Source organism: Carassius auratus, chromosome 28 (assembly GCF_003368295.1).
Source record: "Carassius auratus strain Wakin chromosome 28, ASM336829v1, whole genome shotgun sequence".
Taxonomy (NCBI): Eukaryota; Metazoa; Chordata; class Actinopteri; order Cypriniformes; family Cyprinidae; genus Carassius; species Carassius auratus.
Window position 1 is genome coordinate 13643495 of NC_039270.1, and position 64773 is coordinate 13708267.

General features: G+C 37.5%; 5 protein-coding genes across 7 annotated transcripts in view; all 5 read right to left on the bottom strand.

The window, feature by feature from the left end:
- mrc2 (mannose receptor, C-type 2) overlaps positions 1 to 8967 on the bottom strand; it is a 33822-nt gene extending 24855 nt beyond the window's left edge. For 2 of the 3 annotated variants that reach the window (XM_026207929.1, XM_026207930.1), the window contains exons 1-2: positions 8652 to 8966; positions 1420 to 1854 (exon numbers count right to left, since the gene is read on the bottom strand). In XM_026207929.1, coding sequence (XP_026063714.1) covers positions 1420 to 1854; positions 8652 to 8772 — 556 coding nt within the window. In that variant the 5' untranslated portion in view covers positions 8773 to 8966. Of the gene's footprint in view, positions 1 to 1419; positions 1855 to 8651 lie in introns of all 3 variants that reach the window. The other variant, XM_026207931.1, reaches the window with a different exon arrangement.
- A 3614-nt stretch (positions 8968 to 12581) lies between these two features.
- On the bottom strand, positions 12582 to 33492 carry tlk2 (tousled-like kinase 2). Its single transcript, XM_026207932.1, has 21 exons — positions 32848 to 33492; positions 31865 to 31947; positions 25753 to 25824; positions 23934 to 24000; positions 23753 to 23796; positions 23533 to 23631; positions 21802 to 21909; positions 21614 to 21706; positions 21072 to 21182; positions 20765 to 20901; positions 18729 to 18881; positions 18576 to 18642; positions 18396 to 18493; positions 18207 to 18288; positions 17896 to 17987; positions 17299 to 17388; positions 16962 to 17131; positions 16726 to 16861; positions 16468 to 16579; positions 15895 to 16002; positions 12582 to 14055 (listed from the first exon to the last, which is right to left on the bottom strand). Exons 2-21 carry the CDS (start codon positions 31943 to 31945, stop codon positions 13882 to 13884), a joined length of 2094 nt encoding a protein of 697 aa, XP_026063717.1. The 5' UTR covers positions 31946 to 31947; positions 32848 to 33492; the 3' UTR covers positions 12582 to 13881.
- A 594-nt stretch (positions 33493 to 34086) lies between these two features.
- mettl2a (methyltransferase 2A, methylcytidine) lies at positions 34087 to 39441 on the bottom strand. The gene is made up of 9 exons (XM_026207933.1): positions 39248 to 39441; positions 38718 to 38806; positions 38191 to 38417; positions 37811 to 37860; positions 37664 to 37724; positions 37423 to 37562; positions 35469 to 35575; positions 34714 to 34779; positions 34087 to 34550 (listed from the first exon to the last, which is right to left on the bottom strand). Exons 1-9 carry the CDS (start codon positions 39403 to 39405, stop codon positions 34402 to 34404), a joined length of 1047 nt encoding a protein of 348 aa, XP_026063718.1. The 5' UTR covers positions 39406 to 39441; the 3' UTR covers positions 34087 to 34401.
- A 5640-nt stretch (positions 39442 to 45081) lies between these two features.
- Positions 45082 to 57215, bottom strand: itgb3a (integrin beta 3a). Its single transcript, XM_026207934.1, has 15 exons — positions 56938 to 57215; positions 55361 to 55446; positions 55045 to 55246; positions 54638 to 54890; positions 54382 to 54544; positions 54003 to 54164; positions 53666 to 53761; positions 53481 to 53570; positions 53264 to 53398; positions 52370 to 52799; positions 50152 to 50374; positions 49817 to 49914; positions 49016 to 49135; positions 48623 to 48789; positions 45082 to 46039 (listed from the first exon to the last, which is right to left on the bottom strand). The coding sequence occupies exons 1-15, from the start codon at positions 56996 to 56998 to the stop codon at positions 45974 to 45976; spliced, it is 2352 nt and encodes a 783-aa protein (XP_026063719.1). The 5' UTR covers positions 56999 to 57215; the 3' UTR covers positions 45082 to 45973.
- A 1770-nt stretch (positions 57216 to 58985) lies between these two features.
- Positions 58986 to 60674, bottom strand: rprml (reprimo-like). Its single transcript, XM_026207935.1, has one exon. It carries the CDS (start codon positions 60360 to 60362, stop codon positions 60018 to 60020), a length of 345 nt encoding a protein of 114 aa, XP_026063720.1. The 5' UTR covers positions 60363 to 60674; the 3' UTR covers positions 58986 to 60017.
- Positions 60675 to 64773: the final 4099 nt, after the last annotated feature.

The following is a 64773-nucleotide window of genomic DNA, read 5'->3' on the forward strand; positions in this document are numbered from 1 at the left end:
TAAAAACAACTTCCATGCTACTTTTCAGGGCCTCGAAAGTGTCAGGTGCTGTCTATGGAGGGTCAGAAAGCTCTCAGATTTCATCAATAATATCTAACTTTGTGATCTGAAGATGAATGAAGGTCTTACAGGTTTAGAACGACATGAGGGCGAGTAATTAATTACAGAATTTTTATTTTTCAATGAACTAACCCTTTAAGTACACATAAACCGATACCTCATGAGGTGGAGAAGGATTCATTCAAAAGAATTGGCTCATACTGTAAGAGTAATTTGTTTATGAATTGAACTATATTGGTCTTGCTGTATGCTTGTTTTTGCGTGCAAGCAGTGAAGACAATGCTATAGAAAGATGTCGTCGAATTATTGTCTTAGTTTTATTGTCTTTTTGTATTATTTTGTGGTATCCAGTATCCCATCACATGTGATGCATTCTCACCACCGAGCCTAAACCTTAACCAGCATCTAGCATCAAAGCACCCACTAAATAACAGTGAAGGAAACACCCTCAAGAGTATTTTTGTACATTGCTCCATCAACACTGGCAGATAAATGCAAAAATTCAAGAAACCTTAACATAACCAAAAATGTAATGGATCTTAGCCTACTATAAAACCACAATGTCCGTCAGTAATGTTAAATATATGAAACCTAGTCCTTCTGAAAGAACTTCCGGAGCATTACATAAACTCCTCAGTCATTGTGAACTAGCTAAACCACAGATTAACTACGTTGGAGCAATGAATGGCTGTGATTTCAGAACTAAATGAGTCACTATGAGACAGATTGTCTGATGGGACTCAGACTGAGAGTCGACTGGGCCTCAGCACTGTACACAAACACTGGCCAGACTTTTTAATTGGCTTCTTTTTTGGTGAGTAGCCAATCAGGACAAATTTAGAGTTGCCCTTGGCCAAAAACATCCACACGCAGAAAACCCTAGCCTAGTCTAAATATCACTGAGGTCCAAAAGACATGTGGCCTAGTTTAAACATCCTTTACTCTGTCCGGACTAAGTTCCTTGCCCTTTCTTTCTTTCTTTTTTTAAATCAATCTTTTCTTGATCCTTTTCTCATTTCTTCTTTCCTCAATCATTAATTTCTCTATGTTCAATGACACTGCATCAATGAGTAAATGAATAAATAAATATGTGCGGCAGCAAGAAAAACATAAACAAATGGCAGGACATTTTGTTGATTGCTTGGTTTCTTATTGGATCTCATTGGTCCACATAGCTGTATAAAATAATGCAGCTTTGGTGAGCATACAAGACTTCCTTTTCAAAAACATTAAAAAAATCTTACCAACGGCAAACTTTTGAAAGGTAATGTATTTTAAACATCAAGTAAATGCTGACTGGCTGCAATTCCCTTTAGGCAGATTACTGATATTGTGTAACTGTGATGTAAATGTGCTGACCTCGGTATGACTTGGCGCAAAGGTCTTGATTGTCATAGACTCGCCACAGAGGCTTTTGGGAGGGGGATCTTGCAGGAGGGGAGCCGGCGGCCGAGACATTGCCGGTGTTGGGAAGTAATTTAGGGGAGGGCAAGTAATTTTCAAGTATCTCCAAGAACTTGCTGCAGCTCCAGGTCCAGCGCACTCGCGGAGGCTCGTAGTCACAGCGAAACACGCCCAGGGGTGACTTGTCTCCAGATGTGCTCACGTTGCCCGTGGTGATGCCCAGGCAGAGGGAGGAGCCAATGTTGAAGAGCCGCCCCCTGGTCACCCATTTCCACAGCTGGGTGTCACCCTTGCAGGAAGAAGTGAGGTACAGCATGTGATCTCGTACCCCCAGGCAGCCCTGCGCTCCCTCGTGGAAAAACGCAAAAGTGTCCGATCCATCCGTATGTGCTGTTGCAGAGAGAGAGAGAGAGAGAGAGAGAGAGAGAGAGAGAGAGAGAGAGAGAGACAGATGTTAGGCTATTTGTTTGAAACTGAAATACTGTACATTGTACAAGAGAAATCTGATAATCGTAAATATGGAAAGATCATTCATGTTTGATTCCAGCCTAGGCATTTACAAAAGTTTGTAATGATTTTACACACCATTAAACCAAATGACTGATCCTACAGAGAGAATTATCATGTGACCAAAACTGTTGACTGTTTTGACACAGTTATTTTCACAGTATATTATTACTGCAGTAGAATAAGCAAACCCCTTTTGATTCTCTTTCAGCCACTCATATGTTCAACAAAAACAAGTAGTTCTTATCCAACACAAGCAAAGCACAAGTCCTCTTCAAACAATCCCACAAAACGCTTGCATGTGCTTTAACTTGCCTCGGTTGTAAAACAGTGATTTAATTACAGGTAAAACAATAATAATATATATAAAAAAAAGTTATTGTTTTGAGGGGAAATCTGCAGTTTAATGTTCTCATATTCTGTATGTGTGGCTTTCATAATGGCTGTTCTCTGTGGTATAATACAGTATAGCCTGCAATTGGAACTTTTCATCTATTTTTTTTTCTCTCTATCTCTCGCATGCTTTGGTTTTGGAACACATCATATGTCTGTCTGCAAATAGACAGTAATTTACAAAAACAAAACAGAAAAGCCCAACAGAAACTGCCCTGAGAGAATGCAGACATTGGCAATATTCCTCTTTTGTGTTTTGAGCACACACATTTATCCTGGGCTCTTCATAACTGCGTCCATCAGTGGCTTGTGGTCTTCTATATATACAAACATACACATTATTAATTCATTTATTTGAAGAATTCTCTTACGGTCATCAAGGCTGCATTTTATTATCAAAATGCAGTAAAACAGTAATATTGTGAATCACTGATACAATTTTAAAAGAACTATTTTCTATTTTAAAATGTAATTTATTCCTGTTATGGCAAAACTGAATCTGCTTTATAAATCACTCCAGTCTTCAGTGGCACATCAGAAACTTCAGAAATCATTAGGATATGATGATTTGCTGCTCTTTTCATTATCAGTGTTGAAAACATGTGCTCCTTAATATTTTAGTGGAAACAGTACTCCTTAATATTTTCTCATGATTCACTGATGAAGTTCAAAAGAACGGCTGTTCCTCTGTAAGATTATAAATGTCTCCAGTTGCACTTCTCATCAATTTAATGCATCCTTGCTGAATAAATATATTAAAGCAATGTTGCATCAAAATCGTTTTTTTTTATTACTATAAGATATAGCAATGAATAACTACTCAAGAATATTTAGTCCATTTAAAATAGTAAATTAGGTAGTAAATTTATAGTACATTTGATTATAGGATGACTGGAAGTGATGAAATCTGAATGGATGAGTTATCTATGTTGTAAATATTTCATTCATTTTTATTGGTTTAATCTGTTCAGATGATTTGTAGGCGATTTGCAAACATAATAGGCTGCATTAACATATTTTCAAGTTAATTACTGGTGTCAAACTTTATTTCCTAGTGTCACTGAGTTTAATTTCATATTTCGCAATATTTGTTGTTTTGTTTTTGCTCTGTGGATTATTTTCTTATCCTACATTTTTGAGAGGCAGTTCATTTCCTTCTTAGAAAAAAAACACTATAAAGCTTCTACCAGATACTGACAGTTACACTAAGAATAGATACATATATTGGTATTTGACTAGGTACGGTATATGTTGTTTATTGAGAGAAGGACAGGGGACAGAGATAGCTAGGAGGAGAGTCAAGCAGAAGGCAGAAGAGCCAAACCCAGCAGCGCTCCCAAACACCAGTCTGGTTTCTTTTTATACTTCCATTCTGCTTTTCTCTCTCTTTATCTGTCTCTCTCATGCACCCTCTCATTCCTGCAGGGGGAATGCAAGGTTACAACCACAACGTCAGAGAGAAAGAAAATCAGAGCAAAAGAAAGAGCCTGAAGAAAGACTCGAGAGAAACACAGCTGTGTTTCCAAACAGAGTACTTCTAAAGCAGGGAAATGGGAAATGGGATCAATCCAAAAACAAACAGGACCTTCCTTACTTTGAAAACAAAACAGAGACAGAAAGTTGACTGAGACCCTGGGAGACTTTCTGAACATCAATGCTCAAACATATATTTCCATAAGCAAGCACGCTGTCAAAAATGTGAACAACTTCTGTAACGATGTAAAATAAATTAAAAGGTAAATATGCAGTGGCTCCGAAAAGCATTTAAACAGTTTTTACCAGGATATGGCAACAGAACATGGAAAATCCCAGATCAAGTTTTTAACTAGTGAGATGTAAAATAACAAGAGTTGAAACTGTGAACAAATGTAACTAGGACAATTCTTTCCATGAGGTCCTGATTCCACTTATTAATGACGCGCAATCCTTGACAGACCGGGATTAAAACAGGTCTTTCCATCTTCCAGCAGAACAGCAGAAGAATTTGAGGGCATCATGTGATCTGAGTGAGTCATATAATTGGTGGAGGGAAGACCCTGGGGAGACATATTTCAGGAGGAAGGATGGTACAGACGTGCGTCTTCACACAAACATCAAAGAGTTTCTCTCTACTTCTGACAGATAAAGGGCAAAGCAGGCTCAGGCATTTCATGAGCATAATACCTTCATACCTTATACTAATACTAACACCTTATACCAACACCCTACTAATACTAATGCCTTAATACCTTCATTAGAAATCAAGGCTTTACTTAAATGACTAATTGTGGGCATTTCAATAAACACACAAAAAGAGTTTCAGTCTTATAATATATGATCCACCTTCTGATGATGAGAGCAGTTTTAATTTGATCAGGTCAGGAAGTCATTTTCAGATTTTTTTCACATATATATCATAGGTAAAAATTGATAGCCTGAATGCACTGTAAGTCAATTTGGATAAAAGTGTCTGCTAAATTAAATTAAATTAAATTAAATTAAATTAAAATATTTAATTTAATAATATATATATATATATATATATATATATATATATATATATATATATACACACACACAAGCATGTTCAAATAAGTATAGGCCAAATGAATTAACTGAAAAAATATTAATATTATTACTTTTGTGTAATAATAATAATAATATTGACACTTACAATTACGTATTCATAAAAGAAGAACTATCATTATCATTGTGCCTGTGAGCAAAGTAAGTTACTTAAAACAAGGCTGCTGCAAGTGAATCCTTGCTTTGATTAAAAGCATCTGCTTAATGACGACTACTGCATAACATAAAACAGACACAAATCCCATGACAACTGCCATAGGATGTGCGTAAATAATGCAGAGTATGGTGTTATAAATAAAAACAATATACAGATTGTAATGTAAAGTGTCTGCAGATCCGCAGTGGCTGTGTGCTTAAAGAGAAATGAATGGCTATGGGTGATTTGTCTGAATGGCACTGAGAGAATGAATGCCATCCATTAGAAGCTTGCCGGACAGTTATTGAGTAGGCCGACAGCTTACAGGAAGGAACCTTTTTCAGCCTGTGGTTTTGGCACGAATGCTCCTGAACCACCTTCTTCCAGATGGTAGAGATGAGAACATGGCACGGATGAGACCGCGCAGCTAAACGAATTGTTTTTGCGATCACTGATTATATAATGCGGATGATGTCATTGATATGACTAGTGTGGGCAAATTTGTCTCTGCTTCGGAGACTCTGCACTGCATCGTGGAAGATCTCCGATTTATTGTTTTCTTAAGGTTTCAAGTGGGTCTTGGCACTGTTAAAACAGGCCTGATTCAATACTTGTCATCTGAAACAGTTACCACACAAACGCCAACTCTAGGCTAACACACAGGAGAAATTGCTGCGGTAATGGTATTCCACCCCAGGCAATAATCAATTGTTGTTATCAATTAGCAATGACCTGATTAGTGCTGTTTGACTAATATTGGTTTTCTAACAGTCTATGGTCAGAGTGGCTGATTTAATGCTAATATATGAACTTATACAATACAATGCACTGATGCCAAATAAGATGTAGCAGGGGACATTTATTTTAGGTACTAAAATGAACAACTGGTTTAGCAAGGCCTAGGTGAATTATCAGTCAGTTTGTCTATTTTACAGAAAAGTTATTCTGATAAAACAGCAATAACTTTTAAAAACTAAGGTTTCTTTATTTGACACATGGTTCCATGAAGAACCTACATCATACACAGAACCTTTCCAAAGCACAAAAGCTTATTTATGGTGTAAAAAAAAGTTCTTTAAATTCTTCAAAGGTTCTTCCAAGAGCTGTTCACTGAAAGGCTTTTAAAAGAACCAACATTGTTCTTCACTCCAAAAACCTCCTTTTAGAACTTTAATTTTTGGGAGTGCACTTCTGTACGTTTTTCAAATCTACTATCGCCAACATTTTAGAAACTGGTCGATGGCTTTGGAATTTGGAGTGTAAATCCCCATGAAAAATACAAAGGATACTAGAAAATGGAAGAGGCAGAAGAAACAGGCGCTCGGTGGGGGGGACTCCACTTCATGAAAGGGTGTGTGAGCTTAGTCAATGTGGTGGTATGTGGTTTTCTTGAACCATGATTCTAAGATACCAAAGCTAAACATTTATTATTATGACAGATGTATTTTTGTTTCTTACTTCCCCTTTTTGGAGGAGGGTAATGAGTAAGGGATATGAGAGAGAGAGATGGAGTTAGAGGCAGGAAGGTAACAAGCCAGCTGAGAGACGGAGGGGAAAAAAAAGAGAAGTGAGGGAGCAAAAGGAAGGGTGCAAAGGGAGGTCAGGGTTTTGTGTAGATGATCCTTTTATTCTGTAAACACAGAGACTGACCAACACACAGGAAATTCCGGCCGGTATTTGTTTCTCGGCTCCCGTTACTGAGCCCTAAACCTAACCAGAGCTGTGACCTGAGAACCAACCCCAACCAAGACTGAAACAGATACAATATAAGGGTCTGCTCCCAGTTTTTACTGTACTGGCATGTTTGTGACTCACAAAATTGAAAAAAGCATTATCAATATAAAAAAAAAGCAAGAGCTAGAGAAAAAGCTAAAAAGATACAATAATAAAGATACTACAACAATAGTACATTTCAAAAATAAAAACATTTACGTAATTTTTTGCTTTTATTTAAAAGTGTCAATGGGCCAAAAAGCACTTATATTAAATATATAATTAAAGTTTTGAATAATCAGTAGAAATGTGCTTAATTCTATTTTATTTTATTTTTTACAATACGTGCATGCAGATTAAAATATAAAAACGGCAACATTTAAAAAAGAAATAATGACATACTGGCTAACCAGATACTAAATTGAGCATTACATTTTAAATATTATGCCTAGGCTATATAAAAACAACATTTAGGTGATGAAAATAGCCTATCAAATGTTTTGTCATTTAAATGATTTAATAAGCAGACTAGGTTGTTGTGATTAAACAGGTCCGCTCCTGAGGTGACACTGCCAACAGTACTTTGTGTTAGGTCTTTGGTGACGTATTTTTAGCTTGTTCAACAACACTGCTCTGTTCTTCTAAACTTTTTTCTTTTTTCATTTTTAATAAGGTTGTGACAGTCCCTGACACAGAGGTGCAAAAACCTATCCGGTCTCTGCTGGACTGTGAAGTTGAGAGAAGCACTAAAAACTATACAAGACCACCGAGACGTAGACAGCCCTCAGCTGCGGCTCGTTATTGTGTAACCGGATATATTTAGGGCACATCTGCTTACGGGGTGAGAGTCAAATGCTTGAGAACATGTTAACAGAGCAGTGAGAAATCTAGAACAAGCTTCTGCGAAAAACCATAAAGATCGTCTCTTTATAACGAAAAATGTCCCTTCGACCACTAAAGTTGTGCTATAATACTTAAAAGCTGTGCTGATGATGCAGCACCCGTGAGCGAGTTTCCTGAACGAATCTTTTAGTCCAAGTGAACGAATCAGTCTCCTTACCTTCATTCAAGGACTAGTTCACAAACTCTCCCTTTTAAAGCAAGAACTTCTTATCTGTTCTGAATACATAGCCTACAAAATGACGAAATACCATTAGAGTGCGAACTATAAATAAGCATAATTTGTTGAACTAACTGAACTTGTTGAACTAAACTGAGCATTTAGGCTAAATACACTTGGTTGTTAAGAAAATGAACCAAGAAATGAACAAGTGTCTTATTTCTATAGTTTGTTGAAAGAAAGTATGTAGCTGACACAGCTGGCAAAATTATGGAAATTTTTCATATGGCTTTGCTTTGTTGCTCTTTTGTTTCTTTTACCAGAGTTTCATTTTTTATAGTTTATCCAGGTAAGTTACCAAAGCTTTCAGTCATTAAAAACATCACGTCTATGAAGAAATAATTCAAGTAAACGATTCAGTGACTCAAAAATACCACGTAAAAGGTCGCCACCTATTGGCGTAATCTATAGAAAGCATCCACAAAGTGAGTTCTCTGAGTGAATCGATTCAAATGATCCGAATCACTGGAACGAATCAATAGCCCCAGCACCAGCGCTCGCACTCCCCTCCCCCGGTCTCTCTTTCTCTTCTCACATCTGGTTCCACTCAGAATTTGGACTTTCGTGGCATTCCTTCACATAAGTGCAGCCAGGGCCAACATAACACAACAGCACCCCAAATAAAACCAAGCCTCACATTATTAGTATTACTTTTAAATCACATAACACGTCAATAATCATGACAACAAAGCATTCAAAAAAAGGCATAGCGAGAAAAAAAAAAAGTGATAATGAAGCGTAAATGTTTCCTACCTGAGTGCACGGTGCTCCGCTCCAGACTTAATAGCAGAAATAAATATAAAGTGCATCTGCAAACATTTATCCACGCGCGACTCCAGCAGCCCTCCCGGTGCCCGCCACCGCGCTGATGCATGCCCGCGGAAAGGTGAAACGGAGAGAAAAACGGATGATCGCTGAAAGAGAAGCAGGAACGGTGACGAACAGACAGGCTTTGAGAGTGTCAGTGTCGCTGTGTGCGTGGACTGTGATGAGTTCAGAGTGAATGAGAGGGGCAGACCGCTCACTTTCACTGCACACGTCCCAGGAAAGAGAAGCAGAAGAAGGCGGAGAAATAAGTTTGAATGACTACCCGACACCCGGGAGAAGCGTCCAGGAGTCAGGACTGAGAATTTACCAGAAGTTCGCAACTCTCTGCTCTGAGGGAAGAGAAGCACCACATTGTTCATTGTTTGTGTAACCTATATTTCAGCACTAGTACGCTATACTGGGGAAAGAAACAAGTAGCCTAAATATTCTACCCTGCCTGGTTTCTGAAGTTGGCGCATGAAGTTAGACTGATAACACAACGTTTTAAAGACCAATAGTTTTCATACACATTCAGAAAAAATGCATACAAACATATGACTGTCCACAAAAACCTACAATCTATGTTAGGGCATGAAAGCCAAATGGTGAACAAATGGATAGTGGAAGGAAGTGCTTAACCTCAGGAGGTCAAACCAATGATTTATTTATTAAAATGTTTTCAATTTATTTGGCCCTAAATATTTAAGCATTATTATTATTATTATTATTATTAATTATGAATGTTTTTAAATTTATGAAATAATTTATATATATATATATATATATATATACAGACACACAGTTAGGTCCATATATATTTGGACACAATGTCTTTTTCCAACACATTTTTGTAACATGTTCCTTGCTGGTGGGATGATCTTCTCGACCCCATCCAGAATACTGAATCTCTGACAACATTATAAAGAGACAGCGGAAAACTTATCTTGTTTGAGAGCCATTAACTGCATCCTACTGGGAAAAACATAAAAAAACACTTCTCGATGGTTTCACTTTTCCTGTTGTAACTTGTACTAAAACTTTGTATTACAAGCACTTCTTTCTATTTGCGTCTCTATGATGAATCACTTTTTGTGTTCCTTTTTTTTAAGTCACTTTGGATAAAACAGCAGAATTAATAAATGTAATTGACACACAAAAAAAGAAAAACATGTTACTTTTCATGGAAGATGTATGTTATTGTTATATAAAAGTTTATCAAAGATGTCATACCATCAATATATATACTTTTTGTGACCACATTCATTCAGTAATTTTTCTTTGCTCCATGTTCTCACAGTACTCTCTCAAAAAATACTAATATTTACACTTTAGGTACTAATATGTGCCATATATGACAGCTTTACTTACAGCCAGTAGAAACACAATTATGTTGGACAAACTTTGTGAGACAGCCTGAGATATGACAGGAGAACACTTGAATTCAAGCTGTGGATGTTTTTAACAGTCCTTGCACAGCTGGGCGATCCAGGACAGGTTCTGTAAAGTGATCAGGCATGAGATCACTAGGCCAGAGTAAATAAGAGGGTGGAGTGGAGTGGTTGGGTTGGAATAGTTAGACAGGCCTGGTTTGGTAAAACAATTATCCACAGGTTCTAGCTGCTACATGTTTGTCCAAAACAATCTCCAAATGGTGAGTCAGAGTCTGGAAGTCTGCTTAAGATGTAAATGAGATTTCTTCTTTGCAACACAGTTAAAAATTACAATAGATAAAATAATAAAGTGGTAATTACATATACTGTATAATGCATATTATTAGGGTCTGTGCAGATTGTGGGTGACTATTCAGTAATAGATTTTGACCATGAAGTCGAACAGCTGTTGAACATTTTTTAAACGCTCCAAACTCATTTGGCTCTGCTTCTGACTGAATAGGTCAATGATTCATCCAGCATCCATCCAAGCTATCCGTTTCTGATTGAATAGAAAATTATAGGGTTTCGGAGATTTCACAACCCATTCCCAAGCACTGCATACTAACAAATCCACACTTTCTCAGACATCGAAATCCTCAGACAGTAAGTCCAATGCCTTTCCAACATTACTCCAGCAGCTTTCACATTGAATTTGACTTCAGCAGTCATTCTGCAAAGGTCGTGCAGTGGGCACAGTTGCACATCTTGGCATACAACTGATAAATACTGCAAATGTTGCTTTGCCGAGAGGAGCTGGAAGGAAAACACAGACACGGATACCCTGTGAGATGCAACCTGGATAAGTCTTGTATACGAGTACATCCCACCCACTGAAGATTCAAATGTGTTACAAACATCAGAAATACCCCCCTCCCCTGCTCTACCCACATTTGAGAGCATTTCAATTTATCAATAAGTCTTTTGTGAATTTATCAGGAGGAAAAACTATTTTGTTCACATGCAAGTATGTGACATGAAAACACTGCAGTTTTGCATCGTTTCTTTGATGCAGACCAGATGCAAGTAAACAAAGCCCAAAATGCTTTATAATGGACATCTAAATTGGGACACTGATTTACTAAATGTACTAAAAAATACAACCATAATGCCTTATTTTGATATTACCATCCAAAATCAAAAAACAAAAAATACCAATGGCAATATATATTTATATTAGGGCTGTCAAATGATTAAAATTTTTAATGAAATTAATCAGAATTTTCAGTGGATTAATCATGATTAATCACTATTTGCAATTACACCTGAATCCTAACCATTTTTTTTTTCTGAAATGCATACCAAAAGATAAATAACAGGACACATATACATAATTTTCATGTATTGATTCATCAATATGTGGTTCTTTTTTTCTGAATTTCAAAAGTTTAACATTTACTTAGATCAAATTTACCTGAGCATTATATCAAACCATGCCATTTAACTACAGATAGTGTAAGAGTTTTAGGTGAACCAGTGGTTAAATATAGCCACATATCTATGAAATTATGCATAGACAAACTCGAAAGCATGAACTCAGAAACACAAACATGCGCTCTGGGCACTCATGTTTTTGGGAGGTGTTCATTTGCTCTGCCACAATACTTTAGGATCGATATTTTCACGTTCTGAAGGCTTCAAGTGCCAGTAAAACCAAGTAAAAATGCATAGCCTATGCTTTTCCAAACAGCTGTAATTTTCGCTGCATTGCATGTAGGCGTTCTGCGCATGCGCAGTGTGAAACACAGAACGCTATAACAGGAAGAAGAAGCTCCAGCGTATCCACTACCAAAGTCGTCTCTGTTTATCGAGCTTGGCATGAATGTATTTGAGAGTAATTGGGGTAAAACCTTAAGCTTCTTCTGTGTTTTCGTCGCGGTGCTCGCCGCTGTTTTTTACTATCTTGAGAATTCAGAGATCGACGAGACTTTCCGGACCTGAATAATTTGTCACACTGCGCATGCGTGAAATGCGTTAAAAAAACTGACGTAATTAACGACAAACAACTAATTAACGTCGTTAACGCGCTATTTTTGACAGCCCTAATTTATATAGATCTATTTTGCCTTGATCTTTTTAATATTGATTCTATTTAACAATAATTTAATCTAATAATTCTAGTACTTCAGTTTACTTATATTCAACATTTCTAAATGTTAGGTTTCTCAGCTGTATTTTATTTTAAAATATTATAATATACTAGTATTTATTCATATAAATTTGAATTAGCTTTTCATATTTTCATTACAAAATTGTAACATTATGTCCATTTTTTTAGTTATTGATAAACGTTTATATTTCACTTTATTTTTATAATTCAGTAAAAATGGCCAATTCAAACCTTTTTAAACCGTTATCTGTTAACATCAAGCCATATATATATATATATATATATATATATATATATATATATATATATATGAGACAAATAAAGCAGACAACACCATGTATTAATAACCAATAGTATTTAATGATCGCTCCAAGTTCTGCCCTGTACCCCTGAAATAGCTCTGTCCCCTCGAGAGATTTCTTTCCCACAAACAGTAAAACAGGATCAGGCGATCAGTCGTATCACCAGACCCAAACATACATGACTGGGTGTAGTTTTTCAACGCATTGGTGTCTGTGTGTTTCTATGGGAGGCACAAGACTTTGAATTAATCAATGAAAAATAAAATCTAACTTCATCTCATTTTTCAACATTATATTCTGTCCAAAGACATGATGAGAAACAAGAACATATTTGGGGGACGGGTGGGGGGGGCTCAGTTAGTGTCGCTAAATCTAAAAGAATATGCTTCCTAAAAATGCATTTTCGTAACAGCATAAAGCAAAAAGAACAAAAACAGAAAGAAAGAAAATCAAATAAAAACACTCAAGTCAAACAGCACCACCTACTGGTAGAGCTCAGCTTTGGTCATAGAATAGGGGTGAAAGTGAACAGGACATCACAGACAGACGTCTGGGCTAGACCGGTCCCTTCCATCTCTCACACAGTACAAACATCTGATTCCCAGGATAGAAGATCAGCTAACCTAGAGGTCCTGATGCGGATTTGGCCTCAGCAATTATTGTGTGATCTGACAGCAGTTCAAAAAGGAGTTTAAACTAGGGTTAACTATTGTTGAAATGAACCCACTGACAGTATTGCTTCCAAAAGTTCAAAGATGTGTTCCAGGGGCAAAAAACGATAGGAGAGAGAGAGAGAGAAGATGGGGAGGATGGGTTCGTTGTGTCAGCAGGGAGTGTCTCCAGATCTTTAGGAACATTGTACACTTGAATGCACATTAGTATGAGTGGGCTTGTCCCATCAATGGTGTTGCCATATAAGAAAAGTCAAGATGACCTCGTTATAAATGTGTGACTATATAAATGTGTGTGTGTGTGTGTGCGGATGTGTTTGTGTGTTGTGGGGTGCAGGGCATATACCAGTCTCTTCCACCAGTCTGAGCAGTTCGGTCCTTCTCACAGCTCTGGCTCGCTCGTGGGGTGCTTTTTTAGTCCCCTCCCATTCAAAAAATACAATAAAACGAAACAAATCAAGCCTCCAGATGCCTGGGAGTGGAAGGAGGGTGCAGGGGGATGGGTTTTGTCTCCATCCCTCTCTTACCCTTTCTTCCTGCCCCCTTGCTCGACAGGTAAAGGGTCTGAGACCCCTTCCAGTGCACTGCAGAGAGGGGCGGGGCAAAATGAGAATGCCCCGCACCCCCTGCTCCGGTCCAAACTCGCGAGGATGTGCTGGGCTCTCAGTTGGAGGCGCTGCTGTTGGAGGAGCTGGAGGTGGAGGCGACGGCCGTGCTGGAGTTACCGGTGGCAGCCACTGACTTGCGTATGTGCGGGAGGAGGTAGGGATCACTGGCCAGCTGGTGAACATCGATGCGATCCTCTTTACGGTACACCAAACATCTGCGAATGAAGGCCTGCGGAGGACAACAAACTCATTAGAAAGCGGTCCGTTTATGTTCCAGTAGCAGTTTAGGTGAAGGCAGGTTTGTGCGATTACTTTAAAAATCATACAGAACCTAGGTTTTATATTAAAGGAGGCAGACAATAAACATTATTGTTCCATGAGCAAATATTAGCCAATCTGACTCACGAAACGAATAGTCATTATTATGACAAGTCTCCTAGCAACACAAATCCACATTAATGACAGAATCTCACAAGCTTTCCTGTGCCACTAACGTGAGCACAGCAGGGTTGAGCAAGATGCTTGCTAAAAGGTTAACATGGGACAAACAGAGCAACAGAACACAGGAAAACACGGAGTTAGTTTTTACAAATAGCAGAAATAAAATTTGATATAATAGTTGAAATAATTGACCGATTATTATTATTATTTTATTATTAAAATCAGCTGCAGCAATGGTTTAAAAGTCAAAGCAAGCAGAGTTTATGACTACCTTATAATAAAACAATAATAACAATTTAATTAAACATGAGACCACATAGTGCTGGGAGTTTTTTATTTATTAAACTATCCATGCAGAGATGCCCACTATCGTTCAAATGGTTGTGGCAAGCAAGGTTTTTTTTTTTTATTATTATTATTTTTTTTTTTAAGAAGTCTCTTATGCAAGACTACATTAATACACAAAAATACAATAAAAACACTAGGCAAATACTGTGAAATAAGATTATAAAATTTCAATCAATGATTATAATTTTATAAAAATATAATTTATTCCTGTGAGGGCAAAGCTGATTTTTTTCAGCATCCATCTCTCCAGTCTTCAGTGTCACATGATCCTTCAGAAACCTTTCCAACAAGCTGATCTGGCGCTCAAAGAACATTTCTTATCATCAACGATAAAAACAGCTGTGCGGTTTAACATTTTTGTGGAAACAGTGATACATATTTTTTTCTGAATTCTTTGCTGAAAAATAGAAGAGCATTTATCTGAAATACAATTTTTGTAACAAATGTCACATCTTTTGATCAATTTAGTACATCCTCCAAGACTAAAAATATTAAATAATACAATAAAACACACATATACATAATATATTACACACACACAAATTTTTTACTAACCCCAAACATCTGCCTGGTAGTGTAATCAAAATGTTACCATTACAATTAATAAATTTAATAAAAAGTCGAATAAAAAACTGGGGAGGATTTACAAATTACACCGTAAAAAGTGATTGTGATTATTACAGTAAGTTAAAGTAGGTTTCCATACTAAATACTGCGAATAACCGTAATTGCATTTAATGTAATTTTACATTAAAATACTGTTAAAATTACACTTTTTGGAAGTGAACAAGAATAATTTAAAGTGAAAAAAAAAAACGTAAGCAGATACTCCCAGAATTCCCTGCATGTCACTTCATATTTTATGTTTTTCATTGAAATAACTTTTTTTTTTCATCATTTGTACTGTACATTAGGGATTTATCTTACATCTAATGGTAAATGAATGTTTATTGTGTTATTTTAGTGGCTTGCATGCTACGATGATGGTGTTTAGTGTTTGTGTGAATGACACTGTGCACCTTCTATCTTTAAAGTATGTTGCTACGGTGAGGTTGTGGCAACCACAGCTGCTGGTATTTTACTATCGATGTCAGATTATTTTACTATAGATGTCAGATTTTTTTTTATATAGTGTACAGTCAAATGTGGAAGAGAGGGAAAAAAATTATGAACCCAAAATGTTTAAAAGAGATTTACTCATGGGGCAATGTAAAAAAGAGTGATGGGCGCCCTGGGATCTGACCATGAAAGAAAAACAGTGAACTGTCTGAAGAAGTACCTTGGCCTCAGGTGAGACTCCTGGTTTGGGAGGAAACTGCACCTCTGTGGCTTTGAGAATAGTGTTCTCCTGGAGGATGTCCTGCTGGGATTGATTATGACCGAACGGCTGTGTGGTGAAGAAAGAATAAAAAGGTGAGAAAAGAAAGAAACTAATATCTCAGCAGACAGTAGCTGGGTTTCCATCACCCTGCTTTTATGCACATTTTGAAGTATCGCATAAGAATCGAGTGATGGAAACTCTGAATTTCAAATTAAAATGCCTTAATTCGCAAAAAAGTTTTGACTTGTGCGAAAAAGAGTTTTTGTGAATAATGGGAGATAGAAATACATGTTGCGTATAAATTTCTCCAAGCACCTCAAAATAAGTCATGTGACTTTGTAAATCTTGACTAAACAGCGGACCGGTCTTGTTCCACAGCACCTGAAGTGTTGTTATATGGTCCATTGGAAATGTTTTTTGTGCGATATTCCAATCTTGCGCACAAGTTAAATGCACAGCTTTGGACGGAAACCCAGCTAGTGACAACACAGCCAGTGTTAGAAAATGTACACGTGTATGTGTGTCTTTTACCTTCTTCCCATAGAGGCACTGGTAAAAGATGACCCCAACGGACCAAACGTCCACTTTGTTGGAGATCTTAGGTGGCTCTTTTCCAACCACAAAGCATTCTGGGGGAAGATACCTGGAGAACAACAAGGCAGACTTTCAGACCATAAACTACACAACACTTTCGTGAAACAAGAGTCAGTTTTGTGTCGAGGGAGATAACAGTTCATTTGATCAAATTCAAGAGATGTACAAATCCTGTAACAGTAGCAGACCCCTCACCAGTACGTCCCCGCCCCCTGTGATGTCAGCTCCATGCCGTCCACCCCGTAGTTGTCGTCGTCCATGATCTTGGACAGCCCAAAGTCTGTGATTTTTATTTCTCCACATGCTGTGCCATTCACCAGCAGGATGTTGCCTAGACAAACACAAGAATCAGTGTTCAGTGGTCCCGTCTTGCACCCAATTCTCATGCTTGGCCCGGTACAGAAGAGTTGAGAGCTCTGTGCATGTCCCACCTGGTTTGAGGTCGTAATGGATGATTGGCGGCCGGATCTCATTCAAGTACTTGAGGGCATTGACGACCTGCATTATGATCGACCGAGCCTCTTTCTCGGACATCAGCTTGTGCTGCTTCAGATAGAAATCCAGATCGTTCCCCTCACAGTACTCCAGAACAGTGCAGAATCTAGAAACAATCCCACAGAAAACACGCCCTCTTTCGTCATGGAAAACAAAACTTTATCAAACAATGATGTTGATTGCAAAACTTTCCAATTAAAAAGACTAAAGGCTTGAAATAGACTTCAAAATCAGAATCAGAGACTGTCATTTGTAAAGAGCAAGTTTACTCACGAGTCGGTGTCCAGGGAGAAGTAGTCGTACAGTTTGACTATTCTAGGATGGTCCAGCTCTTTATGGATCCTATATTCTCGACAGGCATGCCTAGAAAACATTTCATGAACAACGATCTTCAATCGACAAACAGTCCAATAAATAGCATAGAAGAAGCTTTGCATTGACAATCATTTCTAGTTACTTTCATCTATAGTCGATGCCAAAAATCAGAGGCCTCGTGTATAAAAGATCTGGGTTTATAACAGCAAAAACCGAAGGCATACACCAACCGAAAAGCATGCTTACAAACCTTTTGCATGCATATATATACCAGAAATTAATTGAAAAAACACTGTTTATTGAAATTTAAATGTGCAAATAAGCAAGTGCTCCATTACAAATAAATAATTTAGACATTTTATAAACCGTTCATAGGAATATTTTGAAAACTGATGTACGTTTACTATAAATCTGATTCTAAGCTCATCTTTATTGATGAAGGCCGGTTCAGGCTGGTTCAGGAAGAATAATGCATTTTGGTTAAACAAGCACACTTGGCACCTAATGTTGAATTGAACTTTAAGAAACAAGGCTGGAAAAGGTATTTGTGCTCACTTGTGATAGTTCTCCTTCTTCTCATCTCTCCAGCTCTTATTAAGCTGGTGAATCTTCACAGCCACGTACCTCTGCTCCGTCAAATCAAAGGCCTGGAGAACCAGAAGAGATCAGATTTAAACTAACCATATGCCAGAATGGTTGACTAGTCGAACAGTGAAGAGGACTTTTTTATTTTCATTTATTTCACTCCCGCCAGCTGTTTTTTACAGTTCTTCCAGTCCACCCACAGGCTACTTGATTATGAAAATATGTAGATTTGTACTTCCCAAAATGAAAACATACAGTCTTCCCAGTCACAGATCTGTTACCTTGTAGACCTCGCTGAAGCCTCCTCTGCCCAGCAGATGCAAGAGCAGGTAGCGGTCATTTAGCGTGGGATGATCTTTAAACCTGACAGTTGGAGAGACATTCGCACAACAATTTAAAACTCTAAAAATAAACTCTGTACTGAAACCCAAAATGGCACAAGTGTGGAAATTAACGTTGAAAGTGCATACTGGGAGTTATCTTCATTGTGGATTCTTTTGAGCTCTCGGATGTGAAGATTACGCACACGCTCCAACCGTTCCAGCTCCACTTGAATCTCTGCTTCCTCCTGCCACACAGAACACCAAAATATTAAGAGCCGTTTCCATAAAAACACACATTTAACCCCACGAATGTGACGATATGAATACCTTCTTCAGGTGTCCGAGTCTCAGTTTGAAGATTTCTTCTTGCTCATGGTATTCTGCTAAAGATAACCTGTGTGGACGCAAACAAATTAGGACAAAATCTAATAAAGTTGAATTCCTAAACTACTCAAAGCCTGTTCTGACAGAAGAACTTACATCTCGTTCTCGGAGCCGTTGCTCTTGCTCTTGCGTTTGTTGGGTTCTAGGTTGGGAGGAGGAGTCTGACTGGCGTTGGGCGGTTTCTTCTTCAGCAGCAGTTTCCTCTGTCTTTCTATCTCCTCTCTCTGCCCATTGACTCGCTCTTGTTGTCTGTACAAAGATAAAGTCATTTTTATTATAGAGCACGTTTCCTAATTTTATTTTCGTATTGTTTCAAAGTACTGTCATTCAAAAAGTTCTACACATTCTCTGTGTTTATGAAATACTTCAGAATATTTTCACATACCAATAAAGGCCCATTCACACAAAGTCAAATGCCTGGTAAATTGAACATTTCAATTGGAATGAATGGCTGTTAATGTGTCAGTGCAGACAGACACAAACATCTGCATGTTCTAAATGCCACAGATTTTTTTTTTATTTTTTAAATGGAGAGTTGTTCCAATCTCTTTTACATCGCACTGGCCAACTAATAAAATTCATGCTTTTGTTCATGCCCAGAGCTGCCACTGCTGTTACATAAAACTATGAGTTGGTGCTCCTACTAAACAGAGTATTTTTTAAAGTGAAAATATATAGCAGAGGAAGAAGCCGGAACAAACTAGCTTGTCTTTGTACTGCTGTTGGTGTTTTTTTGATCAACACCACAGACAGAATACAAAAATCTGAAAGACTGACTGAAAACATGTAGCGGTGCAACAAAATACAATAAAACCTCTCATAATCAGTGATGTTGTAGTGTCTACACTGGACACAACAAATCCCAGACAGCAAACTGATGCCTCTGTCCATTTATGACATACTGACAAAAAGTTCAATAGAAAATACAGTAGGTGTATTTAGCAGGAGCATTAAAGAAACTGAATGAACACATATAAAAATAAAACACTATATAGATTGATTCCTAAAGCAACTGTATTACATTTCGTTAAGAGCAGTGAGTGATTTTTTAGTTTTTGTTTTGTTGTTTTATTAACGTTAATGGAATAGTTCACCCAAAAATAAAAATTCTGTCAGCTGTCTGTCAATTCTGTCATAGTGTTTTATTTATTATTTATACCATCATTTACTCACTCAAATTTTGTTTTAAACCTGAATGAGATTCTTTCTTCTTCTGAACATAAATGTTATTTTGAGGAATGTGGAAAACCAAACAGTCCACAGTGACATACATAGTATTTTTTGCCACTATCAAATTCAATGTGGACCAGCAACTGTTTGGTTACCCACATACTTCAAAAGATCTTCGTTTGTGTTCAGCACATGAAAGAAACTTATACAGGTTTGGGCCAACGTGACAGTGAGTAAATAATGACAAAAATGAATTTTTAGGGTGGTCTATCCCTTTAATGACAGTGGGCTGCATGTTAAATAGGCCTACTGACTCTTTAAGACCTGCACGCATCTAATATACAGGCACATACACATTTTTCTCTCAACTGTTTAACTTCATTTTAGACATAAACAACGGAGTCTACATGTAAACCTTGTGTGTTTGGACTGTATTAGCGCAAACAATGATCATGCGCTGTTTAGGTAGTCTATAGTTTGCCTCAAGTGTGGTTTTTTGGTTTAAGTGGAGTGCTTTCATCTTCCTCTGTACGAAAACACCACTTGACCTGGTTTTAAAAGAACAGTGTTTACCAAGTAGTTTGTTAGCACTTTATCGCCATGTCAGCTTCCACTGCTACTGTAAGTCCAAATACAACAAAAAGCTACCTAGGTAAGACCAATAAAAACCATAAAAACTATAAAAGTGACAGAATAAATCTTGTGTATACCAAGTTTCCGTTAGAAGGATCTGAAGGTCTGAGCACATGTGTGCACCCAGCAAGATCCTGAAAGCAGCACATTCATTCATCATCAGACCTGAACACAGTCTTGAATGAGTCTTTTATGGCTAGCTCTCCACAAGCACATGTGTGGAGTGAAACTGACCATATTCTGTCAGCGTGGGTTAAGTGTGTGTGTGTGTGTGCGACATCTGACTAGGCTCTGAAGTTTGACAGAGTGTGGATGTGCATCTCACGTACTTGACTAGATTCTGGAAGGCGTATCCATCTGTCCACTGCTCGGTGAATGAGGCTCCGTGCCGTACAGTGGTGAAATGGCCCAGACGAAGCCGGTCCTGCATGCTCTTTTCTCTGCATGCAATCTTCTCCTGCTTGGACTGAAAACATTCCCACAGTTCAGCAATTATAGAAAGTGATAATGCACATGAAATAAACTGTTTAAACTAGATAAAAAACTACACATCCTTCATCATTATAAAAACAAAACGTACATACACACCATCACACATTTACCACTGCATTTACAGTACTCTGAACATACATTTACCTTTTCAATAAGCAGTTTCTTACTCATGGTCACACATTTATTGAGTCGTTCTTTACATCGTTCCAGCATCTTCTGTTGCTCATCGATCTGTCTGCGCAGGTCACAGTTAACCTGCAGCGCACAAAAACACAGATATAAACACTGTATTCTCAGCAGTAAAACATAAGAGAAAGTCACAACTCTGGGCATCAAATAATAGGGGTCATAAATTTTTCTTATGTTTATGAAAGAAGTCTCCAGTCTTCAGCATCCCATGATCCTTCAGAAATCTTTCTAATATGCTGATTTGGCGCTCACGAAGCAGGTCCGATTATATATATAAATAAATACTGAAAATAGCTGTGCTGCTTTATATTTTTTATGGAAACAGTGATACATTTTTATAGGATGCTTTATTAAATAGAAAGTTCAAAAGAATAGTGTTTACTTGAACTTTTGATCAGAAGTGCAAATATCACAGGCTCCATTCTCACAAACGGTTTGCAAAATCTCAAGATTTTAATATTGATGAAGGGTGATTGTGTGTGTGAACAAAGGCGTACCCTAAGCAGGTCGTCAATACGTCCTTCTTTCTTCTCCAGATCCGAGCTCTTGCTGCTCTCCAGCGCTGCTAACTTCTCCATTGTCAACTCAGACTGAGAAGGAGCAAATGAAAGTGGAGGTCAAAGCGAGCATCTGAAAGAGTCTGTTAAGGTGCGAGACTGCGAGTGTGTTTTTTGTAGTGTGTTACCTGTGTGGCTCGGTGCTGAGTGGGTGTAGAAACTGGCTTGTGAGAACAGGACGAGTGGGAGTGGTCTGCGTTTACTGAGCTAATGGAGGAGGGGCTTCCTTGCTGCACCTGTCAATCAAAACCAAACACAGATATCCATCAACACAAAATGCAACCAAAAAGGTCACCGTTAATAAGAGCGCCACTCTGCACTTCTGCCAGACCTCTGCACTGCTACTCTATAATCATGTTTTATTAGAACAATAATTACTGCCACTGCATCCCTGATCATCCCTATCATTTAAATTATTATCTTTAGTTTTCATTGCTGTTGAACATCATTCACAATTGCTGTTTTTACTGCCCAAATGCAAGTTGTGTATAGATGATTAACCTAGGTCAGACGAGTTTGTGGGGTGAGTATGTGACAATTCTCATATTTGGGTGAAAGATACCTTTATAGAGCACGACTGATATGGTTTTTTTGGGGCTGATACCAATATATAGGCTGATATTCTTTGTGCATATTATAGTACAGTACCAGTCAAAGTTTGGACACTTTACTATTTGTGTCCAAACATTTGACTGGTACTATATATAGAATACAATACATTAAAAAAAGGAATACGTATACGAACACATTTTTTGCAATGGTCCCTCAAATGTGGTGATTAAACATTTGACGTGACAGAGATATCAAATGGAGGCAGGGCATTTACCAATTTAACAATAAACTTTATTTTCTAAAATGAGTCTGACATCAGTGCACTGAACAGTAAAGTTGAAGTTTATTCAACTTTAATTAAATTCCATTCAACTATTCAATTGAAGTTTATTTCACTTAGGAACATTCAGGCACGGATTTGCACTTGTTTGTTTTCACAAACACAGACGAAACTATTAGAGAAGTGTGAAGTGTGACATAATATACTCTGTTAATAAATACAATATAAAATCACGTCTCGCGCACTTTAATGCCCTTTGAATGTAATGTGTGCTTTGCCTTGGAACTGGAATCATGGCAGAATTTCATGTGAAATCCACTTCGCAGAGCACTTACGGTCGAATAAGACAACGTTAGAATGCTGCTGCCTGAACAAGAGACCTCCTTCCTAAAGTGAAAGTGTTGTCTGGTGTCACTATCTCGCCAAAATCCCCGTAGATCTCAACCAAATTCAGGGGATCCTTTCAGCTCCAGGAGCCCACTTTAACGCCACCCTTCGCACATCAGTAGCTCTCCAGGATTGCTAGATCGGTAGGTGCCCAACAACAACTCTAAACACCCGTAAATCCCAAACCCCGGGGGCGATCGACATGGTGGTGATCTCATTCGAAAGAAGGCCTATAAACGTACACTCCATTCACATTCAATAGGGTTCCTCGAGCTGAAGGGATCCCCCGATTTTGGTGCGTATTCATGCTATTATCGAGATATGGCTATTCAAAGTTTCAATGGTTTTCAATGGACTTAAGCTTTAAAGCGTTTCATCCAGGTCACCATTAGCAATAAATGGAGTAAACTCTGCTGGACAAGCTAATTTAACCATTTGAATAATTTTTTCTGCATTATATGTTCTGTAAATAAAATTTAAAAAAAAAAATCATATCGCCATATTTACAGATACTGATATATCAGCGACAGGCTCATATCGGCCGATAATATCTGCAAAAAGATATATCGGTCGGGCTCTATCCCTTTAATAGTTATCAACAAGAGGTAAGGAGAGATTTGGCAGTAAGAAAGAGACTCACAGCAGCAGGAGGGTTTGAGAGAGAGTGCTGTGGAGAGGACCGTGCCACCGGAGGAATGCCACGAGCTGGGCTGGTACCAGTACCACTACCCCCTGCAAACTACACACAAACAAATCACTTAGAAGTGAAATCAGAAAGAATGCACATGAAAACTAAATTCAACCCAGAATGGGGATCAAATGGATACTAATAACAGAATGAATGAACTACATGCACCTACCTCAAAATAATCACTAATTTTATGTCCTCTCCCTCCTCCTTTGCCTAGGATTTAAAAGATTTTTAAAAAATATCAGAGCCATAGACATTATGGGAAACAACACTCTAAAAGATGTGGCATACACCTGCTGAGAACCAGTGCATTCAACATCATTCACAACACAGCGTGAACTCAAACTCACCCTGGCTGTCAAAAGGGTCTCCTTTCCTTTTACGTGTTCTCTGGTCATTAGATTTCTTCTCTGGGGTCTGAGGAGGAAGAGAGAGGGAGGGAGGGAGGGATAGAAAGAGAAAGTGAGAGAGTGAGAGTTTGTAAGCTGCCAGGCAAATGCAAGAATCCATGACATCACCTCATTCCACAAGCCCATTCATTCCAGAAGTTTCCATTGAAATGTTAGAGGCTACGAGCTCATACAACCTGAAAGACTGGACAACAGCATCCAGAGACTGCAGAGACACAAACAACTCTGCCTGTCTGCCTGTTTTAAACAAACTGCACCTGATTTAGTTTGCGATGTCTGGAAATGCTGTTTTTGAACTACATGGTTCTTCATATTCTTTGTTTATTTCATCAGGTCTAAAAAAAATAAAATAAAAGGACATTTACACCAAGGACAATATCTATACTGTTTTAATAATCTAATTCTATGATAACTAGGGTGGCCATATGTGCCATTTATGCGGGACTCGCCCTGAACAGGATTTTTATATTGCCTAAAACATTCAAAGTAGTTCAACCAATAACACGCAGGTATGCAATGATCACTGTCTGACACCAAAATACTTCAAGAACGATTGGAAAGCATAAGGAGCTGTCTGCTCTGTTCTCTATAGCTCTCACAATGTCATACAACAATCAACCTGCACAGTGATTGTTGCTTGTCAGACCGTACAAACATGATGACCACTGTGGGATTTGAGTTGTCATTAATGTAAGACTGTGCCACAGTCAAGACATGTTAAAGAGTAAAGACTGGTGCGAGAAATTATCAACCCATACACGTTCAGTGACTGTGAGCTGCATTACACGTGGGGCTGAAATGCTGGCTGTCATGAAAAGTATATGAATGCAGAGTTTCTAGCAGTTAGAAGAAATCTCGACCATTAATTCTGATCATGACTTGTGTTGAAAAATGAAGACAGTTTGACATTCATCGTAGGAGAAGTCACACTGCAAGACTGCACCAGTCTTCTGACACTTCCAGATATTATTTGGAGGTCAAATTTGATGGCAATGGCCACTAATCAGCTGTTGGTGAACATGTCAGAGACTTCAGATTTTACCCAAGGATTTTCTAAATTTGTCTCAGGTGACCAAATCATGGCCAGAATCGTACCGTGTGATCTGAGCTATAAAGAGCAGGAACAGACATCATAACTGCAGCATGCGGTTAGTGTGAACAGAATGTAATCATCTACTGATGTGGACAATATTAAAGTTAAGAGTATAATAGATACGGCCTATATTGTTATAGGAGTAAAGAAGCCTTTGGTCTTGCTTACTAACATTACATGCTACCACTCTAAAGTAGACAATAATCAATGCATTACTTTAAGTTCAAAATACAGTCATCTATAAAAAGGAAATTCATTCTGTTTGACAATCATGCCGCACTGTCTGTTTTTGACCAATGGCAGACAGGGTCATTCTTTCTGAAATTTCATATGTTGACACTATCGGGCCAGAAATGACAAATGTAACCTCTGTCTGACTCCAACACAAGTAAACAATTACAGAAGTGCATTTCACTGATTAACACCATCCAGATGCCAAATATTTAAGAAAGGAGCAACTAAATCCAGAAGTGAAGGAAAAAAACTAAATTCAAGGCTTTCCAACCAGACACCCTGGGTGATATCATTGGGTGAAATAAATAAAACACGGCTCCAACTACAACATTAGAACATGGAGCTGGACCTCCCTGCCTGTCAACATGAAACACATCAGCTGACAATCGCCTACTCCAGACAGAAACAGATAGTTTAGTGATGTGTACTAACCTCCAGCTCTTTGTCACTGAGGGAACCCACGCTACACAAGCTCTGGTTAGACGACTCGTTGGGTCCAGAACCCTGCAGAGAGGAAGACAACACATAACAAGATTTGCATTTCCTGAAGGACAGATCAGTGCTAGAAGTCTTCAGTACTGTGAAAATAAAACTGAGGTGCATTAAAGCCATTTTGTTGTTGTGTGTATGAAGCAGTAAATAGATAAATATGCAATAAACACCTGCCATGCATCATGAACTATTAACTTGTGCAAGTCATTCTAAATAATACTTTTATAAATTTAACTTTTTTTTAAGTAAGTTTCGATATACAAATAAATCTGTTAACTTTGGAAATCACTTTGGAAATAACATTTTATTGTTTAATTTTAGCCACTGCTTTAAGCTAATGGATTTTCCCCTACAATCAGCACAAAAAAAGTGTTCACAGATCGCAGCTTTCCCCAATCAATGAGATGTCTGTCAGTCTCTTGTTCCGATTTCAAACCCTAATTCTCTCTCCTCTTTGCATGTTGAAATCGAGGTGAATTCATTCTCTAAAACTGAAAAGGGTTTCATGGTTTGGGTGAAGAAATTAACAAAAAACATATACAAATGTAGCAATAGTTCTGTGAGGAAAGGTTGCATATGTGCGCAGAACAGTTTCTGAATCATTATCTCAGTTTTATATGCACGCTATTAATGAGCCTTTGGTAACTCAAATACGCTTGTGTAAAAAAAGCCTTCCTGCTCTAAGCTAAACAAGCAATGAGAGAAAGAGTGACAGATGTCGGTCATTCTGGTCAGGTCAGGCTAAAACCCTCCACAATCCAATAACACAGCGATAAACTCCCTCATGCTGATCACCTGGTATACCTACTGTACTGACGGACGGTTCTTTCAATCAATTCAGTGGTTACAATTACTCAGACCAAACCAAACATACACAGAGTAGAAGGTCCTTCTAAAAACATCCCATATTGCCCAGACACTGGAGTGGACTCTCTTAGCCATGGCAGTGACCAATGATATATATATATATATATATTTTTTTTAAGAGCCTTTGGAAATCGTTTTTAAATGTTTGATTTAGTAGATTTAAAACAGCGTTTTCCTTTAATGCTTTTTTTCACACAATAGATGCTTTTCATACTATGCACTCAAAATTTGCCAACAGAAAATATTCGTTCAAGACAATTTTGGTTTCAAGCCGAAACTGACCGAAACAGAAGTGGGCAAGTATACATCCACCAATTTTTGTCAATTTGAATAAATCCATTTCAGATTCTGAAAGCTCTGTTTATATAAACCATGAACTCTGCAATCCAAATCACATATTTGTTTACAGGTGCATTTACGTTATGTAGTATTACATTTCGAAGAAACCTTCAGTCACGTCCTTCACTACGAGAGAAAGTCTCTGCTATAACGTCACCAGTGCTACTTGAGTAGAATTATCATTTTCACCTTGATTAAATGCCTAAAAAGGAAAGCTGACAAATGTCAAGTTTTTTTAAGCAAACATTCAGACTCCTCCACGGACCAGTTCATAAGATGTTAATAAACACATGCATATTTGTACAGTAAGAAGTAAAACGTAGTATGTAAAACAAAGATTATTTCAGGTCTACAGCACCCATTTCAATCCAATCATGACTCCATTCGGATCAATCTCAACCACACTGACTGAGCTGTTTACATTAAGGATTTTCAATCTGACTGAGCCATCAATCCGATTACTAACACATTGTTGATACTAGGGATGTCAAATTTCGATTATTTCCATGATCGATCGTCGTTTAAATTAACGATCAATTAATCGATTAATCGTTAACCATAATACTGCAAAATGCATCTATTGCAGGCACTCAATCAGCGGTATGACAGGATGTGCAAAAGCCACACACACACACAAAACGCTTTCTCACTTGAATTAAAGAGGTTTTAGTCTGAATAAAATGCTAGTAGCAGGATTATAAAATGAATAGATGCGATTATGATCATTTGATAAAATGAAGAGAGCGCGCCATACTTTTGAGGTCATTTTACTTTGTTGACAGTTTCCAATCCCGCACGGAGAACGCTGAACGCGCCTCTTTAAATGGTTTTGTGGTGCTCGTTGTTGTATTTTAAAGCACAATTGCAATGTTTTCAACTGACATTATTGTATAAAATTATCCGAAATGTGGAGCGTGTGTGACTGCGCTGCACATTAAGTGAACTACATCGGCGCTGCTGCACCAAAACACAGTTGCTCACATTAATTTGATCCTGCTGGATTCTGTCCTAGAAAATGTCAGATTTTTAAAAATCCGGCATACAGCGCATTAGATCGTGACACAGGGCCGTCGCCAGAACAAACCAAATGGGGGGGCATTTAATTTTCATAGGGGGGCACACTTTTTTTAAATGATCTGAGACAGACCATAACATAAACCCATATTAGGCTATAACTAAAATAGACCACAATAATCTTGTTTTGTTCAATTATTCAAATAAAATACTTCACCGTTTGATCTCAACGTCTCTGTTTATTGTCTCTTAACATTTCCAAAACCGCCAAAAATTTATTCTGAGATCGCATGCAACGCGCAGCTCAGCTGCGCAAAGGAACTGCGTATAAACAATACAATACTGTATGCTTAACTAAATGAATTGCATGATTTATATATACATATACATATACTTACACACAAACTGCATATTGTAATTTGAATTAATAAAACTACTAACACAAAAATAACATATTGAAAGGTCTGCTGCTGGAGACTTGCCATTGGCTGTTGTATTTGAATAATTAATGAGGTAGGTCTTTGCAAGGTTTGGGTGCTGTTTTGGGATGTTTTAACAGTCATTTATGAATATAATTATATTTAAAATTATGTTCTGTGTAATAATGCGTTGAATAATGAATCTTCTGAATCATTTCTGAAGGTAATGTGTTATGAATTTCTACTGTTACCGTTGTAGTGATTACTGTTCATGTGAGCCAAGTTCTGCTGAAACAAAGATATCAGAGCAATGATCCAAATCAATAACGTTCACTATTAAACGTCTAACTGCGCGTTCACACTGGCGGCGTCGGGACTCGGGAGCGTGAAAAATCGCCCTTGCTGTTCTGTTCATGACGCTGCAGAAAAATTCGTGAGCGCTCAGCTGCTCTGACGTAGTCACATAGACCGAATTCTTATTCTGTATTAAAAGTGGCCGCAAAGCGAACAGACTTGTTGATCTTATGCAGACTAACCACAAGGAGGTTAACGTTAAAAGATGATCTCATTAAATGTTGTTGTGGACGAAATATTAAGATCCTTTACTTAAAATGAACGATCTCAGACACCTTGGTCCACGTATAACTTGTAATTATTTTTTTATGTCCCTGTACGCAAACAGGGACACATCATAGATTCCTGCAAACGCGAAACAGCAAAAATCAACCTGTCCTCTATTTTGCTTGGGAACTAATGTGATCGGAGCTGCGTCCTCTGGAATCCTCTCAAGCGGTTGACTTTTACGTTCCGATTGATTGCTGCCCAACCGCGTCATAGCTCATTACCATAAAGTTGCCTTGATTTAAACTCTGCTCGACGCTCTCAAAGGCCAAGTCGCGCCTCGCTGCTCCTCGCCGCTGGTTTACCTTGAAAATGAATGACTTCCGGCCACTTTGACGCTCTCGACGCCGGCGGTGTGAATACACAGTAATGCAATTTTGGTTAATTGTTCTGTGCGTTACGTTTAGGGGGGCACTAAAAGTCATTTGGGGGGGCACTGCCCCCCAATGCCCCCCCTTGACGACGGGCCTGTCGTGACAGTGCATGCGTGCAGACGAGGATGAGCGAGCGCGGCTTTGGCTAGATTTATTTGGAGGTTATTGCTCATGTCTCATTCGGCACAAATCGAAATGTTTCCATATTCGCAATGTATTTGAATGTTAAACTATTATTTATAATGTAAACTAGGCTTGTACTTAACACGCATTCGCATATAGACGGAAAAGATGATCCTCTTCATATGAGCAAAAACGTCCTTGGAACAGCAGAGAGGACCGGTATACTACGGTCTATTTAAACTGACCAGTGTAACCTTTTAATATTTAGTTGACATTTTATTTTGATAATGAACAGACTGCGATGTAAGTTTGAATCGCTAGAATATAGCCTACGTGTGCAGCAGGCTCCGGGGCGATCGAAACAGCTGAGACATTGAAAAAAAAATATATTTTCCGCAGAAGTGTTTACTTTCATTTGTGCACACTCACAATAAAAACAGAAGATTTGTGCTCTTGTAAAATAAAGCAAACAAACAGAATGCGTTGTCATCCTTTTTTTTTTTTTGTGAACTTATGGAGCGCCCACACTTCTGTTTTAAATCCGTTAATCTTAATTAGCCTATTTAAGTCGGATATATTTCGCATTGCCTATTTAAAAAAAAAAAAAAAACATGAAAACAAATTGTTATTTTTATGTTGGGCCTATTACTTAGTAGGCTATAAATTTTCCTTAAAGCATCCCATTTTGTCCCAGGGCTTAGAACCTGTGCCCTAGTCAGGTCCATGCAGAAACTTGTGAACGATGCTCGGCGTCACCGTTTAGTGACAGCAGTGAATGCTCCAGGAATGTGTCGGTCACAGCGCCTATTAATCGCTGTTTTGAATCCAGCAATTATTTATTTAGAAATGATAAGATCTGATTATGACAAGTGTGGTATAAAAGCTTTGTTTATTAGAGGAATAATAGGTTAACTGGAAAATGTAAAATCGCGACCATGCTTTTGGACCCCATAGTCTTCATTTACGCGGCTATGTTCTGGTTTGCCGGTTGGTCACGAATTTCCACAAATTCAGTATATTTAGGCATTGTTTCTTTTCCTAAATCTTCATAGTCGAACCCTCTAATTTACCAGGTTTATTTTATTATCTTTGCTTTTAATAACTGTTTTCGCATCTCTTACTGTGGTAAACATGGGAAGGGAAATTAAAGATTTCATGAATTAAGAATTCGTTCGATTTATTAATTTGTTCCCTTATTTCGCTTAAATCATGGGTTATTTAGGGAACAAAATTAATGAAACATGGACAATTGCCACATTAATAATTCGTAGGAATGAATAAACAAGTTGTAGGAATGAATAGACTACCTGTCCTGTCACTGTGTCCCGCAGCCCTGCAAAGCGCACGATATAAAACAGTTATCTGATGAAATGATTAGTAACTACATTTCTATTGCATTTAATGTTGAAGAACTTTTATGTTGTTTCTATTTTAATGTACTTTAAAGTTTAAATCACATTAAAAGCTTAATTTGTACATTGTGAATGAATGATGATGCTTTTATATATCGTCACCGTCACTCACAGCCGCTCGCACGTGTTGAGTGCGCATGAGCCGCACGCAGCCCAACATTGAATCGGTTAACCGACCATCGATAGCCTTAATCGATTGCATCTCTTATCGACAATTAATCGATCATCGATTAATCGTTGACATCCCTAGTTGATACATTAATGACATTTATCAGCGTATTTATATTTCCTACACACAATGTGGATAAGCTACGACAGGTAAACTCGTCAGCTGTGCGGAAGCACTTTACAGTGACCAAAAACGGTGTAATTCTTTTGAATGAAATACCAAGAGGCGGCCTGTTGCCAAAGAACGGTTTGCATTTTTTTGTAGTCATTAATTTATCGGCTGAGAAAAGCACACCCAATTCAATTGCCGACCCAATTTTTTCAACATAAATATAACTACCGAAACGTTATTTATTGTTATCGTATTTTAACGTTGCATCTTTATATGAAACACTACCTTAACCCTGCAGCAAAATCTCCTCTTTTTTTGTCCTTCTTAGACTACTTGTAGTGACAAGCATGAGCTTTTGTGGAAAATGACAGAAACAACAGGTTGATTCAGACAACTGGGCAAAAGCAGGAGGAAAAAATGAATTTAACATGTAACTTAATGCAAGAAAGCAGACCGGTCCAGGGCCTAGACAAACACACGAATGAGTGAAGACGACATACCAATGGACGAGGTCTAATGCAAGATCGTATGTGCAGGAATGACTGATTATCATAAACAAACAGAAACGGCGGTAGAAATATATCAGGTTGAGACCAGACAGACCTTGGCAACTCCGACTCCTGTGAACCGGGCCTCCAGAAGCTCCTGCCTGCGAGGATCCAAGCTGTGCAATTCCTCCATCATGGCTGTGAGAGAGAGGAAACTTGAGTGAGCATGACATTATGTAGCCATAGTGATGCTGACAGATTGATGGGACAGTTATGTGCTACCATGTTGAGTCATGTGTCCCCAATACATGTTTTCGAGAGCATTCGAAGATTCATGACTCAGCCTCCCTTCCACCTCTTATCCATTCACTTAGTCATTAACTCGCTCCCACCTGAAGCCATATCCTATAGATAACCTACAAGGAGCATGCAAGATCCTCACAGATCAATTCATGTCAAAGCAACATGTGCAACACGTGACCTGCAGTGTATTTAACAAAGAAATATAGATTTTTAATCAATCAGCCTCGTTTTAGACCAGAAAACAACTGCAATCAGTGCAAAACCATATAATATAGTTGATATGATCTGAGAAAGTGGCTGAAAAGAAAGAAGAAGAAAAAAAACATACATGCACAATGTTACCTGAACAACTCCAACTTTTATACTTTCTAACTAATCAACAAACCAAACTATTCAACGTTAGAGCAACCAGCGATTTATGTATTAGTTAAATCTCATCCGTTGCACGTCCAACATGATTTAAACACCTAATTTAATGGAATCTGTAATCACTTGTTTCAGCATATCGTATATTGTTTCAGGATTACATGATGAATTGGCCTGGTTAATAAGTTATCATTCTTGCTCCATCATTAGATGTAACGTTATACGATTGATTGAAATAACGGATAACTTACAGAAAATCGGAAGAAACAACATTTTAAAGGACGAAAGGATCGAAACAAAAGAAACTGCTTTTAAATACCGTCTCAGTATATTTTTAGCCCTGGATTTTGCTTCTATTGTCTTTCGTTTCTACACTGCCCTGCAAATTATTCTGCTTGCCTCCTTAAACCGCCACATTTGTCTTTGTACCTGTTTTATCAGAGTCTTTTCTCCCTTTTGACGTTTTATTTGATCTCGTTTCTTCGACCGTTCCCCTCCTCTGGTCTCCCGTCTCGCCCTTTCCGTCTCAACCCGACATCTCGGCGCTAGGCCTCAGCCGAATCCCCGACCCTCGACTGAGCTCGGTGCCTGCTGTATCGCTATGGGACGCCAGCTCCGCGTCCTACCGTAGTCCGAGGACTGCGAGACCTCCGAGGCCTTGATCTCCCGAACCCGCCTTTCTCCGCTGGCCTTCTGCTATATCTATTTTCTACCTGATCTGAGGCATGTGGTACTTCGCTGCAGATCCGCACTTAACGATTTCCTATCCAAATTGACGCGATTCGCTTCGAAGTTATTTAAGTGCTGTTTTGTTTTTAGATATTTAGTTTCTCTTGTTTGTCTTCGCAGCTCTGGGTCAGCACCGAACCGGGATCAAGTCCTGGAATGATAGATAGATCGGGTCTTTAAATTCCGTTCCTCCCTCAAATCTGCTTTAACAAAGATTAGTCGATGTAGATGAAAAAAAATATTTATCCAAATTAGATTAGCGAAATCAGAATCGATTCGGTTCGATTCTCATTTTTTGCAATGTAAACAATAATCGGTAAATCTCATATGTTCTCGTGAGATTGTGCAAGACATTTCTACCTTTCCACCACGCCCATTTCCACTACCAAACACTTATCAATGAAAGGAAAAGTCAATGAAATTTTTCCTGTTTTTAATCATAGGGTTTAAAGCAATGCACATGCAGCTTTACTAAATAAAATATTCCTATCTTTACTGTGGATAAGTTTTTTTTGCAGTAAAATATTATAAAGCCTATAGAACCTGAAAAGGAAAAAAAGTGGCCAGTTACTCAGATTGTCCTTTGTTATTGTGATCATTTACATGAAAGGACAGAAATGATTATTACTTCTATTGGTACCACATATCAAAGCATTCGGAGAATGTAAATAAAGCTACAATGAAAATGTATTTACTACAATCAAGAGTGAGCAACTTAATAAAAGTCTGATGACTAAAACAATTTGGAAGTTATCTGTTATACTAATTTATATTTATCCAGTTTGCAGTGATCACTGACATTTTCAGCTTTTCCATACATGCTTAAATTAAGTTTTATTTAGTGATCCCAAAATTAACAATAATAATTCATTAAAGAGCCATATATTAATTTTGTAGCTAATAAAGGACAAAACATAGAGAAAAAAAACTTCTAGTCTTGAGAGAGGCTTTGTTTTAATACATCATGTAGTTTATTTATGTTTAAAAAAGTCCTTAAAAACATCACTCAGTGTGATACACAGAAAGATCCTCAGGTGCATCATGGGAACTCTTGTACTCCATCAACATTCCCGAGTATGCTGCATAAGCTTGCGTCTCATACAGGTCAGGGCATTCAGCATATTCAATCACATGTGTCCGCTGCAATCATCCATGTTGTTGTAACCTGTCCATCATCTTTAAAACAACCAGATCACAATATTGTCATGGTTCAACCCAGATGTTCTCGATCCCTCCAGATAAGCAGTCTTGAGTCTAAGTGGGCGCCAGGACCTTGCGATATTTGCACTGTACCCAGACTCTGTACATTGTCAGCTGCTTTCCTCTGTTCACCTGTAAGCGCCGGTCCACCATGTTCTGCACCTTCTCCAGGCCGGCATTGGAAAACAGATCATGCAGCTCATCTGGAGGAAAATCACAAAATTCAGACCAAAAAAACCTAATGTGAGGCATCTTTTTACTGTAGTATTATTTCATAAAAAAATTTTCATGACATATATTCCAACCAAAGTGCATTCATCAAATAGAATTTTTTGTTGCATAAATGTACAATTTATGTACATTTACCTTGTGTGAAAAAGTAGACGCGTGTTCCATCCCCTCTAACGTAGAAATTTTCAGACAAGCACCTGCCTGATTAAGAAAAGAACTAGCAATTTATGTTTTGTTGTATTTAAGATTGTTGCCATATCAACTTCACATGCTATTTCATGGCAGATAGAGATTAAACAGTAAACAAACATAAACAATACAATAAAAACTAACATTTTAATACATTTAAATTTAAGGAATAAAAATTTGACTGATTATTAGACTTTTTCACCACTGTAATTTAGGGCTGTTAAATGATTATTCAAAATAAAAGTGTGCCCACACACAAAATATGCGGGTGTACCGTTTAGATTTATTATGTATATATGAACACATGCATGCATGTATATACTTGCATGTATATAAAATTGTATAGTTATATAAAATGTATATTTAAATAAATACGTGTACGCAAACTTTTATTTTGAATGGGATTACTCGCGATTAATCATTTAACAGCCCTAAACTACTTTTGATAATAATTGGTCATTTTTTTCTGGGTCCATCTTACAAACAAACTTCTCCAAAGTTAGGCGTGATAAAAATCAATTACGCGATTAAAAATGCGATATTTACATTTTGGTCTGCAAAATATATAAACAGAGACTTTTACTTTGTGTGTTTTCAAGCGTTTCATACGCAATGCAAAATAACCAACTGCAATTCAGACATGACCTACAGATTTTCTTTTGAAAAATGATCTTCTCACATGGATGTATCATCTAGCCTACCTTTTTTGAAGCGTAGCTGTGCCATGTCATAGCGGCCGTAGTCTCTCAATAACAAGACTCCTCCAGGTTTCAGCAGTCGTGCTAATCTATCAATAGAGTTCTGCATCCTGAAAGAGACGGAGTAAGAAGTTAACAGATCAAACATCAAGAGAACAGATAATAACATGCAGACACATTACCCTACATTTCTATGTTTACATTTTTAATAAATAGTCATGAATTAGTTGCTGGAGTTAAACATTTTCAAGAAGAAAATCTGCAGTTGATTAACAATAAAAACACTCAGAGCCAATCAGAATCCACCTGACTTTAAAGAGGCCAAGCATTTAAAGCATTAGATGGCAAAACTACAGGTTTTACTTGTAATAAACAGAACCTTATCATTTGCTATGTGGATACTAATATCTTTATCTTTACAGTTTCATTTATAGCTACTGTGTGTAAATGGGCCTTGATGGTCACTAAGCATAAATATCTGAACAGAATAACAAAGGAATGCTGTGGCTGACCAATCAAGATTATATAACGCCTAACTAGAGGTGTGTAATATTGACAAAAAAATAATACCCCAATAATTTCTGAGATTTTATCGATAACGATAATTAAGACAAAGCTTTGCTGAGTGTGTTATCATGCTGGTATCTTAAGAACTGTCGTAGACAGCCATCTCCAAATGTTTTTGATATTCTTCATATTCTTTGTGGTGGTCAGTTCACACTGATAGAAATTCATCCTTTCCAGTAAGTTTAAACTGCTTTATACATTTTAATCTTTATAAAGCCCTTTTTTCTAAAAGTGTCCACTATCTTTTGAGTGAAATTCTTACATTAAATCAATAAATCAGAATAAGACAAGAAATTTGGGCTGTTATCAAGCCAAGGAAATAAGTATCAACAAAATGAATCTTTGCAATGCAGAGGAAACACAGAAGCTACATCTGAAGTGGTATTTAGATCAATTTACACACTGTTTAATAAAGGACATGAATGAATGTAACCTGCAATTACAAATGCATAAATAATGTTTTGATATATTAAACATAAAATGTTAACACTGATATTTGAAATGATTTAAATAATAAAAGATTTTGAATGTGAAATTAAAACCGCCAGTAGGTGGCAGCAAGTCACTGTTAAGTTAAACATACTTTAAATAAAAACTACTTGATTCTGTAAGCCTATTACAGTATTTTTTTTACAAATAAATACATGTTTTTATATATATATATATAAAGGAAGAAAACACTGACATATATATATATATATATATATATATATATATATATATATATATATATATATATATATATATATATATATATATATAATGTCAAGGTGACACTAATTTTGGATTCAATTTGCACAAACTGACCGTCACGCAGAGAACACACAATCATACAGGATACAAATGCACACTTCAAGATAATCTTACATCTAGATTCATCTAAGTCTTCAAGGTTTATGAAATTAAACGTTCATTAGACATTCAAAGATCTGTTTAAATTAATGCGTAATTGTTGAATGCTGATGGTAAACGAGAAAGTATTATGTTTTACTTTCTATAACTAATAATATAAAAGCAATCATTACAATACTTTTTTGTATACATTAATTCCTTTGTTTAGCATTCTATGTAATTATTTAGACATACTTTTATCTTTATTAGACAGAACTGTGTCATAATAAAAGACATCAACCAAACAGAAAAACGTAGATATTTGGAAAGTGTCATATTTAGGTCGACCACTGCTTCTGGTGTTTGGGTTAAAATAAAAATACTTCGAAAAATGTCAGTTTATCTGTTTGACTATTCTTTTTTTTAATTTTAATTAAGATTATTTTAGTATAACTAAATTTAATCATTTTAAGAGTTACTGGGAAAGTCCTTTTAGTTGAGAGGCACTCTTATAAAGGTTACGTGCTTGCTGCCCAGCCACAGTGTCATTCACACTCACTTCTGAGGATGCAGGGCGGACAGCACAAATATGAGGACAATGACATCCAGACTGTGGTCTGGTATTGGATAACCTGCAGACGTATCACTCATATCATGGACGAACGCATGGCAGCGGGACGGGTCATATTCAGGATTTGACTGCCAAGAAAAGAAGAATCGAAACATGCATAAAGATCAGCTATAAATGCAGAACGCAGATTTCTGAATTTAAAAAGATAATGAAGCTTTCCGTCACTTACTTTGACGAGGTCAACAGCCGTGCTGGAAAAATCACAACAGTAAACAAAGAGGCCTGGGTCACTGTAAAACAAAAATAAATAAGTTATTTCACCTATGTGAGTGGCAAACACTGCGGCCAGGTCTGGGTGCTTTATAGCTGGACTCACTTGTTGGTTTTTAAGATGGGAAAGACTGTATTGCCTACTCCACAGCCCACCTAAAGACACACACACACATGAGAGAATGAGTATATTCAGAGGCTGGGGATTGCCACTGACAAGACTTTCATTTCCACCAAGGGGTTTTCATAACAGAATAGTTGACCCAAAAATGTAAACCATCATCCTTTACTTACTCTTCTTCCATTTAATTAAAGTGAATGGTGAGTACAGCTGCCACTGGTCACCTTTCACTTTCATTGTATTTCACGTTCTTCTAAAATATCTCCTTTTGTGGTTGATGCCAGATTGAAATATGAGGGCAAGTAAATAATATGACAGGATTTTTGGGTGAACAAACCGTCTTTAAAAATAAACAAATAAATCACCTCCAGGATGCGATAGGATGCAGAGGCTCCAGGGAATTCAGTGTCAGTGTGAGTTGAGGGAACATCTTCACCATTTAACAGGTTCTCCTCGGCGTCCCGTGCAGGCTTGTGTTGAGGGGCCAGCTCAGGAAACTCTGTAAACAGCCAGTGGCGATCCTTGAAGAAGCGGTTCTCGTGAATGGTGTAGAAATCGTTCCAGTACTCATTGGCCCTGTTGTCAAACTCCTCTGACGGAGACACAAGCAAACATTTAGCTCCCCCCACAAAAAAAAGGAAAGCAAGTAGGTGATCTTCTGAACTAGCTAAACAGAGAATATGCCAAAAGCACATGAAATTATAATAGTGAAAGTATAAAAATAAAAGGTAACTTAAAATAGTAATAGTACATTAATAATATGAAACTAACACTGCATATAGAGTTTCATCAATAACAACTATTTATTTATATTGCATTAACACATCTTTACTGTTTTATTTTTAAATAACATTTTTATTCTAAAGCAAATGTAGGCAGTTGATGGGTGAACCTTGTTTTTCAGCTGGGAGAGGCTGACTGTTTTCCTGCACCTTCTTCTGTGCAGCCTCCTCCTGTTCAACTGACCACTCCACATTATCCCTTCAGGAGGAGGAACACAATCACACACATAACTTAACCATTACATGTTGATTAACCCTAGCTGCACACAGTTCTGTTATATCTCACATACAGAGGCTACAGCTAATCAATGCTTTATCTCACTCTATACATATACACTCGAAATAATCATTTTAAATGCCACAGGCTTTTTGGAGTTTTTAGTTTTCCATTTCTATTCGTTTGTGATCACTGTGATTTAACTAATAATTAGTGTACATAATGTGTGTGTTTACTGTGTATATTTGTTATGTATATATAAATACACACACAGGCATGTGTGTACATTTACATGATAAAGATACACAGCACACACATTACATAAACACAAACGTTTATCTTGGATGCGATTAATCGTTGCCCAGGAATACTACTACTACTACTAATAAAAGAGAGAGAGTGAGAGAGAGTCTGATAACACACCACGCGTTGTGCTGAAACACCTGACGCGGGTCTGTGAGGAAGCGAGTGCCGAACTGCGGTCGTTTCTGTGCCTCGGCGGGAATTTCCGTGGTTTCAGCAGCTGCTTCTGGCATGTTTTCTGCGGAGGAGAGTCCAGCAGTAACAGCAGGAGCCGCCATGGTCAGGCGAACCGGATGCACATGGTGGTTCAGTGTCGGTGTCTCCGCCCAGTTCAGCTGGAGACAGGAAATATCGCCACCTATCGACCACTCTCAGATAGTTTCACACCGTTGCCAGAGCGCTCATTTATTTATTTATTTATGTATTTATTTATTTATAGAAATCAAATTTTACACATGTATTTCCTTGTCTGAGAGTGACTTCCTGCTTAAACAAGTAGTGTGAGAGTGCCAGAATGAATTATGGCTTGTACAGACCCTCATGGTCAGGGGCGTAGATTACGCGGGGGACGCGGGGGACATGCCCCCCCACTTTTAATATCATGGAAACTCGTCCCCCGCACTTTTTCGGTCAAGTTTGTTCTCATAGAGGTTTTCAAGAGCTGGTATGAATAAATATAGATTTAAACTCAAAGAGACGGGATAGTCTGCATATAATTTGATATTTAATTAGGACCCAGAATACAGTGAGATGGACATCACAGAGCGCAAACACTCCTGTAGTGTGCATTTCATTCATACTCGAAGCCGGAGGGCGCTCTCGCGAAGAAAGTCATTTCAGGAAGATCCTAATATGGGCAAAAGCGTCCAGCTATCCCTGTATGAAAACAATTTTTACACAGAAAAAAAGGCCAGAAACTTTTGCAAACACGAAGACATTAAAAATACGATTGCTAATCTCCAGCAGGTGATAAATAAAGTATGACCAATTTAGTACTTTTATTACAGAATATAAACTATTCTGCCTTATTATGTGATAAAAAAAATGTTTGTAGTATATAAACAAATCAGTATTATTTGTTATTGTCCAGCATTTATAGATTTCTAAGCCAATTAATTAGATAAAAAGTTAAGTTGCCTATAGTATCCACTACCAGTCAAGAGTTTTTGAACCGTAAGCTTGTTAATATTTTTTAAATAAGTCTCTTCTGTTCACCAAGCCTGCATTTATTTGATCCAAAGTAAAGCAAAACAGAATAATTGTGAAATATTTTTTGTAACCTATTTAAATTAACTGTTTTCTATTTGGATATATATCAAAATGTAATTTATTAAGATTTCAAAGCTGAATTTTAAGCATCATTACTCCAGTCACACGATCCTTCAGAAATAATTCTGATATTCTGATTTGCTTCTCAAAAAAAAACAAAAAAAAAAAACATTATGATAATGTTGAAACCAGCAGAGGAGATTTTTTTTCAGGTTTCTTTGATCAATAGAAAGTTCAGAAGAACAACATTTATTTTGAAATAGAAATCTTTTGAAAAATTATTACTTTATCATCACTTTTGATCAATTCAAAGTGAAGTGACATTCAGCCAAGTATGGTGATCCATACTCAGAATTTGTGCTCTACATTCAACCCATCCGAAGTGCACACAGCTGTGAACACACACCTGGAGCAGTGGGCATCATTTATGCTGCGGTGCCCGGGGAGCAGTGGTGTTGCTGGCCTGAGACTCGAACCCACAAAAGAGTCCTTGCTAAATATAAGTGTTCATTTCTTTAATTTATTTTCCAAAAAACAAAAATTATATTGATTCTAAGCTTTTGAATGATATAGTGTATTATGTTGCAAAAGCTTTTTATTTCAGCCTGAATGCACTGTAAGTCGCTTTGGATAAAAGCGTCTGCTAAATGCATAAATTTAATTTAATTTAATTTCACATAAATGTTGTTCTTTGGATCCTTATATTAATCAAAGAATACAGAAAAAAACTCATGTTTTAAATACTGATAATCAGCAAATCAGCATATTAGAATGATTTCTGTAGAATGTGACACTGAAGACTGGAGTAAAAATGCTGAAAATACAGCTTTGATCACACTAATAAATTACATTTTAAAATATATTCAAATAGGGAAAAAAAGTTATTTTAAATATAAAAATATTTCACAATATTACTGTTTTTGCTGTACTTTGGATCAAATAAATGCAGGCTTGGTGAGCAGAAGAGACTTCTTTAAAAACAAAATATCTTACAGTTCAAAAACTGTTGATTGGTAGGCTATATAGATTACAGAAATGTTTATGTTATATATATATATATATATATATATATATATATATATATATATATATATATATATATATATATATATATATATATATATATATATATATAATTTCTGTCCCCCTCACTTCTGAAAAGATGGCTACGCCCCTACTCATGGTTATTATTCACAGAAAACATTAAGATAGCAAATGCTGATCTCGCTCTTTTTATATTTCTCTCTCTACATAGTTATATTAAGAGTTTATTTGTTTATTGTTGTTTTCTTTTTTTTTTCTTTTATTGTTTTCATGGTTTTATTGTGTTTTATTGTGTTAGTTAGTTGTATTTTTAAATAAATTTTTAATGTAATCAAAATAACCCAACAGTAATATGATCTAAATTAATTGGAATGCACAGTGAAATATATAACACGTATATAACATTTTAAGATTTTTCTAATTTTTTTTCATTGTGCATTCCAAATAATTTTTAGATCATATTGTTGTTGGGTTATTTTGATTTTATATATATATGTATATCCAACAGAGCTACTAATATATTTTAGGAGAGCACCCACTGATCTATAATAGAGAACATATATAGATCAGTGACAGCTCCACAGAACCAGAGAAGAACTTCTAGTGCAAGGGCTGCCATGGAAACAACAGTTCCAGAAGAGTTCAGCCAAACTCCAGCAGTAAGTGCATGTCTTGTATCTATGGCAACAAAAGTTTCAGAGGCTGCTGCAGTCTATATGCAAGAATATGTCAAACTAAGCCTGCAAGCAATAACATTTTTACATTTTTTGTTTTGCTTTGTACTTCATGCTGACACTTCATGTATTACAAGGCGGTCATTCCTCATATTCATGCCAAGCCGAGCATTCCAATTAAAACAATCTTTTATTTAAAAATCTTTGCTCTATGGGCTTTGACACTTCGCATTAATGAACCCACTTGTGATTGATGGAGACATGGAATGCAGTTGATACGATCATTATCTGTGCCTGACTGGGATATGACAGTCTCCACTTCACATTCACAGCAGTCGTGAACTGTTTCCACATGAGTGAAAGCAGCCCCAGCAACAGGACAGCACCAGTAATAGAGAGACCACTGTGACATCGGGACCCTTAGGACAAAAAATAGACCAGGAATGACAGGTTGGGATGTATATAGGGATTATGAGGGATTATGAGCAGTGAATAATATCTGACAACTTTATGTCGCACCACTAGCTTCTCTCTCACCCACTTCATTCCTCTCATATGACTCTTTTACAATGTAGGGAAAGGATTATCACTAAAAACATTTAGGGTATCTGTATATACTTCCTCTTTATTATAAAGTTAATGTGTGTAATATGTAAGTTGCTTATGTTCTAAAACATGTCTGTTTTTTATTTAGTTTTTCTCAAATTTAACAAATGCATATAACTTTGATAGCCTTTAAAGTAAAGGCCTGTAGGATTATTACACCAAAAAAAGAAAAAAAAAATACTCGCACAGCAATGGATCCTCTGCAGTGAATGGGTGTCACAGCCACACCTTCTACACTCCCGGAATCGGACACTTACGCCACACCCACTCGTCCCCAATCACCCGAATTCTGAACTCCTGTGCATCATCACCAGAACCACATATAAAGCCATCAGTCACCATCACTCATCATCTGGTCTTGCACCGATCTCCTCACTTGCCTGAACGCCATTGTTAAACCTACCTGAACTCTTGAACCCTCTTCATCCTTGTTAGTCTTCCTGTCCCCATCGTCTTCATCTGAGCACCATCTGGATCACCGTTCACCATAAGGGAAGTTGTGTTGTCACCGTTCTATCCACGTGTCAAGATTCACCTGTGTCTGAAACCTCTGATTCACATTAAACTACCTTATCACTGAATCCTCTGTGTCCTCGTCTGTGTCTGACAATGGGTGCCATCAGAATGAGAGTGCAAACAGTTAATAAAAACAAAACAATAATTCACAAATAATCCACACCACTGCAATCCGTCTGTTAATATCTTGTGCAACAAAAAGTTGCATGTCTGTAAGACAATTTCATCATTATTGGATTCAATTTTCAACCATCGCTTCTGGTCACAATTTAAATCCACAAAATAATAACGCTTCCTCCAGGGAAAATGTCCATCTTCAGTTGCGACTCTCACATCAAAATCCACAGACACTGTTCTGGACTGTTTTCGCCTGTAAACAGTGCTTGATCTGTGCATATCTCTTTTCTGATTTAGATGACACAACTTTTTCACTGGAGAAACCAATATTTGGGAGGACTCTCATAAACATGCACCCTGTTGAAGAAAAAAAAAACAGCATATGGTGGTATGTTTTGAAGCATGCTAGCTGGTTTGAGCTGGTTTAAGATGGTCATGTGCTGGTCCTAATCAGCAATCTCCTGCTCAGGACCAACTAAGACCAGCTAAAAAAAGAACATACCTAACCAGCATATACTGTTTTCATTTTGTTTTTTTCCAACAGGGCAGTTTTTTCACTTCACAAGACATTAACTGGTGGACACGGAGTCTTGTGGATTACTTCTGGATTATTGTGTTTTTATGATGACTCTGCAGAGGATTTATTGGTGTTTTGACATCCAGTTATGACCAAACCTTCACAGATGAACAGCTGGGTGTGGGAACAGTTGTGGTTTCTGGAAGAAACCAGCTTCCTTGTAATTAGGAGTTGCTGGTTTGAGTTGTACGAGATGTAATCTGTGTCTTAGTTTTGAAATGCTTTTCCTCACCACCTGTTTGTATGAGTCACAGATTAAGTGTGTGCTATTGTTGCCTCTTACACGGTTACTCCCATTTAGAAGATCCTCTATAAACTCCAAAGAGACTTTTTAATGATCAAAGAGTAGTTTGAAATATACACATTATTATTTAGGCTTCATGGTTGTTGGCTATTATAATGGCTGTTACATCCATGCAGATGCAACAGTCATTATAGTGTAGACATTTTGTAATAGCACTACATGTAACATTTAAGTTAGTGTTAAATGCTTAGAATTAAATATAATTTGATCTATTTCCATGATCGCATTCCATTATGTGGTCAAGCCACACTCCAGACAAGACATTTATGACTCCGCTTCAGTACTTCCTTCACACTAACCTATCAGAGGCATGGAGAAACAAATCTAACTTCCTCCTGAAGTCTTCAGCGTGTGTTAGAGCTGTGTACCATGACTTGCATTTGCTTGTCAGAAGCGGATGGGCTGAAGATCTGACAGACACACACAAGTAAGTTTATTAATACCCTTGTGTCTGAAGCAAATTTGATATCCAACCACAGCAGTGTCTTACACAAGCACATTTCCTGTGAGTCACTTACATGTGTGTTTGTCTGTGTTTATTACCTCCTGAAAGGACCAGGCACAGGTCAGATGGATCAACAGACAACCTTCACAGTCACTCAATCTTCTGGCAAGTGCAAAAGTTAGACAGATAAACAAACTGGAAGTAGAAGCTGTCACTATTTCTGCAGGGAGAAATTATATATGATGAGTTGTATGCATTCCAGAAGACATGGGATTTATTAAAAAATTGTCATTGGGAAAGTTAATTATATGATTTGTAGGAATTTATTTAACGGTAGTGGTATATCGCTTTTTACATTAGACAGAGAACAGAAACTAGAAAAGAAGTCCTATTCTTTAAAAATGTTGTTGCAGAACTTTTTTTTTTTTTTTTAACTGGCCACACCCCTTATGATCATATAAAAGTATTTCAACACAACACACTCTACACAGGTCAACAAGTTAGCACTTTAATTGCTCTAAAAACTAGTCTGAATCAAACAGAAATCATTCTTTAAATAAGACACTTTGACTTTCAGAAAATTACTGTAGAATTGTAAACATCAGATTTATTTCAAGGGTTCTATTTCAATGGAATAGCAATAATAATGACTGTTTTCAGAAGGGTTTCCCGTTGGCCATCCAAACTTTGGGATGCTTAGCCAAGTAGAGGAATGTTTTAGCCACAGTGAGTTATATGACATTTTTGTCTCTGTATATTAATGAGCGGATACAAGAAAGATTTTAACACTAGAAAAAGTTACACACATGACTTTAAATAAAATGATAACACAGGAAATGCACGTTTCAAAATATTTTAAATTGCAGCAAATGAATACCAGCCGTGCAAAGGAATGTACAGTAAGAAGAGAACAGTTTTAAAGTCCCACCAGTCCCACAACAGCCTTGTCAAGTTTCAGAATGAATAAAATATTTTTTTTTACTTTTGTTGTTGTTGTTGTTAAATAGTTCTATCATTAGGAAAATGAAAATGTAAAACTAACAGTGCTATAAGTGGAAATTTTTACTTAAAATTAGTTTTAGTAAATTGTAACTGAGTGTCACTGAACATGTTTACACTCTAACTAGAATTGTCACTTCTAAAAGTTTAGGATCAGATTTTTCATGTTTCCGGTACATTCGGTTCATTAGTCACCACAGTTGTGGTTCTGGTGAAGCCAGCTGTGATTGGCTGAGCCGTGTGCTGTTGGGATGATCAGTAGTTGTGCCTGACAGAAGCAGAGGTGGTGTCACTCTTAACTGCCACGATATGCTACGTTTTGGAAGGTGCTGGTGGCTCCTTTGTAGAGCGGATTATTAGCCTAAAAGATGAGAGAGATTTTCAGTAATGACTAGTGCTGCAAAGCTCATACTAATAGTAATAAGAGCATTAGCACATCTGTAATTCCCGCTTTGATCACTTGGTGTCAAGATTTCGTTAAAGGCATAGTTTACCCAAAAATTAACATTTTAAATGTTTATCTGCTTGCCCCTAGCGCATCCAAGATGTAGGTGACTTTGTTTCTTCAAAGATTTTTTACTTACAGTTTTTCTCAGTCGCTTTGGTACATCGAATCAAACTCACAATTTGCAAAACAGTGAGTGCATTTCTCAAAACAATTTGTACAAATAGCAAAACACCATGGATTACCAGCAAAAGCCAATCTCTTACTCAAAATCCTTAGTTCATCTCTCAAAAATAAATATCTGTGTCAATGAGCATGTCAGTGCCATCAGAATGACAAGTCCTTGTGTTATAGTTTATGGATAAGACAGTCAAATTGCTTAGTCATGTTGTCAATATACCAGTGTACTCTGGAGGGATGTTCTGATGTAAACTATAGCAACATTTTGGATGACAGTTACTGTATTGAACAGTATGCCATATGCTTATGCATGCCATATAATAATTTCAAAAGTACACAGTTACACATTGCTATATGTGGGATATTGACTGAAAGAGACTGGATTGAATTCCCAGTTACACTTTTACTAGTGGTCTGGCCCAAACAAAAAACCTTTCAATGTCATTGTGATATAGAGAAGGAAAAATAAATATGGGCACAAAGATGAAAATAAGTCAATTGTCAGAATGTGTAACTCTTTCTAACTTTCTAACTGAAGACTGATGAGATGAACCTTTACGTAAGCTATTTCAGAGAAATGGTTTATCATTGGTTTATCATCTACATTATCTTCATTACTAAATATTCACTTGCACAATTCATGCCAAATTGACAAAAAGTCTAATAATAATGTGTAAAAAAAAAAAAAAAGGAAAAAAAAGTTTGCTTGGCAGTTTATGACAACTAGATTAACCATTTTGCATTTAATGACTTATACGATGAACTAAAGACTAGATGTTTTGAGGGGTAAGACTATTGCACAGAAAACTATATAATACACTTTGAGCAACATGACATTAGCAACTGATAATGTAGGAAACAACAGAGAATTGTACAAAATCATTTGCATGGATGTACCAAAACATTTGCAACTTGTTCAAAGAAATGAGAAACTGCTTTTTTGATGTGCACAAGTGACACGATGATGTGAGAATTGAACAGGTAGTTTTGAGAATGTCAATTCTGATCTGAGAAATGTACCAAAGTGACTGAGAAAAACTGTAAGAAGACGCGAACACGATCTGGGCAGTTCAGACATTGCGGTGAAAATCAGAGGTTGAAAACAATACAAATACTGTTCAGTTTCTTGCACAAACCGAGTGATTTGTGTCTTTACACATCAATGTATCATCACGAGCCGCAGTGTTTAATTTGGTTTTGTTTGTGTATGTTTTATGACTCTCAAAGACATGATTCCCATCCACTGGAATTATAAGACTCACAGATTGCAACAGTTTGAGTAAAACATCTTTGTTTGTGTTCTACAGAAGAAACAAAGTCACCTACATCTTGGATGCCCTGGAGGTAAGCAGATAAACATCACATTTTATTTTTTAGATGAACTATCCTTTTAAATGATACTGTGTTTCTTAGTCACTTTGGTGCATTTTGGTGCAATTTGACTGTCTTATCCATAAACTATGACACAAGGACTTGTCATTCTGATGGCACTGACATGCTCATTGACACAGATATTTATTTTTGAGAGATGAACTAAGGATTTTGAGCAAGAGACTGGCTTTTGCTGGTAATTCATTGTATTTTGCTATTTGTACGAGTTGTTTTGAGAAATGCACTCACTGTTTTGCAAATCTCAAGAATGATTCGAGAAATATACCAAAGCGGCTGAGAAAAACTGTAAATGTGTAACAGTTCCTGTGGCTCTGTGGTAGAGCATTGTGTTAGCAGTGCAAAAGGCTGTGGGTTCAATCCCCTGGGACCACACATACTGTTCAAATGTATAGCCTGAATGCACAGTAATTCACTTTGGATAAAAGTGTCTGATAAATGTAACTGGGAATTCTATTCAGCCTCTTTCAATCAATATCACACATACAGTAATGTGTAAATGTGTACTTTTGAAATGGATATATGGCATACATAAACATATGGCATACTGTTCAATACAGTAACTGTCACCCAAACTGTTGTCATAGTTTATATCAGGTAATACTAGCAGCTATATTGACAACATATTTAAGCATGAATAAGTCTTGTTTGTGAATAATGACACAAGGACTTGTCATTCTGATGGCACTGATATGTTCATTGTCATAAATACTTACTTTTGAGATATGAACTAAAGATTTTGAGTAAGTTACAGGCTTTTGCAGGTAATCTATTTTGTGGTGCTGTTTGTACGAACTGTTTTAAGAACTGCACATACTTTTTTTGCAAATATTAAGGATGATTTGAGAAATGCACCAAAGTGACTGAGAAAAACTGTAACAGGAAGCGTTTGGCTTGGCACCTCACAAGTAGTCTGAATGTGGGTCTTACCGCTTCCCACTTAGCCTTGGCTTTCTCCTCCTCAAATTTGGCAAATTCACGATGGTCGTGAATGGTGATGAGAAGCTTCCACACCAAGAGCGTAGCCAGTCCCAGCAGCAGGATCGCAGCGGCGACCGAAAGAGCAACCACCAACACATCAGGACCCTTAGGACACTCTGAACATAAATCAGCAATGACAAAAGATTCATTCTTAAAGAAAAGTTCGTATTCTCTACATTCAGTTTCCATTTGAATTGATCTCTTCAGTATCTAGTGACTGTGACAGAAGTACAGACAGTATCTACCCATCTCTCACACAGACACAGAGAGTTTATCAGCATGAGCCATGTTTGACAGCTACGTGTCACACGTTGTCTCTCTCTGCCCCATCTGTCCTCTCACCTGGTTCTTTAACAAGATAGAGGAAGGATTTTCCACTGGCGTCTTCATAATACTGGAAGTTCTGGACGCAGTCGTCCTCATCCTTGTAGCTACAGTTCACCGAGTTCTTCTCATGAAAGACTGGAGAGAACAGATGATGGTTCATTCAGCTACTGAACAAAATATGCTGCATGAAGAACTATAGTCACAAATAAATGAACCTTTGGTAAATATACTGCAGTTATATTCTGTAGATTGGATTTAAGATGTGTCTGTGGCCTGGAGATGTATTATTCGGCATTTAGAAGACGTACAGATTGTGTAGATTACAAATATACACTTCCATCCAAAAGTGTGTGGTTGGATTCATGTTTTATGCAAAGATTTATGTAAAATAAAAAACAACCTTTAGCCTGCAAGGATACATTAAATTCATGAATGTTTCAAAAGATTCTATTCCAAAGTACTTTCTATATGTTTTAAACTTTCTACACATCAAATAATCCTTTTCATCACAACATGTTTTCAGCGGTAATAATAAAATCATCATATCAGAATGATTTCTGAAGGATCGTGTGACACTCAAGTCTGGAGCAATGATGCTGAACATTCAGCTTTGCCATCACAGGAATACATCAGTCAGAATAAATAGGTTTGGATCATTACTGTTTTTACTGTATTTTAGATCAAATAAATGCAGCCTTGGTGAGCATAGGAGATCTCTTTTAAAATATAAACGATCCTGTGTACCCTAAAAAGGCTTTATATAGGCTACTGCAGATGGGAGATATGTATTATGGGTTGGTGGGAGGTAGAGATTACCGAGCTCAATCACCGGCACAATGTCATCTCTGCAGAAGTGATTGCAGTTCTTCTCATACAGATCCCCTCTCTTATAATGTTTACACTCCACACACTCCCTGTGCAGAAACACACATAAGATTAAGTTAAGATATAAAGAAGCACCTAAATATGCTTATTCTCTCTTGCAACAGACATAGACAAAGATGAATCTAAAATGCAAATTTTGCATATCATTGTAAATCATCAAAACGTATGACATTATAGTTTCCTTACTAAAAATATTTTTGTATTATCAGGTTCTGCAGGTCTTTTAAAATCTGAAATAATTTTCACTCTGACCAACACACACTCACTTTTTGATGGTGCAGGCATCTGGGCAGGTGGGACACTTCTCACAGGTGGACCCATAGGCTCCTGGCTGTGTGCACTCACAGACGCCACACACACAGTGGCCACGGCCACTACACAGCATTCCTCCGCTCCCCATGCAGCCGTCTGTGCGGGTCGAGCAGTCACAGCTATCCCCGGACCATCCAGAGACACACTGGCAGGTGCCACAGTTGCACTCACCATTACCTGACGGAGACATCAAACAAATGAATAGCCTATAGAAAAATATGGTGAACATGAAGCTCTGCCAAAATTATCATTTAAAAAATGTCATAGAAGGAGGAACTTTTGAAGAACTACCACACAGCTCTAGCAATACAATTACTACAGATACCATATTTCTATATCCCATGACCACTTCATTAATTCAATAGCTTTGTGTGACCAGAATTTAAAAGGAGTCATATGATGCTTTTTTAAAGATCATTATTTTGTGTATTTGGTGTAACAGAATATGTTGACATGCTTTAACGGTCAAAAAACACATAATTTTTCTAATACTGTGCATTATTGTAGGTCCTCTATAACCCGCCTCTCTCAAACCCATCATTTTCTTCAAAGTCCCTCCTTCAAACAAGCGCAGTCTGCTCTGATTGGCCAACTGACCCAGTGCATTGTGATTGGCCAAACTAATGTGTTAACTAATAAGCTCCTATGTGTTTGTAGTACACAAGCCACAGACAGTTAAAACAGCTGACTCCACTGTGGTACAATGTGTCTCTCTCTCTCTCTCTCACACACACACACACACACACACACACACACATACATACACACAAGAACGCATTGGAACATTCAATAGCAAATACTTAAACTAATAACAAAACATACTTCCAGTAGCTGATTCAGAAGCACCAGATTTTCGTAGCAAAGTCAGAATGAACTCCTCTCTAAGCTTCATGAAACGGTCGTCCATAAAATGTGTTGCTGTTCTGTTGTAAGTAATCTTAAAGATTCCCAAATGGATCTACTTTCCGAAAAACAAGTAAAGTGCTTCTGCTTTCTCCTAGATACACACAGCATCTAGTAAAATAATATCTCTTTGGATTTGAGACTTCAGTCTTTACAACTTCAAGGATGTAATCTATGCACAATCAGCTTGTAACACTCCAAAGAGAAAAGAAAACTTGAAATTGCATCATATAATATGAGGAAGTTGTGTCCTGGTTAGAGAGTGTGACTCCTAATCCCAAGGTTGTGGGTTCGAGTCTCAGGCCTGCAAAGTCCTCTTAAGCAGTCATTACTATCTTGAGTATCACATGATCCTTGTTTGAAAACAGTTATACTGCTTAATATTTGTGGAAAATATGACTTTTTTATTATTCTGTGATGAATATTATGTTCAAAAACAGCATTTCTTTGAAATATTTTTTAAATATAAAAAATGTTTTTATTGTTACTTGTTGTCAATTTAATGCATCCGTCCAATGCTTATTAAAAGTATTTGTTTCTTTAAAGAATGTTCAGCAGTAGTAAATGACAATACATACTTGTGTGTCAGTCCTGATAAATTATGAAAAACAATTTATGAAATACAACAAGGTGTTACGTAATGCTCACTTAATGTTTGTTACTAAACCAACAAAGAATTCAACATCAAGATTTCCCACGCCAACACATTCATTTCAACACACAGAATACAGCATATAACCAGAAGATTTTAAACAGATTATCTACTTCTGTGTGTGTGTGTGTGTGTGTGTGTGTGTGTGTTTTATGTTATTTATACCCAGGGGATATATACTTGCTGACTCTGATTCTTTTTGTAGTTTAAACACCCTCCTACCAACTCTTACACAAGATATTGTGTAAGAAAACAATTTTCACAAAGGCTGTTCAACAGCAACACCTATCCCATATACTTCTGAAATCTCACTTATCCAACTAATATATAATTGTACACATTGGACTTGCTGTTTAACTGAAGAGAGAATAAGATGTGAACACACAGACTCAGGCTTCAGGCCAAGCAGGTGATGTGCACAGACATGTAAAGCTGAAGATCATCTCGTAAATCAAGCACATCGGAGTCAGACTGCTGTGGATCTCATTGCCTAATAAGGTGAAACACTGTCCGTATTATGAGGCAAGAACAAAAAGCTGTGTGTAATCCTCACAAACACACAATGCTACATCTGCTGTACTAATGTATACAATGAGTCAAGGCACGTCTTATCTTACCTGAGCATATTTGTCCTTTGGAACGGAGGCAGCTGAAGTCATCACATTCACAGTACGGTCCCCAAACCTTCCCGAAATTAGTCGAGCGACAGGCACACTGGCCGCACACACAGTCTCCGCGCCCATTACAAACCGGCGCTGCTGGGCCAGGGCTACAGCTGTCTTGTTGGGTGGGTTTGTATTCGCCCTCGGAGCACTCACATCGAGAGCCCAGTCGTCCCGGGTCACACAGGCACACGCCGCACTCCAGGGTCCCGTTACCGTGGTGACAGGACGGGCTGGCGGGCACGGAGGACTGCTGACAGTTACATTCACAAGCAAAGTCCACAGTCACCTGAAGGGTGTCTTTAAAACCTATTGGCTTCACAATGAAGGTCCGGTTCTTCTCTTTGGGGCAGCCGTAAAGCTTTGCCTCAATGTTAAATGAAACCTATGAAAGAGTAATATAACAGAAAGAAAAACGTTTGGATTCCCAGAGAATGCCTTAATTGATCAAATATGTATAGATTGCAATGTGCTTGCGTTAATTTAGTCTGTTTAAAAAACACATATATTTTAATTTGAAGTAATGTATTTTTCAAAGCTGTAAATAAAGCCGGGATTATTGGAGCATGTTTTACAAAGAAAACACTATTTCAACCTTTCTACTTATACATTTAATGTTGAAATCAATGTGTTATTTGTCATTCCTTTGTAATAAATTGTGAAATTTAACTGAGTTAAGTATAATTAATAAAGCAGTACATACTTTTTTTATTGTGTATGAAACTATTTTTTCTTATTTTAGACACGTTTTATTTAAATTCATCTAAAAAGCTCTACTTTTCAGCACAATATCACAACAGTGAACTGAACAATCAATCAATTTTTCTAGTGTATGCACTAGGTGCTGACCGTATCTCCAATTTTGAGTCCAGCGCAGGATTTGACGCCAGGAATGAGCTCTCCACCCAGACATGTTGCGTTTATGAACAGAGATAACTCATCTGGCACACCCAGCAGCTCCAGCTCAACCTTAGATCTGATCTTCTACAAAAACAAAAGACATTTCTCCTAACTAACAAGTTCTCACAACTCAGAGGCTGTTTTAATTCTTGGCCAAGTGATTTACCGCATATGCATCCAGAATGAGTTGCACAACATTTCCAGAGTCTCTGGAAAGCGTTCCGACCGCAGAGCCGGGAATCAGCTCGCTGTAGTTCTGTGACAATACAGGAAACATGACAGCACCCCATAAACATACATGCATTTGTGCACATTGTACATAATGCGTTTGACAAAAATATAGAAACTCACACGATAAAGATCCACCATATTATTGGTTACAGCAAAGATGAGGTTGATGTTATTCTCAGATAATTTGTCCGTGATCATACCAAGTGAAGGATAGTCCTACAAATACACTTAAAAATCAACGTATTGCCAAATTGCCATCTCTTTCTCTCTCTCTCTCTGTTTTTTAATGTTTTAAAAGAATGCTCACCAAGGCTGCATGTATGCATTATTTTGTGAGCTATTATTGCAACTTAATGTTAATTTGCTCCTCCAGAAACATTTCCTATTATTAGCAATGCTGTAAAACACACAGTGCTGCTTAAGAGCGAGAGATTTGCCCAGTATATGTTCGGCTGACCAGTATAGTGGACTTGTCATATTCATTGTAGTTGTTGATGTGGCACTCTCCATCATGGGGCTGGACGATTCCAGCCAGCCTGGCATCCAAAGCCAAATGACTTCTGTCATCACTTGTGAAGATCAGCAAATGAGATGCATCAGGCCTCCATCCAATTTTGTCCTGGAAGAAGGTAAAAGGAGGTCACACACAAAGGTAAAGACAACCAGCCCAAAAGGCGAATATTCCCTCTGGAATATCCTAGGGTTAATGCTGTATGATGTTTTTTTCCCCATAAAAAATGGGCTTAAAATTCAGGCTTCAGGCTTTGGGACTATTAACAGAACAGCTTTACTCAGACTGGTTGTGGGTTTCTCTTTATCTGTGTATTTTGTGTCACCTTGCATACTACTGCTTGCATGATAGCATCAAATCCACCTTCAGGGGCGTCTCTGTTTCTGGACACCTTCTGTTTCTTCACTTCCTCTGTGAAGCGCTCTACCTGCTCCGTCAGAGACAGTACGTTACGATAGCCGAATTGCGGTGGGCAGGGTTCAGGAAACCTACAGCAGTCCGAACACAGCAGGGAGACCGAAATCACTAAACTTAGTCTCTTTGCCATGTGCTTTTCTAATGTGAAATGAATTAGGGCTTACTTATAACAAGGATTCTGGATGACTTCTGCCGGGGAAATGTACATGTAAGGTGAGAGCGGTTTGTCTACAAAAGCTCCAAATCCCATGCGCAGATTACTGGTGACGCCCCGTAAAGCTGTGACCAGACCATTGCCCAGTGTATAAAGCTTCTGCAGGTCGTCCTTCATGGTATTGGTCATGTCCATCAGGTAGTACAGGTCCACTGGGTAATCAGCTGCTTGCTTCACAGTGACCGTGAATTTCTTTGAATCGTCTTGGTAAAATAATAAAAAGAGTAAAATAATAATTTATTAAAGAAAAGAAAAGAGATTTTATGCCTAAACTGTGATGTGAGAAATGTGTAATTGGATTGCACTGGTAAATACAGTTTGTGAAATTGAATGGTTGGTTTTGTTGTACTAACATACCTGGCCTGAGGGTCAGGTGGATTTTTTGTGGTTGGATCTGAGTGATGTCATCTGACCCCCCTGCCTTGTCACTCAGGGGTACGTTCTCTAGTATCCTCATGCTGCTAACTGGAAACTCAATGAACTTCACGCCACAACCAGACTGGATGAGACTGTCTCTGAGATCGCAACGGGACAAACTCGAGCCTCCCTTTCCAAAGATCTGACAGATAAACATGCAAACATTGATAACAATCGTCTGCAATCATTTCAAGCAGCCACTTGTCTGTCTGTGCAGGTGTTTAGTCATATAAATGAATGGGATTTCGTTTTTTACCTCCTGAGAGCACCAGGCGCAGGTCGGATGTATCGACAGACATTCTTTACAGTTACTCACTCCTCTGGAAGTGCAAATGTTAGAGCCTAGAAACATAACAAGACATTGTTATATTCAAACAGACACTGTTTCTTTCTACTCTAGACATTTCAGACACACCTTATATTAGATGGCTTTAATTACTATGTATGTACATTAAAAAAATATATTAATAAATACAATGTACTTATTGTGTTCATATTGTATTGCATAACACTTCTGCTGCTAAATGACTTAAGCGGTTAACTTCTTTATTGTGGCTGACACTCCCTCTGAGTTCAAACAAACCAATATCCCGGAGTAATTCATTTACTCAAACAGTACACTGACTGAACTGCTGTGAAGAGAGAACGGAAGATGAACACCGAGGCCGAGCCAGATAACGAACAAAACATTGACTGGTTCACAAGTCAAGAACCGGTTGCATCGGTGTTCGGATCACCAGTAGTTCTTTCAGACAGTCCGATTCAATAAACCGGTTGAAGAAAACGGTTCACCGGTTCTTTTGCGCTCGACGTAATGGCGTCATTGGCGATGATTGCCCTTGATTCAAGCCTTCGGTTTACCCGCGCTCATAACACTAGCACAGAATCAGTTCAGAATCAATCACCAAAAGAATCAGTTCAGACGCTCTGTGTGTCGGTCTGCTTCACGCTGAATCACACATGCGCAGTATTATCAGCTCCTCGGTTCTCGAATCGAATGCGTCTCACAGAAACGGTTCTTGACTCGTGAACGAGTCAATGTTTTGTTCGTTATCTGGTTCATCTTCAGTTCTCTCTTCACATCAGTTCAGTCAGTGTACTTTTTGAGTAAATGAATTACACCGGAATATTGGTTTGGTTGAACTCAGAGGGAGTATCAGTCACATTAAAAAAGTTAACAGCTTAAATCATTTGTGGATTAATGCATATTGGAGACGCGAACCATTTAAAACGATTCAGTTCGATTTGGTGAAATGGTTCAAGAAGATCCGGTTACATCGAATGATTCGTTCGCGAACCGGATATCACAAACTGCTTTGTTTTGAACTCTCTCTCACAACAGACTCGGAAGAGAAGACAATGCTGAATAAAGTCGTAGTTTTTGCTATTTTTGGACCAAAATGTATTTTTGATGCTTTAAAAAATTTTAACCGACCCTCTGATGTCACATGGACTACTTTGATGTTTTTCTTACCTTTCTGGACATGGACAGTATAACGTACACACAGCTTCAATGGAAGGACTGAGAGCTCTTGGACTACATCTAAAATATCTTAAACTGTGTTCAGAAGATAAACTGAGGCCTTACAGGTTTGAAACAACATGAGGGTAAGTTATTTATGACATAATTTAGATTTTTGGGTGAACTATCCCTTTAAGGCCACCTAATATCTTACAGGTTCTATTTTCACATCCTCTCAAGTGTGTTGAAACAAGCTATCAGTATCTGATTGTCAGAGTAATCAGATGAAGGAAATAAAAAAAAATTAAAAAAAACGTTCTTATCATTTTTAAGTCATTGACTAAACAAACAATAACAAAAGGCAAACTTACCCGCAGCTGTGGAAACTAGAAGTAAAACTGTCGCCCAAACTTCTATCAAATTCAGTCCCATTTTAATAGATCCAAACTACAGCAGGCCTCCTGCCTCAGCAGCCCTGTTCTCACTCTGATTCTCGGATGTACAAACTGGGAGTGGAAACTACCATTCCGAGACATGTAAGGACAGATGACCTAATGTGTTTCAGTATTTCGCAAACGCAGTATGTTTTAAGACGCAAGGAAATGTAACCTTGGGCAAGTTAAGACTCAACAGATAAACACCGAATGACAGCTTGGGGCTCCGAGTTTAGGTGCACACGCAGATACAGGCAGGATATAGGTATTCAACCAGTTCTTATATTTAACGGCTTCCACTGTCTTCATACAAGTCGCTGCCTTACACAGAATCATCAAAACGACTCTCAACGTTTAGTACAACAGCTTATTAAATGTTGGGCATTTATTATGGTTTAGACCCTATAGTTAATTTTTTCCTATGTATTCAATTTGTTTGTTTTATTTACTCAACCATTTATTAATCTTATATTTAAATTAAAGTTGAGCCAGGTGTTTGGTACCATCTAGTGGTCATGTTCATGTTGAAGAAAAACTTTTCAAACATTTCACCTCCACTTTGCTTATTTCCTTCACAGCATTTTCTGCATTTTACAGATGAAAATTAGATTTAAAATCAAGTCCTTGCATGATTTTAGCTCATAATCTGTACAATTAAGCAGTAAATGGAGGCATTAAACAAAAAAGTGTAGTATGGCCATGTTTAATAAAATATGTAAAAGAGCTGTATACTGTGTTTAAAAATAAAGCTGCAATACAAAAATATATTTAAGAGAGAAAATAGTAAAAAAAAAAAAAAAAAAAACTATAATAATAAAGAAAGAATCATACAAATGTTTTCTAATTGTGCACTAATTGATATGTGCATGCTCCTGAATTTTTAATTTGGCCAATTATTTTATATAAGCATCCAGCAAATCTCCTTCTTTCCATCGCTCTTTTTCCATCTCCCTACTTATCTCAATTTTTACAGTCCATTAAAAGAAGTGGAGATGGAGGAAAGGATACGAGGGCAGTAAAAATCACATCTCAGAGCTGAGCAGGAGACAGAAATCTGAGACCACACTCAAACCTCCTCTACAGAAATATAATGCTATGCCTTTTTTTTTTATTTCCCCTTCCTGTTTTCCATCCTTCACCTTTTGTTGTTAAACAGTTGTAGATATTGCTTTGTGTTTAACAATGTGTAACATTGTATATCAATCCTTATGTGTCCCTTTATGAAAATTAATCAGAGAACAATTAAGAATATTCTTTAAATTGGAAATGTGTAAATGACCACTACACTACAATTTGAATATATTCATATAGTGGCTTTAGTTTGACTTGTTTACATTGCTTGTGAAAGGCGTTAAGAAACAGCAAGTCTGGCTTAGATGGTTATATGCTGTAGCATGCACCATAATTATTACTATTATTTTATTTTATTATTTTAAGTTATGATCAAAGAACATTTTTTCTCATCAAAGCCGAGTGAGTAAGCCTTATTACTTGCTTTAGAGAGAGTCAAAAAGAAAAATTAGGCACCACATAATTCTTACTTTTTACTCTGTCTAAACATAACCCGTAGCATCCTACTCCACAGCTCACTCAAGTGAAGGTATTTTGCTTTCATTTAATGTATAAATTATATTATTTTGTAATGCAAACAGATTCACCGGTTACACATAGCATATATGCTATGCTTCTAAGTTAAATAGACTTTAATTTTGTAAAATCCTAAAAAAAAAATGTAATGCTGTGTTCAGTTCGTAATTAAAAAGGATTCCCATAGACAAAGCATTTACATTTAGCATACGCTTTTATCCAAAGCAACTTACCACTGAGCCACAGGAAAATGCAGGCATAAGAGTACATCACTGGAAAAAAATTAACTTACTGAAGGTGATGCCTGAAGACAGAAATATGTACGCATATAGAGGCCTATGCATGCAACCTTTTTGTGTATTTAAAATAAGGATAAAGGATAAATAAACAAGTGCAAATGCAATGTTTTAACAACTTTATTCAAAGCATGCTGCACAACTTCAAGTTTTCAAGTAAATACAGTTTACAAAACCCTCCATGCAGCACTGAGGTTCTTTACGTAGAAAGTGCCTGACACACCGAGCCCCGCGCATGCAGAGAGAGAGACGTCAGCCGGTGTGATCGGGGAAGGGGTCATTCAAAACGTGCAAGTGTCCCACCAGATGAACATCTCCCCTCTCACGTGCTCTCGGCCACACGTTCAACTTGAAGAAAAATACATTTTGACATCTTCAAATTCAAAACACCTGCAATTCAAGTGCTTAAGTCACCTTTCACAAAACAACATGCTTTTGGAAGTGATTGTCTACAGACCAGGATAGTGGGTTTGAGGAAATCAGAATATCTCAAATAATAAGGCTTGATCCCACCCCCACCCCCATCCCAATAGTTGCACCAAAGTAGGCTACAATTTGCGTTTCGCAACCCCTCCACCTTAAACCATACGAAAATTAACCATGGTTTACTACAAATAAAAACCAAAAAAACATGGTTACTATAGTTAAACCATGCGTAACCACTAAATGATCCAAGGTTTTGCTACACTTACCATAGTTTAACCATGGTATTTGTAGTAAACCTTTGGTTATATAAATGATATTCAATAAAAAAAAACATGGTTACTACACTTTTACTACAATAAAACCATGGTCGTAATTTGTAAGGTAGCGTATAATTTTTAACAAACATAATGCAATAAATAGATATTTCAATTTTTTCTGAGGTAAAAACGTGTAAACACTTCACTGTAAAAAATCACAAGCAAAAATGACCCCAAATACAAAAAGCTACGTAAACATGAATAAATACATTCTCATTTCGTAAACGTGCAGCTGTATATCTGTCATCTTTGCTTCAGTTCATCCACGTCGCCTTTTCATTTCATGACCCAAAGGGAGTGAAAATGTAAGTTGCATATCTCCGCGGCTCCCAGTCTGAGGACAGCTGGGTGTCACTCGGTCCCGCAGCACGGCTCCAGGTGACACCCGCGGCTAACTCAGTCCGATCATCACCGCCTCCACGTCTTTGGATGGTCTCCGGTCCTTGACCAGGAAGTTGATCATACTTTCGGACTTGATCATGAGGTTGCAACCGAGAAAGAAGATGCCGAACATCACCGTGAGGGAAAGAACGCACAGCACCGCGATCTGCACCACGCGCGTAACGAACAGTTTGCGCTCGTCCTGAGCGAGATCTAAAGACCCGCCGCCGTCGCTCGCGGTCACCTCGCTCCCGTTCCCCGTGCAGCAATCAACTAGTGTCCCCGCCAGCTCTTGACTGCGGTTGAGCAGAACGCCGTGCGTAAACGCCGTGTGGTTAAAAAACGTTCCGTTCATCCTGAGCGGAGACGCAGAGCACTGGAGCTGACGGCAGACGAGTCTCTTGTGGCATCAACTCACTTTCTGCAACCGCCTGTTGAGTCAAGTTTCATCAGGTGGGAAACTAATAAAAGTATCTCTTAAAATCACTTCTGATGGTTCATACTATCAGTCTAAAAGCTACTTGGATAAAAAAGTGCTTGATTCAGTTGCGTTCTCGGTCAATAAGAAGTCTTTTCAAAGCACGATCAGCGCTCAAGGCACTTTCAAATCAAATGCAGCTCAGCGGAGACCTGCGCGCAGGTTTCGTTTACGCGCCTGGTCCGCGTGAAGGAGGGAGAGAGAGAGGGAGAGAGAGAGAGAGAGAGAGAGAGAGAGAGCGCCATCAGCCTGCATGTCGCCAGGGAGACCGTTCTCTGTCAGCAGAGCTCGAGAGGATGTTCTCATCGATGGGACTTGATCCAGTGGTCAAAAATGTCAACCCAAATCACCAGAAGCCCACGCCTTGAGCTGGACGCAACTCTGTGAGCTTTAGAGTGAAGTGCTTTTGGAAGACTTTCAATCTTGACCTATTCAGAGCCAGTTTTTATTTTATTTTTTCCCAATGGACATCGCTTTTTGCAGCATTTCTGAAGTGAAAAAGTGCTAGTCAAAAACCTTTGTAAATGAAGCATGGCATCAATTTGAAATAATAGTAAGGTATTTGTAAATTAACAGTTTAATAAATCTTTAGACAAAACATTTTAAAGACTTTAAAAAACACTTTGCATGTTTTTTGTTTTGTTTGTTTTTTAGTATAGTTTATAGCTCATAGCAAGAGTTTATCATACTTCAGAAGGGGAAAAAACTTTATTCAGAGTCCCAGACTAAGCAAACTTATGCAATTTGATGATATTAACACAGATAAAATTCTGATACTTATAACAGTATAGGACTTACATAAAATGCATGGAAATATCAGATTTTACTCTGTATCTCCCAATGATCTGCAAGGGTCGGTTAAAAAGTCATTGCAGTGCAACACAATGATATTTGAGAGATTTTGACACTCATATTTTAACATGATTTTAAAATCAGTAAAATTTGCATGACAAAAACACACGTGTACCACAACAAGGGCTTTTACTTGTTAAAAAAAGTATAAACTCGATCAGATTACAGAGGAGATCGTATACAACAGGTTTCTCTGCAGTTTTGATTTAGATGCCTTGGAAATTCATGTAGTAAATGTGATACAGTATGGTTAAAGTACTCATAAAGCTACCAAATTAATGCTAATAATATAGCGGTATAATAACATAATGAGTCAGTATCATATTGAGTTAAATGTCTTATACAAGACACTTAGCTTAAAATGATTTTCATTGTGATAGATGGTGGGTCTTGATTTATGCAAAAGAAGTATGCTGTCACTGCAAAAATATTTTGTTATGTCACCTAAATATAGCTTTACGTTACATCTGTATTAACTGGTTTCATCCAAATATAATGAAATAGTGCAGAATATATTTACTTAACATTTCATATTTCATATTAAGACCATCAAAAGCTATTTCCGACTGTCAAATCAAACCAGAAATGTATCATGCAGTGTACAGGTCGCCTAAAACGAAATTGTTTACTCACCCTTATATCATTTAAAATCAGTATGACTGTATGACTTTTGTATAACAAAATACGATATTTGGAAGAAAGCTGCATTATTTTGACCATACAGCAAATATAAGAGGGGTCCAACACAACATTGGACAACACTGATTGATTTTTACTGTATAGGAAAGGTTTTTTTTTTTTTTTGGTTGCATTTAAAGTAGAAATAAAGCATGGTGATAAAATCTAAAACATATATTTGTGGCTACTTGAACATAGTTAGGGTCTGAGAAGATTAAACTGGCATCTGGTTTCCCAAGAGACTAGACCAGTGCAGCTCCAAATATCACAAAAATTATGAAACAAACATTGATTTACACAGAGTACAGTATTCTCCAGTGAAACTGTGACAATAATTTGAAAAAGTGAGGACAGCGCATGAGATGCTGCCAGGCGAGTTTGTTGAGAGCGCGCGGGCGGCGAGCATGTGTGTGCGCGCGCGTGTGTGTGTGCGCGTATGCGTGCGTGCGGTGGCTGGCAAATGTCACACTGACAGAAAAAAAAAAACCGTGGGAGAGAAGAGACGGGGATAAATTAAGAAACGAAGAAAGTGTCGATAAAGCCAGAGCAAACTTTTCTGTGAAAGTCGAACCGCTCCACACACACTATTGATTCTTCACTTTCTCTGCCAAAAAGATAGAAAAAGCCTATTTTAATTAATTGAGGCGCTGAAATATAATAACAGGATTATAGGATTATTCTTTTTTCAAGCAAATGTGTGTGTATGCTTCTACCTTGTCAGGCAGCCTGCTGTAAAAACAATGATTTGGTGGTTTGACAAAAGTGTTTGATTAATTTGCGCAAAGGTCACTTACAGACAGACTTTAATCCCTAAACCCTTCAGCATTATGATGTGGTCAAATCTGATGATTGTTCAGAATGTAATTTGCCCAGTTGTGGCCATATAAGACTGCAGAGCCATGTTTTCTGTGTGCTTCTCATCATTTGTTGCATGGATTAATATGAAAGAAGCTTAAGAGCATAAATACATGCTGCATATCTCCCACACGGTTTCACTGGACTTCACCCATTCCTAACTTCCTTTGTGTTCACTCTTGCAGTTCACAAGGTACAATTAGTCATCATCCTGAGACACACAGATTAATGTAACACTGCTATGAGTCCGGCATATCACTGAAATCCTGGATTTCACATTTTTAGATAGTGATGGATCTTCACACTCCTTAGCAACAGGCAACCTTTATGCATAGTGACAGATGGTTGGTTATTTTGGATGGATAAACAGACGCATGGATAGAGACAGAGAGGGTTGCAGGGTGAACGGTCAGAAAAGTGGGGAGAGAGATGTTTCCACTTAACTGAGGGAATTGGCAGCCTAGCAACAACATTTAAGCAAAGATGTCCCCTAGCAACCAAGTAGGCTTCGCTCCCTTTTCCTATTGCTCGTACGATGAAGTTTAGCAATGCAACAAGACCCAAAGAATCACACATGCACAAACATGCTCACAGATATGCGCAGTTTAACAGCACGCACTGTTCTCGTTTAGTTTCTTAGTATCATTTTGGCAGTAGATTCAGAAGAAAATAAAGGTTTAACCTTCCTTTTCTGCATCTTTAGAACTGTTTGTTGTCTGCGGGGGGTTCACACCTCCTCTCGATCTAAATGGCACTTTGCTGAGCTCACCCAGCGAGTACATTAGCAGTCCAGCACTAACCAGAGGACCCAGTGCTCTCATCTGTTTCTGACTTTATCTGAGTTGGTGTGAAAGACTTGGCATCGCTCGCTTCATTTATATTATTAATAATAATAATAATAATGAAACACACTCTCAGAGCAAGTAGAATTAGATTCTCCAGCTGGCATCCCGCTCTGTTGGCAAAAGTATTTTAGAGACATCTTTTAAACATGCTGTATATTTAAATTTGTCAAATATATTTCATTTAAAACTTCAAATGCTCATATATGGGTTACTGTATATACTTCATTATTATTATTTTATATTAATAAAATAAAGAATCTTAAAATGTCTTTTGGGTAAATGCTCATTTAAATTATTATATTATATTATATTATTAAAATCTAAAACAAAAATCAAGATGTTTTTGGGTAACTGTTTTAAACACACACAGTTCTTCACAGAAATACACACGTACATACAATCACACACGTGTTTGCTGTAAGAAAATTATTGTATATTAATATTAATATTACTACATATATTAATTGTTATATTATTAATATTTAAGATCAAGATCACAATTAATCATTTGACAGCACTAATATATATATATATATAAGAAAAATATGTTATGTCTATATAAAAAAATATATAGAAATGTATATAGATGTAAATATTTTCAAAATATATGCTGTATGTGTGTGTGTGTCTTTATACATGATAAATATACACAGTACATACATGTATATTATAGAACATATGTAGAATGTATTATAGAAGATGCACAAAATATCTTAAATCGCAGGGCTAGCAATATCATTTCTTAATATTTAATATTTTATATATGCATGTATGTATTATTTAGTCTAGTTTAGGAACACAGCGTGTATCAGTGAGATCAGCAGATAATGATGCTTTAATTAAGACAGACTCACTCTGTGAGGAGACCTCTTCTGCGGAGTTCAGACTTGCCCTGCATATGCGCGCACACACACACACACACACACACACACACACACACACACACACACACACACACCAGCCCTCAACCTTCATGCATTAATTGTTCCTGCTTTCTTTATGGTCTCCTATCAGCCCTCTTCTGGGAGAACACATCGCACACACTCGCTTCATTTGGT

What these genes read in the sequence shown, in the direction of transcription:
- tlk2 (XM_026207932.1), bottom strand. Translation starts at nt 31,945, where the DNA reads ATGATGGAGGAATTGCACAGCTTGGATCCTCGCAGGCAGGAGCTTCTG. An exon ending in CAGGGGGCGGGGACGTACTG is followed by an intron (nt 16,580 to 16,725) that starts GTGAGGGGTCTG and finishes GTTGTTCTCCAG; the next exon opens with GTATCTTCCCCCAGAATGCT. An exon ending in AGTGCCTCTATGGGAAGAAG is followed by an intron (nt 16,003 to 16,467) that starts GTAAAAGACACA and finishes TTCACCACACAG; the next exon opens with CCGTTCGGTCATAATCAATC.
- mettl2a (XM_026207933.1), bottom strand. Translation starts at nt 39,405, where the DNA reads ATGGCGGCTCCTGCTGTTACTGCTGGACTCTCCTCCGCAGAAAACATG. An exon ending in CATCCTATCGCATCCTGGAG is followed by an intron (nt 37,861 to 38,190) that starts GTGATTTATTTG and finishes GTGTGTCTTTAG; the next exon opens with GTGGGCTGTGGAGTAGGCAA. An exon ending in TCCGCCCTGCATCCTCAGAA is followed by an intron (nt 35,576 to 37,422) that starts GTGAGTGTGAAT and finishes CGTCTCTTTCAG; the next exon opens with GATGCAGAACTCTATTGATA.
- itgb3a (XM_026207934.1), bottom strand. Translation starts at nt 56,998, where the DNA reads ATGGGACTGAATTTGATAGAAGTTTGGGCGACAGTTTTACTTCTAGTT. An exon ending in TGCAAGCAGTAGTATGCAAG is followed by an intron (nt 54,165 to 54,381) that starts GTGACACAAAAT and finishes ACCTTCTTCCAG; the next exon opens with GACAAAATTGGATGGAGGCC. An exon ending in ATATGGTGGATCTTTATCGT is followed by an intron (nt 53,571 to 53,665) that starts GTGAGTTTCTAT and finishes GTATTGTCACAG; the next exon opens with AACTACAGCGAGCTGATTCC.
- rprml (XM_026207935.1), bottom strand. Translation starts at nt 60,362, where the DNA reads ATGAACGGAACGTTTTTTAACCACACGGCGTTTACGCACGGCGTTCTG.